Source organism: Buteo buteo, chromosome 16, assembly GCF_964188355.1.
Source record: "Buteo buteo chromosome 16, bButBut1.hap1.1, whole genome shotgun sequence".
Classification (NCBI taxonomy): Eukaryota; Metazoa; Chordata; class Aves; order Accipitriformes; family Accipitridae; genus Buteo; species Buteo buteo.
The window spans coordinates 9,829,141-9,896,722 of record NC_134186.1 but is presented as its reverse complement, the minus strand read 5'-3'; the positions used below and the strand labels follow the sequence as shown (position 1 = coordinate 9,896,722).

The window sequence follows — 67,582 nt, the reverse complement described above, 5'->3', positions numbered from 1 at the left end:
AAATGATCACTGAGAAAATGTCACAGGTTTTGCTTAGATTTTATGAATCAAAACAAGCATACCTTTCCAGTGCTCTGTCAAACTAGCTAGACTTTACAGTCTCCTTGGAAAGTGAACACTTGTAGATGCCATTTAACCAGTAAGTAATCTGTTATTGCTTTAGAAATGACACAATGACAACTTTTCAGGTCGTGAAAACCCACCTAACTTCCCCAGATCTGATCCAAGAATTCTCCATGGCTAGGGTTATGCTCCCAGTGTCTGGTATTACTATTTTGCACACCTGAGATAGTCTTACCTATTGTAACATTACCTCCGAAAAGATAACCAGGGGACCAGGTGAACATGAGCACTAATCAGTATCCATTGAGAAGTGGATAGGTATAGGTCTAATATGCTGCTGACCAAAACGTCCATAAACTTAGCAGGTACCTAAGTTTTTCAGGAAAGGTTAAATTCATAATCAAGTAACAATGGGTAGATCCCATTGAGATTTTCTAAAAGTGCCTGAGCATCTTTGGCAGAAGAGTCCAAATGAAATTAAGTGACATCTGCATACTTAAACCACCATGTTCCAAGCAATTAACTATCAAGTTATTTTTAATACATATTGACCAGTAAGAGCAAAATTAATAGTACTGCCATGGCATACAGATGAGATAGCTCTTCTGGGCAAGCTTATAGGGAATCCTTCACTGAGAAAAATAGATCAAGAGGCTATTTGGTAGGAACTCCCACAGCAAGGGACAGATCTGTGCCCCCCCCCGCCCCCCCCCTCGATTTTTAGATCTCCTGGTTTTCATTTCTCCCCTTCTGATGTTTCACTTCTTTTCTCTTACTTTGCGTATTTATGACTCCTGGTTTTGCCCTTCACAGTCACATTGGGCGAGGAATATGGATCTCCTGATACCATCCTGGATGTGAGAAGATGGATGATATCCCAGGTGTGAAGGACGTTATTACTTATAAGCCTCACAGCATGTGCCTAAGGTTATGTTAACAGTAGCAAAATGGAGCCTGGCCAAGCTTTGAAAGGAAAGTATGTACGTGGAAGTTTTCTAAGGTAAGGAAACAAGTAAAAACCACAATACTAAAGGTCACTGTATCTTAGAAAAAGCCACAATTAATGTTGCAACCTAATAGTAGTTGTGTTTGTAACACTTCCTAAACTCTGCAAAACTTTGAGAAAGAAAACTCTCTGACCTGAAAATACACACCATCATTTCTAGCAAAGAGTAGAGGTTTATTTAGAGATTATTTGCAAGGTTATTTAGAGGTTTGTTTGTTCAGACTGAAGGATCTGGCAGATACTTTTGGGAAGACACTGTTATGTCCACTTGTAAAATATTGAAAATAATCCACTGTCAATAGAACATCTGTCAGACTGACAGTCACTCACAAATTGATAGCATGGTTTTCCTTAACAGTTTCAAATGCGAGGCATAACTAAAGGGGTTCATACTGCAGATTTTTTTGCTCATTGGGCAACAGATACTGTATGTACTATTTCCTACTGCATTCTACTGGATGGAAGCAGAACTGTTTGGTACCCACATAGGTCTGCAGGCACAATGGTATTAACTATTTGTGACTATTGGTTTGATTTCTAGTATACCAATTATGTGCCTTACAGTAATTTTCAGACTGTGTCCAGAAATTGAAGGAGATGGAACTGCTGTTTAGAGACCAAGCCTAAAATGAAGGAAGTGAGTTCAATTCCTTGCTACTCTACTTTAGGGACAAAACATATCAACTGAGTTTCTCAATGGTGTTCATAGTTCAAGATAAGCAGAGCATGTGGGAAGGCCATGCAAAAACTCATCTGTGCAGGTGGGGAGTAAGGAGGAGAAACTCCCCTTTTTATTTTGCCATTTTAGATAGAATGAAAAATGCACAGGATAAGATTACATGCTTCAAGATGATTAGATTAAAAGATTCTCCTTCTACTTTTTTGACAGCTTTTGAACAAATAAAATAAACCCCCAAAGCATGACAACACTCACTAGGACTGCTGTCAGTTATGTAGTGTTGCTGTGTCAGTGTAGTCTTTTTCCATTCAAATGCCAGCAGTTAATCCATAGGTGACCGAATCACATCCATACTTCATTATGGCATTTTCCTTAGTAATTGTCATGCTCACTCAAGTATGCCTTTTTTCATGATAAATACAGCTGTGTGAGGACATATTCTTCCATTCTGCCTGGTGCTTTGTGGTTTTCTTGTTCTACATTTCAGAATACCTCCCAGAAAATACAGGAAATTTGGATCAGATCAACCCTACCCCCATCAAGTTTCTCTTGGCATCTAATAGTGCCAGAGCTATTTCCAAACTAAGCCAGATAAAGTATCCAGTACTGAACACCACAATCACAGCAATCAAGCTAAGATCCACAGTGCTACTCTGTACAAAGACTGTTCCCCAACCACTGTTTCAGGAAAGAAAATCATATTCTAACTATGCAAAGTCCTGAAAGAGGGCTCATTTTCATTATGATGTTCATGCTAAAGTAAAAACTATCTGTGTTGTATTTGGTCCCTTATTGCACCAGTAGATTTCCATAAACAGATTGCAAAATGAGCTCAATTCCATAGACTTTGTTTCAGATGTATAATGCATAAGCAAGAGATTTTAAGGCCCTGTAGATTTGCAGCATATGCAAGTATCATCTTCAGTAAAAGCTGGGTGCACACATACAATTAAAATCTACCTTTGTACCTTTTCTGTTGCATTTCCTTATCTTTCTATATCTGCAGCCATAATAAAGCATAATTTATTTGAAATTTGTTTCCCTTAACTTCTATAGTACAACCAACACAAGCAAAGCAGAGTGCTGAGTGGGTAAGAAGAGGGAAAAATCCTCCAGAAATTGGAGGAGGACATGAGAAAGCAAGTGCAAGGCAGCTTGGGCACGGACAATGTTTGCACTGGAAGAAAAGCAGTTTAAAAATCTGCCTGCATAGTTATACTGCACATCCAGGTTACTGATGCAGCTCCTCACCTGCAGCAGTGGTGTGTAGGCTGCTGTTGGGGGCAGGTCCAGCATGGCATGATGCTCTGTGTGTTGTCCTTGCCATGACTGTTGGCCCTCAGCACCCTCAGCACCTGATCATCTTCCTCATCACACACTCTGGTATGCTCGTATGCTTGTTGTGGCAGAAAATATCACGGCTTTTTTGTGGACTCATGGTGCTAACCCTTGCATAAAAAGGTATTTTAGTTCCTCACTGCCTGTATGAATTCTGTTGCAGGATTCTAGCACTCATTTTTCTCCCTTTCAGCTCCTGTTGTGCCCAGTTGCCTTTGCTGGCCCTGATGACACTTTGAATCTTATTGCATCCTTACTGTGAAAAGAGGAAACATGCATTTAAAAGGCAAGCAAACATTGCCATAAATTCTCAAGTCATGTCTAGAAACATTATGGGGGTGAGGGGCAGCACAGCTGTCAAAGCAGTGCCAGATACTCACAAATAGTACCCAAAATAGGCAGTACCCACAGTTATGCTGAGATTTCATAACTGCCTAAGACAGCTATGAAGCAGTGGGAACATTCTGATACCAGCCCTAGTTCTCCAAGAGTGAAGCAGTGTAGTGTGATGAACTAGTTAGCAGACTGTCCAACAATGTGCTTTAAATACAGTGTCACAACAGATGGATCCCAACTATAATGCTCAAAGCTGTAGCTGAGAAACTAGGATCTTGGTTAACGCTTATAAATGTTTAAATTAGAAGCCCAAATCTTCATTCCTCTGCCATGAAATCTCTGACATCAAGAAAGATTTTTTTTCCTTTTTTCCCCCATCAGCAACTGACAACACCACGAACAAAGTCAATGGCTAGTTTTTACCACTGAGGCCTTGCTAGAGAGGAAAATTGTTTAAAGGCTGGAAATTTGCCAGGTTCAAAAGCTAGTTTGGGGGTTGTTTTATTCTATAGTCTTCTGTTCTGCTGTTTGTTTTCATTCTCCTCCATGTGTGAGGAAGCCCTTTCCAGAGCAAACAATTTGTCATGTTGGTCTTTCTTTCTCAATTGGCAAAATATATTGCCTTTATATTGCTATAATTTAATGTTTCCTGAGCACATTGATGTATCTATATATACAAAAGCAAAGTGAGTCTGGAAAAAGTGGTTTGCACTTGGTGCAGGAGGCAGTAAAGTTTGTAGTACTCTTCACCTAAATGTAAGCAGCTGTAAGATTGGCTCTGTGGGTAAGCAGCTAAGAAAAGCACCATAATATTTTTCAGTTTCTGGTCAAATTGAAGTATTTAGTCATGTTTAACGACCTCGTGTTTATCAAACCATCCTAATGAGTAATAAAAATTGTTACAGAAAGCAAAATGTTTGACTAACCTATTTACCAACATTAACTTCAGCTCCTATCAAGATGGGCAGCAGAAAGTAAACGAAGCAGTACTTTTGTGCTGTTTGGCTGACTCTTTGAAGTGACATAAGCATCCAGAGGACTTTGTCCATATTTGTGACTGAATAGTTCAATTCAGAGTAGTTCTGCTCATTTTTGTGTTTGTACACCAACCACAAATTCTACCCATATGTATCTGAAACACAGGTCGAACCACATAAAGAGCTGAGAACAGGTAAGAAAAGGTGACTGGAAGCACAGATCATCAACATGTTTCACAAACAAGTTTTCCAGGACCTGAAGAAATATAATATACATGACTCTGTGGGCTATTTACTAACCTGTAGGCAAGTCAGCTTCCTAGGTAAGCCATATCTGCCAAGCTGCTTTTCAAAATACTGTTGGCCAGGGAATGACTATTACAAAGCCTCATGTTCTGCCCGCTGGAGCTTTACACTCTCATCATCGATGGGAATAAGTCTAGTTTGCATTTGTGACTGGGAAGCTAATGAATTTAAGAATCACAAGGATGACCTGCTGGATGTCTAGAATACCACCACACATAAATATGTTCCTGCAGTTTAATGAAGGAACAGAAAGATCAAGGGAAAAATGGCTAAGATAAGAAAGCCATCAGTATGTAGAATTATTAAAAGCATATAGGGCCAAGAAGTCTCAGTGTTATTCTATATGACAATATATAAGAAACTGAACTGGTCAGAGAAGGGTCAGAAGGTCAGAGAAGAGAAATTGCACCTCTCCTTCAAAGACTATACTTTTCTGAATGATTTAACAAGAAAAATAGTGGAGAAAAGCGATATTGTGAAACATCACAGAATGCAAGGGAAGACTGCTTTCTACCAAAGCCCATGAAAACAGTAGAACAGTGTTTCTTAGGGTATCTTAATGCAGGCCTAATATTTCTAGCAGTGTTAATAACTCTGCCAGTGATGATTTTACATGGCTTTTCTAGGAAGCTAATATGATTTGAATCATGAACTTGATGCAAGCAGATTTTGGGTTCAGAAACAAATAAATGAAAATGACTTTGTAGAACGAATACACGTGGGAAAATTACAGGCTTTACAATAATGCCATTTTAAAACAGCCATAATAATAGGTCCCTAATAAATGTCCTTCTTTTCATGAATCCTGAATTTGATTCAGGATTTTGAAGTGATCTTCACTGTAGAAACTTGGTGAGGTACTGCCCTGTCTCACATTAGGTCCTTAGTGTGCAAATATCAGCTGCATATGTTATTGAACAAGCACTTTGTGCAACATGTTCCAAAGCTGAGGGAAAAAAAATACTTCCTTCAGCAGAAAATAGGGTTTACTGCCCTCGTGTGGCTATTGCTAAAATAAAAAAGAGGCTCTGGAAAATTTATGATTCGGGATTTAATCCAACATAACTACTAGGAACAGACACTCACAAAGCATGGATTGCGCATTTTTCTCATTGTGAAACTTTCTCTTCTTGCCTTTGAAGCAGCTGTGACTTGTCATACCCCAGCAGTTGACGAGATGACCAAGTGATCTTACGTTGTCCAACTATTTCTGGGTTCTTCTAAATCTAAGGAGGTATTTTAGCTCTTCTGTTTGGAGACAGGAATGAAACGATGGATTCATTTTTTCATTCTATAATTTTTGTGACTGACTGATCTTTTGCTATTTCAAAATTTTCTCAGGAGCATAGGATTACTTGCATGGAGGTCAATGTTATTCTTAAAAACCCAGCATGAAATGTGTTTAAATACCTTTTGATTACTGCATTTGAGAAATTAGCTAATTGCAGAGTTACTCTGATCTCATACTTTTTCAGAATATACTTCTATTAAGCTCCTTTGAAAGTTTAAGGCTTTTTCTTGTTTTTTCATTTTTACCTTCATAGAAAGTCTCACACATTGCAGGTTCCTCACAGATACCTACAGTTCTCACCCCTCTCATGGTATTTGAGCTGGACATGCCTTCCAAAGAGAAAATTGTGCAGTTTTGCTGGGCTGCCTGTGAAAATGTGCAAAATGCATGAATATTGATGCAAATATGATTGGACTGTTTGGGGGTTAGCTAATGTGACTCACCCCTTTTCATCACTAGCTTTTGTAGAAGGGCTCCTGGCTGTATCCATCATTACTTTTCATCAGCTACAATAATAACGCAACACAGATGAGCTTGCACTATCTCTGCTTTTTTGTCACGGGGTGGATACCTTCATAGTCCTCCTCTAATACCTTGTGATTACACTGATAACATTAGTGTGAGCTCGTGACTGACCTTCCCACATTGTACCTGCAGCCTTCAAATGGAAATGTCACTCTCTAAATGTAATGAGATGCCAGCATTGCATGGAGGGCCATTACTCACCAAAGATGTTCTTGTTTGGAGTTTTGTGTGTAGGTTGCCATCAGTTGTCTATACTCCTTACCTGAACCAGGCATGTTAAGTAATGCATATGGCATGTGCAGGTGCACATGTGGTATGTATATGGTACTATGTATGTGTAGGGTAAATATCAGGTATATGACCTGACTTTACTGGGAAAATTTAGGTGTATTCTCCATTCCTGCCCCTGCCTCCCAGACATTCTTGCTGCAGTCAAGAGACAGTGGGGACCTTTGAGTCTGCCTTTAAAAACAAATGATGGGGACAAACAGAGGGAGGAAGTCTTTCTCAAACAGCCTGTCCTTTCAAAAGAAGGCCACAGGCACAAAAACACTTGGCACATTCATCCAAAATGGACTCTTGAACTGGACAAGATATATGGTTTGAGGTTTAGCAACTTATTTATTTCTCTCTCTGTAAATACTGGTACTAGGACACTATCATGTACTCTGGTGTTTATGGTCCAGCCTGCTGACAGACAAGGTGAAACAGTGTGGCTCAATCACATCTTTTTCAGCAGAATCCCACCAAATACCAACCAGACATGGTGGAAGTGGTTTAACAACTGCTCAAGTTGTTCACACAAGTCAAAAGAATAAGAAAACCAAGCAACATGCTTGGTTGGTAAAATTACTAGAGAAAGCATCATTGCTGGTGCTCCAGCTCTCGGGGCTCTCCAGGGTGGCAGAGGTTTTTTGCATGGCCTCAGACCCTAGTCTTCACTGGTTAGGCAGGGCACTGATGGTTTCATGTACATGGGGAGTTTATGATTTCTGCCATGGAAGTAGAAAACACAGTTTATTCAGGAGGCTAAAATGGGAAGCCTTATAATAAAAAGAAGGGCACATAAACCCAAGGTGTTTTTTAGGCCCAGCAACCCAGCTTAATGAATATCTTCCATCATCCAGGCAGTTGCCCCAACTAAATCTGCATCAAGACAGAGTTTGTCTTACCTCATGGTGGCTCTCTGATACTTAGTTCACTAAGTCTGATCCCAGGTCCCTCTGTGAGCAGTGGCAACACATCCTCTCCCAGGCAGCTGGAGCACAGCCCACAGGCATTGCCATCACTCTCCAAGGCTAAGAAAAGAGCCTGCAACACTATCTTACACTTACATAATTAATTCTTAGACACCTAAAATTGAGATGAATTCCTCCACAAATAAGTTGGTCCAGTGATGTCTATTTATGGCCAAATCCTGCCTGCCTGTTCCCACTGATGACCACAGTATTGTATAGTTAGCCCCATTTCTTCCAATGTGAGTGAAGTGTTAGGCTGTGGGAGCTAGAGGTACAAATATGATCCTCTGACTATAATCTGTGTTGTATCTATATAGCAACTGGAACAATGAAACATTTAATTTGAAAAGGAAGTGATACAAAACATTAACTTTAAAACAAAATATTTTACCTTAATGAAGCAAGAAAGTTGCAGTGACTCATTTTGGCTTCATTAAAATGACAGGGCTTCCCAAGAAATATATGCACTTTGATGGAGCCTCCTTTGAAATCCAACCCAGTTCACTTATTTCTCTTGGCTATAGGCACAGCGTGGCAATGCCTGGGAGCCTAGGGTGAACTTTTCACATGATGTGCTCTGTGAAAGGCATTGGCTTGCTGGGTGAAGAAGCTACAGAAAGATTTACACCCACACTGCAAGACTGCTAATTTAGCTTGCTGACTTCCTGCCTCCAACACCTGATTGCCTTGACTATTCCAAGTAGCTCATTCAAGCCCATCCATGCTCTTCTAGGCTATAGCTTACACGCAGATACAGCCTAAAGAATCTGCAGCATTTCAGTAAAATTACTAGTTGTACTTACCGCACCTGCATCCTGGTTACATTTAAATAAACGCAGTCCTGTCTGACTTTTGGGGCAGGCCCTTACCATTTGTAATGATGGCTTCCTACCAAGAACAGAACCAAAGTCAGTCAGTTGCAGATCCTCCCTCTTCCCAAGAGAGGGAGGTGTTGAGTAACTGGCTCCAATCCAGCAAAGCACTTAAACCATTAACATGTGCATTCTGTGACAGTGTTCATGTGCTTAAAGATGGACCTCCATTTTGACGGCTGCTGGAGAGGACACCAAGTCCTTAACATACTGTGTAATGTGTAACACCAAGACCAGCATTAATACAAAATACTGTATTTGAACTTCCTACTTTGAAGATTTTCAGGCTTTCCATCTAAATGACAGTGCTGAACTTTATCAGTGCTCCAACAACTACTTTCAGCAGTGATTTTTTTACTAAAATCTGCTTTTAGGTTTTGCAGTCTAGATTGTTCCACAATCAGAGAGAATGGGACCTGGGGTTCAACTTCCAAGACCACCAACCCCACTAATGGGAGTGACAAGTAAGACAGAAAGAGTCAAAGAATGTGTATTTTTGGTGCATGTCTGGTATTTGAAATACTCTTCTCTGCTAGATGCCACCACCAGTTAATATTCAGAAATCATTTTCACAAAAATATGTATATTTAAGGTACAGGGATAAGAGGTCTGAGGTACAGAACAAGTTGCTGTGCAACATGCAGACTCAGCACCAAAGGCACAAAATTGTGCAAGAATCTCTTGTAACTGATGACTTATTAAGCTAAGGTGTGCTTATGGACTACAGGGGTTGGTTAGTTATGTACTTCCTGGAAGTACTTAAGTGTTCCCAGAAATATTTAGTTCACTTTAAGTGAACAAAGTTGACTATAACAGAGAAAAATCCCACAGGTTAAAGACAAAACCTGGCAAGCTTTAAAAAAGGGGAGAGCAAGACTGGCATGTGAAGCAATCCAGTAAAGCCAGCTCTTGTGGCAGTCTCAAGCCATTGTAATTTATTTGCTGCATGCCTGGCACATCTTCACAAGCATCCCAAACTCTTGGTGCTTTCTATTCAACAATCTTGTCCTAGGAAATGCTGAGTGAGGATCCTGGGTCACACAGAAAGGAACTCAGAGACCCTGTGGTGCACAGAAAAGCACTTACTTAGAGGCCCTGGGGTGCACCAACAGTCATGTGGAGGAGCACAGAAAGGCATTCAGGGGTCTATGGGGGTGCAAAAAGGGCACTCAGAGAGGCCCCAAGGCTGCACAGAATGGCACTCAGAGGCTGCTGGGAAGCAAAGAATGGCACTGGGATGTTCCTGACATGCACCAGAAGGCACTTAGAGGCCCAAAGGTCTCACTGAGATGCACACAGTGGGCCCTGGAGCACACAGAAAGGCCCAAGGAGGCTCATGTGTCTAACTGAAAGGTATTTGGAGACCCCTGAACCACAAAGAAAGGCACTTGGAGGCCTCGGGGATGTACCAAAACATACTCAGAGGTCCCTGGCATGCACAGAAAAGCATAACGTGGTCCCTGGACATCAGGAGGCCCCTAGGACTGCACAGAAGGTGCCACTGAGGGGCAGAGGTGACCAGAAAGGCTCTTGAAGGGCTCTGGACCACACAGAAAGCTCTGGAGACCTCCATGTTGCATTAAAGGGTAAAGAAATTTGGCAGAAAATAAACCCTCTTGCATTCCAGCTTATCCTCAGATGTCAGAAGGGCTGGGAGCCGCTAAGTTTAGTTTCTGAGTAATGTCCAATTCAGCGCTATAAGTCTGGTCGCACAATGATGGATGCACTTATAGCACACTGCACTCTTGGCTTAGCCATGTTCAATGCACAAGAATTACCAGATTCAGGGAGTTTGCTTGCATTAACAAACTATCATGGCTAGATTAATGAGCAGGGCAGTTTATTAAAGCAACAGTACAGGTTCTTTTGGATTGCTGGTGACAAATACACTGTCTGCAAAGCACGTGCAAATGGTAATACAGTCGACTACAAGCTCATAAAATTATGAAAGAAAAGAGCTCTAAAGAATTCTAAGTTTCCTGGCGAAGCACTCGGTACAGCCAAGTGTTCAAATCTCACCCAATAGGCGTCCCTATGGGGGGGAAGAGAGGGTCAGCCCGTTGACTGATCCCAGAAGTCAGCGATGTCCTCCCAACTTGTCTATGATGTCTATTATCTTCCCTAATAGTCTTCCTCTTTTGGGGTCTTTTTATACTATTCTTCCTTTTAGGTGGAGCTTGAGTGACTCTAGTCATAAATATCTTTACTTTGATTGGTACAAAGTTATCTTGCTTTGCTTTTAAAGGTATATGCTAGAAAAAATTCAGAGTGCATGTTCCATGGGGGGTGGTTGCACATTGGAGGTGGGTAACTTTTGGGATGGGGGTGTGTTTTGGTATTATAATGATATTATAATGAACAAAGTTCACCCAAAGGACATGGTGTTACATGTCAGTACCCCAGAACTGGGCACATGTGATATAAATCGAAGTACGGCATTAGATCGACAGAACCCCCATTATTTTACCTCCTTGCTTCCAGTGGATTCAATGCAGGGACCAACTGTTCTTGTTCCTATCGTTCCAGTTCCCTATCCCTGCAAACACAGAGCCTGGCCGCGGCGTCTCCACTCCACTCCACCCTCCGTGTTACTTTTCAAAGTCAGCACACCAAGCTCGCCTGGTGTTGCTAACATCTGAAGTTGCAGGTTAAGTTGCTTAGGGAACTACCACGGAACCAATTCTTTACGTGTCCACTGTATTCCACCCTGGAGGTTCACCTTCCTTTGAGGAGGGGGGGTGTCATATCAATAAGTCACCTCCAGCAATCATTCCACACCCCAGAGACACAGAGAGGCATTTGAAGGCCTTTGGGGTGCACAGAAAAACATACCATTGCCACTGGGGAGCAAAGAAAGGCACATGGATGCCCTTGGTCCATGCTGAAAGGCACCTAGAGAACCTGGGGCCACACAAGAAGGCACCTGGTGGCTATTAGGTTGCATGGAAAGGCACTTGGAGGCACCTGGCCTGCAGAGAAATGCAGGCTGTGTCCCCTTGGACACACAGAAAGGAACTCAGAGACCACTGGGGCACACAAAGGCACTCAGAGATCCCTGACATGAACAAAAAGGCACTCAGAGATCCCTGGTGTGAACAAAAAGGCATTTAGAGGTCCAGGGTTGCACAGAAGGGCAGTCAGATGCTCCAGGACAACACACAAAGGCATTTAGAAAGTCCAGAGACACAGAGAAGTGCTCTGGGAGAGCCCTGTGTCACACAGAAAGGCAATCGGAGGCCTTACAGCTGCACACAAATGCACAAGAAATTCCCAAGGCCACCCAGAAAGCACATGGAGACCCTGGCGTGCACAGAAAGGCCCAAGGATGCCCATGGATCTCACCAAGAGGCATTTGGAGGCTCTGGGGCTGCACAAAAAGTGATACCGAGGGGTGAAAAGTAAACAGAAGTGTACATGGAGGTCCCTGGGGTGTGAAGAAGGGCACTCAGAGGACCCTCAGGTGTACAGGATGGCACTTGGCTGCCCGAAGCCACAGAGAAAGGGACACTGAGGGATGAAAGATGAACACAAAGGCCCAGGCCACACAAAAAGGCACTCAAAGGCCACTGGGAAGCCAAGAAAGCCACTCAGAGGTCTCTGGGGTGCACGAAAAGGCACTCATAGGCCCTTATGTGGGAAAGGAAAGGTACTCAGAGACCTGAGAGATGGCACAGAAAGGCACCCAGAGGCCTCTTGGGCCATTAGGCTGCATGGAAAGGCACTTGGAGGTACCAGGTCTGCACAGAAAGGCACTCAAGAGGCTCCTTGGTCAAGCACAAAAGCACATGGAGTCCCCTGGGCCTTACACAAAGGCACTTGGAAGCCTCTGGAGTGCAGAGAAAGGCACCCAGAGACCATTTGGTCAAACACAAAGACATTCAGAAGCCCCAGGCTCAAACAGGGCATTCAGAACTCCCTGGGCAACAGAGAAAGAGACTGGGAGGACACTGGGCTGAACTTTCTGTTCAACCCAGGGGCCTCAGATTGCCTTTTTGTGTGGCTCTGGGGCATCTGAGTGCCTTCCTATTTGAACCAAGGGCCTCTGTGAGCTTTTCTGTGCTGCCCAGCAACCTCTGTGTGCTTTTCTATATTAGATGCAGGGTCCTCCGAGTTCCTTTCTGTATGGCCCAGAGACTTCCATGTGTCTTTCTGTCCAATCCAGGGGCCTCCATGTGATTTTCTGTCTCCCAGGTGCCTCTTTATTCCATTTTGTTAGAGACAGGGGTCTCTCAGTGCCTTTCTGTTTGACCAAGGGGCCTCTGAATGCTTTTCTATGCAACCTTTTAGTGTTTTTCTTTGTCCCAAGGGGTCCTTCCATTGCCTTTCTGTGTGCCCCAGAGGCCTCCGAGTGCCTTTTGGTTGAACCCAAGGAGTCTCTGGATGCCTTTCTGTTTAGCCAATGTGCTTCTGTGTGCCTTTCTGTGCTGCCTAGGGGCCTCCAAGTGCTTTTCTGTACAGATCCTTGGCTCTGATTGCTTTTGTGTGTAGACCTTTTCAGTCTGTTCTCAGGGCCTTCATGCTGTCTGGGGGCCTCTGAGTGACTTTATGTGTGCAACAGGGGCCTCTGAGAGCTTTTTTGTTCGGAGTGCCTTTCTGTGCAGCCCAGGGACTTCCAAGTGTGTTTCTGGGTGCAACACTGGCCTCTGAGTGCCTTTCTGTTCTACACCTGGGGGCTCCAAGTACTTATGTACTCATGCATCCCAGGGCCTCCTACTGCCTGACTGTACAACCCGTAGGCGTCCAATAGGAAATGCCATTTTGGACAAGGGATAGCAGAGAGCAGGAGAAGGTGAAATGAGTTGCAGCGTGGCCCTGCACACAGTTGTGGGAGACAGTCACACAGTGTTTATACAAGGTGACACCCCCCCACACACCTCCCTGCAGTGTTTTGGGAATCTGAGAAGGAATTACCCCAGTGCCTCACCCCTGAGGATATTAAGCAATGTTTAGAGAAGCAAGGAGTAGGATGAGGTAGACGGCAATGAGATTGAAGTAGTATTTGGTTATTTTTAACCTGCCTCCAGCAACAGGGGGAGACTGTAGAAAGTGGATGAAAGAAAACAGGAGAATTATAAGCACCACTGGAACATTTGAAGACCCAATTACACTTGGATAAATTGGAAGCCCAGATACAGGGGGAGACCTTAGAAAGTGAGCTAAAGAAAACAAGAGAATTGTGAGCACAAATGGATGCCCTAGAAAATGACCAAAAGAAAACAAGACAATTGCAAGCAAAACTGGAAAGTTCAAAGAACCACTTGAGCTGGGGTAAACTGGAAGCCCAAGTATAGGGGGACATGCTGAAGATGCAAGTATGCACAGTTAGGAAGTTAAGGCATAGTGTCTGTACTGGGCAATGGAGTCATAGGAGTCATGTACTTACTTAGCCCAGTGAATATTAGGATGGAGTCAGCTGGGATTCCTCTACCAAGCAATGGACTGAAGGGTCTGGGGACAAAAATGGTAGAGTGATCCCTGCATGCCCTTTGGTTGTTAACAAAGCAAAAGCATCTCCTGGTGTGCTGCTGCACATAATATCAGCGTAGAATGTGTCAGACTTGTATCGGCAGTTCAAACCAGAGGAAGCTGGCACTGGCGGCAGCAGCAGCAGTCATTGCCACATGCTGAGAGGAGTGCAAGGCTCAGGAGGTCCCTGGGGGTGTCTGAGGAGGTTTCTGGGCCCTAAGCACCATTGGGCTGTGTGTGTGGAGGGACCAGCCAGCAGGCAACAGGTCCCGCGAGAGGGGCAGGTGAGAGTTGGGCAGTGCCAGTGGTCCCCATGGCCAGTTCAAACCATGGGAAGCTGCATATAATGGCATTGGCAGTTTGTGTGGAAGGGCGTGTGAGAATGGCGTTGTGCTCTCCCAGTTGTCGAGCTGCTGCCTGCTCTGCTCACCTGCAAGCTTAGGCTGTAACCCTGATGGTTGCTCTGGCTAGCTGGTGGCTCTGCAAGCCTACCCGGAAGCTTGAAGTCTCCAAGGAATTAGAATTAGAAGTACGACATCTTTCAAAAGAACTACCATTTTATAAGTGGGCCATTTTTTGTGAGGACTACAAGGAGACTGACCTGCTGAAAGAAAATGGTGTCAGCCTGCCACAACTGCAAAGGTGAGGCTGAAACCCAAAAAAACAGAAGCACTACAGCCTATGTATGCTGATGTCTCCAGCCAAAAAGGCCTCCTAAGGACTGAAATAGCTGTCCAGACCTTAGGTTGCATGAAGCTCTGGCACCTGGAAGTCTCCCTAGCATCTGAAGGCAGCAGTGGAGGTCATAACTGCCACTATGCCCAGCTAGAAGAACTCTTCAAAAGAGGACCTCAACAGGCAGCACAGTATCCAGGAATGTGATCTTAGGAACTGTCCCAGTCTGAGCAACAGCCCTGCCTTAAGGCTGAGCAAGGGGAAGGTAAGCCTGAATTCAGCCTTGAGCTGACTGGCACAAGTAACTGATGAGATGAAGGAGACAGGACCCTTGTCTCTGCTCAGGGCAGAAGAAAGACTTTTCCCACTTCCCCTAAAGTGCACCTACATAACAGATATGACACTCTGGGGTTAGAGAATGAAGAGCACGTGAGTAATGGACAGGATCCAGGGGAAGTCCACCATGCAAAGTTGATCCAACCACCCACCCACATTAGAACTAGTGCCATCAGAAAAGCATGTAAAATATTAGTAACTGGAGATGCCTTACTGAAGGCACCAAAGCACCCATTTGCCATCCAGACAATTTCTACAGAGAAGTTTTCTGCCTACCAGGAGTTTGCATTTGTGACATCACTGAGAGGCCACCAGGTGTGGTGACCCCTACAGATCATCATCCACTCCTACTGTTCCACATAGAGTCTAATGATACTGTGACAAGGCAACTTAGAACCATCAAAAGAGACTATATGCCCCTTGAAGCAATGTTAAAAGGATCCGGAGCACAGATGGTGTTCTCCTTTAGCCTTCCAGTCAGAGGAAGGGGTTTAGGAAGGAGAAGACAAACTGAACAGGAGGCGAATGCTTGGCTGCATGGCTGGTGCCACGCTCAAGGTTTTGGCTTCTGTGATCATGGATCTACCTTTAAGAAGACAGGTCTGTTGGGAGCTGATGGGATTCACCTAACCAAGTGGGGCAAGAGGGTCTTTGCCAACAAGCTGGCCAGACTTACATGGAGAGCTTTAAAATAGATTTAGTGGGGAAAGGGGTTGGAGTTTTGAGGAACAGAGAAGAGACAGGGGCTGCGGATTTATCAGGAACCAACAGGGAAACACCTTTGAAATGCCTCAGAGGAATTAGGACATGTTCCTCTAAAAAGGTGACAAGGTCGATAGCCCAGCTGAAGTGCCTCTATACCAATGCACACAGTATGAATAACAAACAGGAGGAGCTGGAAGCCACTGTGCAGCTAGAAAGCTGTGATCTTATCACTATCACTGAAATGTGGTGGGATGAATCACATGACTGGAGGGCTGCAATCAATGCTATAAAATGTTTAGAAGGTACAGGCAAGGAAGGGGGGGGGGGCGGTTGCCCTCTGTGTAAAAGAATGGATTGACTGCACAGAGGTGTCCTCGAAAACCAGAGATTAATAGATTGGGAGCTTATGAGTAAAAATGAGGGGCCAAGCCAACACAGGAAACCTCATGGCTGGTATTTACTACAGGCTGCCTGATCGGGGGGAGCCTGTTGATGAAGCATTCTTATATGAAGTACCAGAAGCATCACGCTCTCAGGCTCTGATCCTGCTAAGGGACTTCAGTCACCCTGACATCTGCTGGAAAAGCAGCACAGCAAACTGTAAGCAGTCCAGAAGGCTATTGGAGTGCGTTGAGGATAATTCCTCATCCAGGTGATAGACAGCCCAACCAGAGGAGAAGTGCTGCTAGACCTGTTTCTTCCCCACATAGATGAACTAGTTAGAGATGTCAAGACTGGTGGCAGCCTGGGCTGCAGTGATCATGCCATTGTGGAATTCACAGTCTTGAGGGATATGGGCCAGGTGAAGAGTAGAGTCAGGACCCTGAATTGTAGGAGAGCAAACTTTCAGTTGTTTAAGGAATTAGTGGATGGGTCTGCCTGGGAAACTGCCCTCAGGGATAAAAGTGCTGAACAGAGCTGGCTGCTCTTTAAGGACATGTTTCTTGGAGCGCAAGAGCTCTCAATTCTGACATGTAAGAAATCAGGTAAGGAAGGCAGGAGACTGGCGTGGCTCAGGAAGGACCTCCTGGTCACAAGTGCAAAACTAAAATTTAAAAGGGAAATGCACAAGCAGTGGAACCAGGGATGTGTATCCTGGGATGCTGCCTGGGAGTGTAGGCATGGGATCAGGAAAGCCAAGCACAGTTGAAGTAGCATTTGGCAAGGGGTGTGAAGAATAACAAGGCTTCTACAGGTATGTTTGCCAGAGAAGGAAGATCAAAGTAAATAAATAAGAGAAAGAGGACAGGAGAACTGGTCAGAACTGACATGGAGAAGGCTGAGGTACTCAACAATTTTTTTGCTTCAGTTTTCAATGGTAACCTCTCTTCCCATCTCTCTCAAGGCCCTGTGCCTCAAGGCAGGGACTGGGGGAAATGAAGTCTCTCCCATTATAGCAGAAGATGAGATTTGAGACCACGTGAGGAACTTGAACATGCATAAGTCTGTGGGACCCACAGCGATGTATCCCAAGGTTCTGAGGGAATTGGCTGATGTAATTGCCAAGCCACTCTCAAACATATTCGAAAAGCCATGGCAGTCAGGTGAAGGCCCCAGTGACTGGAAAAAGGGAAACATCACACCCATTTTTAGAAAGAGTAATAAGAAGGACCCTGGGAACTACTAAACAGTCAGCCTCACCTCCATGCCCAGTAAGCTCATGGAACAGATCCTCTTGGAAGACATGTCGAAACATATGGAAGACAGGGAGGTGATTAGAGAGAGACAATATGGTTTCACCAAAGGCAAATCACGTCTGACTAACACAGTGGCCTTTGATGATGGAGTGACTGTATCAGTTAACACAGAAAGAACTATGGATGTCATCTACCTGGACTTGTGTAAGACCTTTCCCCCTGACAAAATTCTTTCCTCTAAATTGCAGGGAGATGGGTTTGATGGATGGACTGTTAGATGGATAAGGAATTGACTGGTTGGCTGCATCCAAAGAGTTACAGTCAATGCCTCAATGTCCAAGTGGCAACCGGTAAAGAGGTGTGTCCCTCAAGAGTCTGTACTGGGACCACACTATTTAATATCTTCATCAATGACATATATGGTGGGATTGAGTCCACCCTCAGCAAATTTGCAACGACACCAAGCTGAGCAGTGCAGCTGATATATTAGCAGGATGGGATGCCATCCAGAGGCACTTTGACAGGCTTGAGAAGTGGCCCCATGCACAGTTCATGAAGTTCCACAAGGCCAAGTGCAAGGTCCCACACCTAGGAGTCATGGTTTAACCCCAGCCAGCAATTAAGCACCACGCAGCCACTCGCTCACTCCTCCCTGCCCCCCGCAGTGGGATGGGGGAGTGAATCAGCAAAAAGTAAAACTTGTGGGATGAGATAAAGACAGTTTAATAGGACAGAAAATAAAATAATAATAATGATAATAATAAAATATAATAATAATAAAAGAGTTGGAATATACAAACCAAGTGATGCACAGTGCAAGTGCTCACCACTTGCTGACCAATGCCAGTTAGTTCCAGAGCAGCGATCCGCTCCCCTGGCCAACTCCTCCCAGTTTATGTACTGGGTGGGCATGACATCACATGGTATGGAATATTCCTTTGGCCAGTTGGGGTTAGCTGTCCTGGCTGTGTCCCCTCCCAACTACTTGTGCCCCTCCAGCCTTCTTGCTGGCTGGGCATGAGAAGCTGAAATGTGCTTGACTTAGTATAAACACTACTTAGCAACAACTGAACACATCAGTGTGTTATATCAACATTATTCTCATACTAAATCCAAAACAGAACACTATACCAGCTACTAGAAAGAAAATTAACTCTATCCTAGCCAAAATCAGAACACTAGGTCAGGGCAATGCCCAGTATCAATACAGGCTGGGGTATGAATGGATTGAGAGCAGCCCTGCAGAGAAGGACCTGGGGATACTGGTGGGTGACATGGCCCAGAAAGCCAGTCATGTCCTGGGCTGCATAAAAAGAAGTGTGGCCAGCAGGTCAAGGGAGGTGATTCTCTCCCTCTATTCCACTCTCATGAGATCCCACCTGGAGTACTGCATCCAGCTCTGGGGTCCCCAGAACAAGGAAGACATGGACCTTTTAGACTGGGTCCAGAGGAGGGCCATGAAAACAATCAGAGGGCTGGAACACCTCTCCCATGAAGATAGGCTGAGACTTGGCATTGTTCCATCCAGAGAAGAGAAGGCTCTGGGATACCTTCTTGTGGCCTTTCAATATATAAAGAGGGCTTATAAGAAAAACTGAGAAAGACTTTTTACCATGGCCCGTTGTGACAGGACAAGGGGCAATGGTTATGAATTGAAAGAGGGTAGATTTAGATTAGACAGAAGGAAAAAACTTTTTATGATGAGGGTGATGAGACACTGGGACAGGTTTCCCAGGGAAGTTGTGGATGCCCCATCATTGGAAGTGTTCAAGGTCAGGTTGGACTGGGCTTTAAGCAACCTGATCTAGTGAAAGATGTCCCTTCCCATGGAGGGGAAGGAGAGGAGGGAGGTTTGGACTACATGATCTTTGAAGGTTCCTTCCAACACAAACCATTCTGTGATCCCATACTAAGCCTGGGGAAAAATTAGGAGAATGGCTACTGCAAGGGTGCGACCAAGGAGGGGACAAGGTACCACTGATGCATCTTGGAGCAATTTCCCAATATCCAATGATGACTCAATGCTTAAAAGGGGCACAGGCAAACAGAAATGTGATGTATTCTCTTTGGGAGTGGTTGTGGGGGGTATTGAAGCTACAGCAACCCTCCCAATTTGATTGGAATGATAGAACAGTGACATGGAAGTACATGTGACATGATGGGGGGGGGCAGTATTTGAGCGATTGGTTATTCAACAGCGTGTTTACAACCTTGCATTCACTAACCTTGACTTAGAGGTACTTACTTCAAACTCCCTGGACATTCTCAGTTTGGGCCTCCTTTCTTTCCTCACATCCAAACATCTTGTCACTCTCTGTCATTCTCTGTACAGCCTATTTCCTAATTGAAAACGTCCAGGTAGTTCTTCCACAAGGAAGGTGCCAGGCCTGAAAGCTGTTGCTGGTCTTCACCTTCCCTTTGCAGCCTATTCACAGGCACAATAGCACTGGGGATCTGTGGTGTTCCAGAGACCTAACATCTCATCGTTCTCATTGTCTGCACAGCCTGTTTCCAAAATTGATACTAGAAGAGCTCAAAAGATCCAAGTTGTCAGTGGAACCTCTCCACAGGTGGGAACTGCACCATGTGCTGTGGCATGATCAGAGGTCCCTCTGGACATATCGTAACTCAGGGTTCCCAGCATCTGAAGGATGTAAGATTATCTATACCATCCTTTTCTTCCTTCTGGTGTTAGCTTCAATAAATGGAATTCTAATCAATACATTACATAGTCTGAGGGCCTTTCTTACAGGGATCACAAAGAAAACTAAGATGTCCAGTGAACTATGGTTTCAAATCCCAAAGAAGGGTTCCCAGTGTACTGTTTAGGGCTTAGAGTTTATTATCTAAGGATTTAGACCTTTCCATTTAACAGTAAGTCATCAACCCTGAGCCCCAAAGTGGTAAACTGTAAACCTTGGAACCCAAATGGTCATTGGGGATTTGAAGTTTATGGATGAGATTAGATTTGAAATCCTGTGCCCTGATCAGTAAATGAGGAAACTGCAAGCCCTGACTCGTAAATAACAAGCCCCACAAAATCAAGTAATAAACCACAGCTCCTCAGTGAGAAACACTCAAGGACAAACTCCAAACTATAAACTGTAACTGGAAAATCCTGAACCTTCAGTTTTTAACACAGTTGAAAGCACACTGGTTAGAATCCATCTGTGGATCCAAAGCTACATCACTAATTCAGTACTGAGGCATGGCCGACACCCGCTGCAAGGTCCTGGGCTCCCTTTCCCACCAGATCTGTCTGCATTCCTCATCCTTAACTGCACAGGGGTCTTATTCTCACTCCGATCCCCTGGGGACCTATCCAGTGCTCTGCTCCCTTACCTTGACCCACCTATAGCACATACCCCCGCATACATCTTGGTGTTCTGATTTTGGCCAGCACTCAAGCTTACCAACCTCCCGGCACCTTCTCTCTCTCTCAAAGTCATTGATCCCTACACTGGTCCCCTGACCTGGTAAGCAAGGTCAGACCTTTTTCTTCTGCTCAGAAAAAATGACTGTCCAGTGTTACATGGCCAACTTATCTGTGAGAAGACACACATGCAAGGCATGTACCAAGACACCCTGCTGTACAAAAAGGACTGCTGAAATGTTGCACCTCACTAAGAGCATCACTGAAACTTTTCTAATGTGACAATGGTTTTATAGAGATACTATATATAACATGTTAAATGAAACGGACGGCCATCCCAACAGAGCACTTGGAACAAAAAGTGTCCTCATGGTGCCAAATTGTGCATTAGAACCTTACTGCCTCACCTTTCTCTGCACTCCTATAGCAGCACTAGGTGGCTCAGTAGAAGTTATTTTTGTACACATGCATCAGGACATTCAAAACTGCTGTATTTGTCAGGGTACCATTAACAGAAACACTGTTGTGTGCACATATGCTGGACCACTAAGCATACAGAGAAAAGTTCCACAGGCTGGGAAAGCAGCAAGTTAGGGACAGACCTGTCGCCAGGCACCATATGTTCATTCTGTGTTTTATTGGTTTGGAAAAGGTGTTCACAAGCGTTAATTCATTGTTTTGAACTACTTCCTAAAAGGAAAGTAATTACTAAATATTCATATGCTAATTATGCTTTGAAGAATGAAGCTGATGGAAAAATGCACAGAAGAATTCAGCTTGGGAAGAATTAATACTTAGCCAATCCAAAAATCATTACAAAAAGAACATCAGAAAATAATTTTTAAGTGTTCCTTTCCTTTTCTCATCCCTGCATTCAAAGGTTCTCATTACAACCACAAGGTTTAATACTCCTGAGTCTTTTTGGGAGCATATTCCTAGAAGGTCCACAACTGGCTGGGGGGCAGCATCAAGGTAGAAGAAAAGTTAGATGTTAAAATGTATATACTTCTTTGAATTTTTGAAGCTGTGGCATTTAGATGTTGGTTAATCAAATTGACACAACACATGATAACAAAAACTGGAATAAGAAAAGCTTACTTCCCTTTTGACTAAGGCAGAAGGTAGAAAATGTCCTTTGGGTTAAGGCAGTAATCAATCTTTCTTTTCAAAAAATAAAAATAGAACAGACTAGCTGTTACTTCCTTTATCCCCAGACAGCCCCTAGCCTTTATGACTCTCACCTATTACTATCAAGAGATGTCTGGCTCTCCTAACTGAATGTCACGACCTGGGCTGGACAGACCAGGGAGGGGTTGTGGTGAATTTGGAATTCCCTGGGGCTAAGTTAAGCTGAAATGACACCAAACAATCAGTTCAACATTTTATTCATAGCAGAAGCAAACTGGACTTGGGAGGCATAACGGTAGGTGGCCGGGTTTCTCACAACAGGAATTGGCATGAGACTACCTCAGTGATCCATGTAACTCAGGGTAACCATATACATCAATTTAGGGAATGAGGCAAGCCCTCCCATTGAGTCACAAGGTTCAGAGCAGACCCCCTTGCTTTCTAGACTTCTCCTCAGAAAAGGGCCTAGGGGTGGCTGGATCCACCCTTAGTCCCAGACTTGGTCAATGGTTTTATGTCTTAAAGGGATGAGGTGTAGGGATTGTGGAAAAGGAAGAGGAAAGAGAGAACAAGACAGAGAGAGAAAAAGGAAGAGAGGAAGAGTTCACCGGTCCTGGGTCCAGTGTTGGTTCAGTCAGCTGAGGGGTCCAGTCCTGGTGGGGCTTGTGCACCTGGGGCTTCAGTTTGTGTCATTTTATCATCCTTGCCCCTCCTTTGGGCGGGCACTCAAACTTATTGGGCTAATTAGGTGTAACCTTCAGGCGGTGGGCTTGGGGGGTGTTTGGGGAGTAACTTCTCCTTCCCTGCAGATGTGACCATTGTTTGATCTTTGTATCAGAACAGCACATCAGAACAGGGAGCTGTGCACCCTCCAGCATGCCCTCCCCACCCTGTTGCTGATGTCTGTGCTGATGGGCTTTTCACCTGTGGTTCCTTGCTGTGCAGCGTTTGTTGGTATGCAGAGTTTGCCTTTAAGCAGAACTTGCCTCACCACAATGTTTGAGACATTAACTCTTTCAGTCTCTCACACTGCAATAATAGGAGTATTTGGAATGAGACATATATATATATATATATGTTTGTGGGGTCGGTTTGATGTATCCTTTCCATTTTGTGAAAGCCTGGGGAAGGATGGGTTATGTGGTAGGACTGGTGCCACTTTAGAGCTGAGGTTAAAAAAGGTGCTGCGCTTTAGTGCAACTCCCTGAGTTGCTTTCATCACCAAATAAAACAAGATCTGTTTTGTCTAGTATGGTAGAAACAGGAGCTCCCAAGTGGATTCCAGCCACACCTTAGGGTAGTAGTTAGCACGTGCTTAACATCAAGTGTTGAAACCAAAAAGCCAGTCCAAGAAACTCTCTAAGACTCGTTTTAGTTTTAGAAAGCAGGCATTCTTTATTTGCAGCGCTGGATGCATGGGGGATAATTCCACCTAGCATGCATGGCACAGCTTCAGCACAAACAGGTTATATAGAGTAACTAATCACATATTAATCAGATTAGTATACATAAAAATTATTGTAATTGATTATCATAGTACTGCCTATATCCAATCTTGCGCAATGGTTCTAAATTTGAGTCGAAGAGCTGCTTTTGCAACCACTGACGCATTTGAAATTCTGTTGGCTGTCCTTGAAGTCTTTGTTCTTGTCCTTGTTCTTTGATCTTGAAGCTTAATGCAGTTTCAATCACTTGTGGTCAGTTTCAACATTGTTCTCATCTAGTGTACAGGAACATCTAGTCATAAGAGCAAAGAACTGCAAAACTTATGAGTCACATTATTAGTTAATCATTTGACTACACTTTTGTAATTACCTCTACTAGCTAATCCCCTGGCTATCCTTTTGTCTATTGTTTCAATCATAATGTTAGTATACGATTTCTTATAATCATTTATCAAATCTCACTTTTACAGTTATCTAGCAGCATACCAGTTTTCATAGCAGGTACAAAATATTAAAACCATAAAAAATATTTAAGCAAACCATACAGAATGTATAGACATATGCTATCAGTGTATGCTTAAATCCCACCAACTGGCTATTAAAGGTCACATGAATCCCAGAGATCTAACAACAACAAAAATTCCTCATAAAATACTACACTCTATTTTTCACTCCTGAAGGATGCCAGGTTTGCATTAGAGGTTATGGTCCATACGTCACCCAGTGAACTTGCCAGACTCCAGCTGGGAAGCCAGAACATTTGTCCCCTCCTACCCGAGGTGGCTGCCAAAGCAGCGGCATAGCAAGGATAGAAATCTCTTGGTTGGGCTGGCTGTACCTGCGAAACCACTGCCCGAGCACTTGCAGGGAGAAGTGTTCAGCTCTACCACTGAACGGCAGCAGCCTGCATTCATCAGGCTGCTCCCTAGAGGAAACGATCCTGACTGCATGGATCTTGCTGCTGCAACCATGTATTTAACAATGAAGTGTTTCTAGAAAGGGAAACAATGCTTGAACAATCATAATCCAGCTGGTGATTTTCCAAGGCAGCTGAATATTCCCAGTCCCTGAACAGGGCAGGTGTGGTGAAAGCCCCGTAACAGTTAACAGAAAAACACTACTCCTATTATTGCAGTAACTAAAAATGCTGGAGTGGCTCAGCAGTGCTCTGGGCGTTTGGGTGTCTGTGCCCAGGGAGGGTCTGTCTCTATCGCCTTCCCCTCCCCAGCTCTCAGGTCACCCAGGGGTACCCCCACCTGGCCCAGCTCCAGCTTGGAGCTCCTCCCTGCCACCCCCAGGTGGCCAGCAGGCTGGAGACACCCTCACACTCACTTTTAAAAAAACCAACAATCTGAACTCTAAATACCACCTGCAAGTAAAAAGGAACCAGGCGTACCAGGCTGGACAGATTTAAAGCCCAAATCCATTCAAGAGCTGCACAAACCACCACTCACTCCCACTGCGCACACTCCGCCTGCCTGCAGGTACAGGCAGCTGCCATGTTTCTTGAGTGCTCCCCAGGAGCAGCACCACAAAAAACATGGTGCTGACAATAACTTGAGCAGAGCTTAATTCTGGGCAGTTTTTCCTCTTTTTAGGCCTTTTGAGAGCAGGTGTGGGTCCCAGGACTGGTACATGTCTGGCAGCTGTCAAGCAGTGGCTCAGGACCATGCCAGGGCCAGCAGTGATGGGCAGAAGGACAGGTGATCACACCCCAGGGCCAGGTACATGTGTGGGATGTCAGGTTCACCCCTGCCTGTTTTTTTCCCAGCGAAGCCCCAGGTGCCAGCCCAATGCTGCAGCCCCAGGGCCAAGGCTCAACGAGTGGGCATTTCTGTGGGTGCTGCACCCTGCTGGGCCCCACTGCCCATACCCAGCCACCTGGCTCTGAATACTGCTACCCCGAGGGGTGTCTCAGGGAGGACACGGTCACCTGCCTGGTGGCTCTGACACAGAAAGGATGAGCTGAAGCCCTGTGGTCATGGCTGGCCAGTTCAAAATCTCCGAGTGCCTTTCTCCCAGTAGTGTTTAACCCAAGCACTTTTTCAGGGCATGATGGATGATGTGAAGATGGATGCTGGTGATGTCCTGGTGGCTCTGTCCCACTCCCACTCCAAAGCTGTGATGTCCGAGATATGGGGCCACCTGAAGGCCCTGGCAGAGACCTCCAGAGACTTTATTTTCAAAACTTACTGAATAACCTGTAATGTGGTTACTCTTCAGATAATATGAGGACCCATCTACACATAGTTCAAGATAGGGCTCTGGAAATGGCACATATGTTAAATATTTTCTAGTCTTTTCAGCTTCGTGGGTTGTTACCACGCAGTCGTGATGCAGATTTTCTTCCCCAGGTAGAGGGAGTAGACTAGCAGGATTCAGCATATCATATCACTCAAGTCTCGCTTCTTCCACCTGTAAGAGATCAGCTCACGGCGATGTATTTGCTGCAGTGACAGTGCCTGGGTAAGGTGCTGTGACAGCAGCATTTCAATTTCATGTGGTACTTGTACCACTAGAGAGGATCCAAGCACATATTTTTACTCTGTTCAACTAGGAGTGCTGCAGCAGCTGTCCTAGGGACACAAGCAAAGGATCCTTGAGCTACCAGACTGTACTGGTTTTGGACAGGATAGTTACATTTCTTCATGTACAAACAAGGTCAATGGCTTCCTGTAGTTTGGCCATCCCAGAGCAGATGCAGTCACTAATGCTTGCTTCACAAACCTCAAATGGCTTTACCTTGTATGTTATCCAGTGAAGGGGTTCTCCAGCATCTGGAGCAGTAGTAGGTTTCGGGGGGGTTGCCATTTCCCCTGAAGCAGCTATCCAGGGGCAGCAGAATCCTACAGCTCCTGACAAGGCTTGCATTTGCTTTTAGTAACTGGTCGGGGAAGATTTTGAATGGCTTTAATATAGTCCTTGGATAAACAACACTCCCCTTGTTGGAGAATGTAATCCAGGTATTTTACACCTCTATTACCGAAATGGTAACTTACATGGAGAAGCCCAACGGCCCTTCCCAGCAAAGGCAAGAAGGAAATTACAGGTGTCAGCTGTGTAAGAGTCCTTGGCTACAAATAAATCATCAACAGATGGTACCAAAATGTATCCATTTTTAAACACAGCATTCTGCAAATCTTTTACTGAAATTCATAGAAAAAATAGTGGACAGCCCAGCAAAGCCCTGAGGGAGCCTTGTCCATGGGAGCTGTGTCTTTCCCCAGGTAAATGCAAAAAAGGTATTGAGAGTCTGGATGAACAGATGCTGATTTAAGGGAGAAAAAGTTACCCCTCTATCTAATAGACAGGAGCAATCATGTTCATCAATAGAAAGGTTGAAGACTGGATTCTTATCAGAAGAAGAAAATATTTCATATTCAGAGGCTCCTATAGTGACTGCACCATAGGTCCCTGCTAACTTTCAATCCTGGGTGAAATCTAGCTGCCCCTGTTGCACAGAGCAGGGAAAGACTGCAGCATAGGATTGAGAGATCCTTTTAGGAGGCTGGTGTTTGGTGGTGGTTGCTGTTTTGATTTGTTTTGTCATACTGGGCACTCCCATTTCCATTGGCCTTGTTGTCTATGATAATTACAACAGTTTACAACAGTCTCCTGTTCCTTGAGATCCATTGCTTCTAAAATTTTCTTCTCTACCCCTACCTTGGAAATCTCCACCTCTTCATCCCCTCAACCTAGGATTATCATTCAACACCACTGCCAATAGACTAGCTTGCTGTTCCTTTCTTTTCCTTTTTTTTTTTTTCTTGAGCTGTCTTTCATGTTTTCCATTAAAGATTAATGTAGTAATGCTGACTATTTCATCCAATCCTTTGCCCTGCCATCCTGGCATATGTTTAGAAAAGTGTTTCTTAATATCTGGGGCTGACTGATCTGCAAAGACAGTCCATTAGAGTCTGATTTTCCTTGCTTTCAGGGCTGACCCCTCCAAGCGTGCTCACTTTTTTAAGCAATAGGGCATAATATTCAGAAGGATGTTGAGCACTTCCCTGCTGACATCTTTGGACCTTAGCCCAATTTACAGTTTTCCATCCTGCCAGTTCTAAGGACTCTAACGATCCCCTCTCACACGCTGCAGGTGTATCTCTATCGGCTGGTAAGTTTGGGGGACCGACCTAGGTCATTGGCTGGCCATGGGGTTCTGCCCTGTGCTTCCCCAGCTGATCTATGATTTGTTTCCCAGAATTGTCTTCTTTCCTCAGGAGTAAAGACCATCTCAAACACTTGCTGCATGTCAGCCCACGTAGGGTTATAAACACGGAAGATGCCACATATAGTTTGTATCACTTTCTCTGGATTATCCCACAGTCTGGGCTGACTGGCGTGGGGCTGGAGCTGGGCTGGGAAGCGTGGTGCCTGCCCTCTGCCTCGGAGATCGGCTGCTTCAGGAGGAAGAAGCTGCAGTACTTTGCACAGGACCTGCACTGGCTCAGGCCGACCAGCATGAACTGGGGGCAGCTGGGGCCGATGGCAGTCCTGACTCGCCCACACCACCGGGAACAGACACCGCAAGGCTCCCCAAGCCACTCCAGACCCTGGGGGCTGCCTCTTCCTGCACAGCCCAAAGGGGACCACAGGTTTTCTCCTCACAGAATGTCATCTGCTTTGGCCTGGGATGCTGCTCCTTCTAGCACTCCTCGGGAAGGGGCACATGAACATCACAGAGCTTCACCTCCCCGACAGCAAGACCAAGACTGATCTCTGGCCCAGACCAGAGAGGGGGGAGGACAAAAACAACCTCAAAAGTTCCCCAAGCCCCGCTCCCATCTCCACCATCGGTGAAGATGGAGCAGCACACAGAAGTCAGCATTGCAGAACCACCAGTGTCTGCTCCACCCCTTCCCCTGGCACACGAAAATCACCTCTCAAAAAAATAATTGTTTAAATGGGAAACTATGGTGGGGATGGGAAATCAGCACTGAGGACAGGAAATCATCAGCAGGATGAGAAATCATTGAGATGGGAAGTTGTTGAGGTATGAAAAATCAAACCATCAAGGCTGGCTGAAGCAGGTGCTGGCGGAATGATCGCCATGGGGACAGACCCCCCTAGAACAGTTTGCCCCAAACAAACCCCACACTGATCAACTGCCATGGCAGGTATAGCAGCAGGCTCCCACTCCTCCTGGTGCTCCTGCCCTCCAGGTAACCTCCCAGCTGGCTCTGACCACCAACATCTCACCCCATCACCCCTCTTTGCTTGCTCCAACAGAGAGGTTCCCTCTCCAGCTGCCAATAGCATCGGAGGTGCCCGCCATGAGCTTCGCTGCACTGGCCATGCCACCACCGGTCACTGCCCAGGTTCTGTCCCCTGTCCCAGGGCTGCTGGTGTCATGTGAGCCTGCCCAGCTCCACCCCATCACCTACCAGCTAGCACAGGCCAGCATCTGGCAGGGGGTGCCAAGGCCACTGGTGGTCCCGGGGCAGGCGGTGCAGCTGCCCCCTGTGGTGCAGCTCACCGATGGGCTGCAGCTGCCCATCATGGCTGCTCTGTCTCCCCCTGCCTATGGCTGGGGACAGCAGGTGGTGAAGGGGATGCTGGTGCCCCACCAGCTGATGGGGCTGGGGCCAGGGGCTATGGGCCATGGGGATCCCCTGTACCCCATGGCTCAGCAATGGGTGCAGGGCCTTCCTGTGGTCCACACCCTGCCCAGCAGCACCAAGAAGCCACTGGAGGCCTCTGATAATGACATGGTGGTCATCGAGGACAGTGTCCCTGCCGCCAGCCCCCACTGGCCCACCCTGGCTACACCATATGGCAGAACCAAGACAAAGCCCAAAGGTGAGCTTTGGGGGGTGGCAGAGCCCATGCGTGGGCATCCCATGCACAGGAAAGCTTGCATTGCCCAGGGTTGGGCTGGTTTTGATTGCTTTTTCAGTAGCAGTGACCATCCTGGAGGCCCTGGAGAAGCTCCAGGACCTGCCCGAGCTGGGGCCAGACACCTTCACCGAGGCCTTTCCTGAGCTGGCAGGGGACAACGTGCCATTTCTGGATGAGCAGTCGTTCACCATGGACATCACCGACATACTCACCTGGCTTGACACCATGGACGGCAAGGACACTGTCCCTGAACTTCCCAGCAGTCCCCGCTTGACCACCCTCCTCAACAAGCTCCCTGACCTTTCAGAGTACGTGGCAGAGGGTAGCTGCCCCACGGAGCAAGTGGCAGCAGCGGTGCTGGGGGACAGTGAGGACACTGTACTCAATGTCCCCTACTTGACCATCTACCTCAACAAGTTCCCCGACCTCTTGAAGTACAGGGCAGACGGCAGCTGCTCCAAGGAGCAAACAGTGGTGGCAAACCTGGGGAATAGTGAAGACACCATCCCTGATGACTCCAACAGCCCCACCTTGACCACCTTGCTCAACAACCTCTCCCAGTACATGGCAGAGGGTGGCTGCCCCAAGAAGCAACTGCCAGCGGTGGGGCTGGCGGACAGCAACCTCCTCTCGGGGGTGGCGACGTCCTTGTTGCTGGTCCCCAAGGAGAAGCAGGGCAGGGTGGCAGCAGTCCTTCCCACCTGGCTGCCAGACAGTCCCATGAAGAGTCCCTTGAAGGGTTGCCCAGAGGGTCCTCCAGAGAATCCCCCAAAGGATCCTCTGGAGAGTCCTCTGCTGAGCCCCACGGCTGCCCCACAGTGTCATCTGCCTCGCATGGCCCAACTGGTGGAGGAGGCACTGCGGAGGCAGCCCTGTGTGGTTTTGACCCGCTTGCTGCTGCCACCAGGCATTGTATCCTGCTGGGTGATGCCCAGATCAGGAGAGGCAGGCGGCAGGCAGGCCAAGCGCCCCACATCAGCTGGCACCCCCAAGATGCAGGAGACCTCCCTGTGGGACAACATGCCACCCAAAAAGAGGAAGAAGATGGTGGTGCACTGGGTGGTAAAACACTCAAAAACCCTGTGAGAGGGGAAGCCGGGACAGTGGGCAGTGGGCAGCAGCAGGCAGCAAGCAGGCAGCAGCAAGCAGAGGGCATTCAGCAGCAAGAATGTGTCCACCAAGCAAACCAGAACCCTGAGGGACACCAGGGGGACAAGGTGCCCCATGCCGCCCCGACTGCTTTTGACAGGTTGATAGAGAAGGTGTGGAGCATGGATCCCCATGACATGCAACCTGCACCTACCCACTCCAGCCCCAGCCCTCTCCATCTCTCTATTTCCTTCTTGATTCATTAAAGGTTTGATGTTTGTTTCACAGTGCCTCTGCCTGTGGTCATTCGTGTGGCGGGAAGCAGGGGGGTTAACGCCCCCTGTCGCATGCGTAGATCTGACCCTCCACCTCTTCACCCCAGCATATGAGGAAGCCTCCATGATTCCAGATGGAGACGTTTAATTAGAACCTTAATTCCCAGACTTGGTGTAAATGAACTAGAAAAAGCTTTTAAAAATTTATCCGCTACCATGGAAGCTCCAGGCAATCGCACAGTAGATGCCGCTTTAGTCTTGCAACAGGAAAATTCTTTAGCTTTGTCCTGCTCTCAAAATTATCTAGTACTTGTTATGCTTACCCCACAACAGGGAGGTGTCTGTGCATTGATTCACACCACCTATTGCACCAATGTTAACAAATCTTCACAAATCAAACATGACATCCCCTGCCATTTCCAAACATTTACAAATGTTATATCAAATCACAATATCTTCTGGTGTATTTTCACTTTCTGACCTGTTTAGTTGGGTACCATCCTTAAATTTGCAAAAAATATTAACAAAAACTCTTATTATTGTAATACTCTTTATCCCATTAATAAGGTTTGTTTGGATTGTGATTAAGCTTTGGTTTGCCATATGTCATAGAACCAAACAATTGAACACACCAATAGCAGTTAATCTCGCCTTTGCGCCTCACTTGGGAAAGTATTCCTCCTCCTCCACCACCTCTCTGTTCACACTCAGCCATTTCGCACGTGTAGAGGCAAGAGAGGCTTGCACCCTCACTCTGCAGGGCTGTTAGCCCAATCACTGGATCATGCCATCACCCATGCCGCAAGGGGTGGAGTGTGGCGAGATGCTCCTGACCACAGGTAGGGCATGGGACAGTGGAAAGTGCTTACACAGTGTGCTTGCACTGTTCGCACAGCTGCATGGGCCCACTTGCACACAGAAACCTGTGACCAGCCATGTATAACTACTTGTGGATCACCAACCTTTTGGAGACACATCCAGCTTTGTAAGTAAAGGACACGCTTGCATCACCCTGACCGTCATACAATGGAACAGAGAAGGCACAGTCCCATAAGTAAGGCGCCCCAGCGCTGACTCGGGATAGCTCTCGTTGGCTGGTCCAGGGGTGCTGCCTGGCAAAGGAGACATCCTTATGTCATGACGGATAACACAACAGGTCAACAATTTCCCCAACTATTGCTCATCAGCAGGTAAGATTAACCATTAACGGTGTTGTACCTTGCCTACAAAGCAAGTGAGATTTCCCCTTCTCTCTTTTGCTCATGCTCAGATTGCTTGCGCTCCACTCAGGCTTAATGATATTGATTGTCAACTTATATTATTATAATAAGGTTGACCAGAATTCGTCCATAGACTGTTGCTGTTTTATCGTCCGATACCCAAAGAACCCCTGTCGTGTGACAGGCCTCCCCTTCTGATGGAAGTTTTAAGCAATAGCCTGTGTTTGGCAAAGAAAGCTGGCAGGAGAAGCACCAGGATGTAAGCAAAGAGAAAGCCTGACAGAAGGTTCCTCTGCTGATCTGAAAATTTAAGGGAAAAAACAACTCAAAAACCAGAGTGGCCTTTTCCATCACCCCAATTTAAAGCAGAGCAAGCAGCTTTTATTTTAACACCACTGAAAAAATCCCTAATACAGCCTTCTTTGGAACACTGCTTTGGGGTTCAGGAGACTCAGGGAGACCAGATTAAATGCTCAGACCTACCAACATAGAACAGGGAAATGAAGAGGCTATTATATAAAGTAATATTTGTACAAGGAAAAAAATAATCCAGCTTTTTCATGATGATAACAAGTGTGATGTTTACTTCAGAAAAAGATGGGAATAAGGGAAAATTACCTGCCTATGTTGAAGGTAGAGCATGACCAGTTCCTGAATGACCAGGGACTACTCCGTCCAGAGAGGGCAGGAAAGACATCCCAGGATTAGGGTGGAAACGACATCAACACCCTGGCATCATGAAGGCTACTGAGAAGACTGCAGTCCCAGGCTTTTTGTGGGACCATTATCCTGCAAGGGGCTTTGCCTTTGGCAAAGCAACGGCAAACCAAACATTGCCACTTGAGCGCTCAAACTACAACGTCACGATCCGAAGGAGCTCAAGTCTGTAAGACTTGGATAGATTTAGCTGAGAAAATGATGAGTCCAAATGAAATGTATCTCCAGGAGATAAAACCATCAGCAGGAGCTGGCTCATCCTGGGACTCGGTACCAGTCAGGCACACGACCTGCAGTCCAGAAGTACCTCGACACCCTGCATTAACACACTAGCATGCACTTGAAATGTAAACACTGCCAAGTCATCTCTTGCGTCATCTACAGAGGCCCCAATTTAGCAAACTGAACCTTACTTCTGCTGAAACTTTCCTCACAGGCAACTCATTTTCTGTGTTTGTAAACTGTAGTAAAGACCCTTTCTAGCACAAATGCTCAAACCCTGCCTATGGTGAAGAAGCCATTTAGACAAGCCCTTTCCTCACTGCTGTCTCACTTCCCAGAAATCAATCATTATCAAAAGCTCCATATGAAGACTGCATAAAAAAGCCAACTGCAAGTGCCTTTACTTGTTTCTATTTTTGGCAGGCATTGTTCTAGGAAGAAACTAGCTTTTCCTGCTTGCTTTGCTACAGCTTCATTACCTTTAAAGACAACACTTCTTACCTCTGCTACTCCACTACAACCTCACAGCCCAATAAATCATACTGCAGGTAGGAAACCGTCACCATACAAAGATGGGCATGCTACAGAAAGACGCTACTCTCAAACAACAGGCTCTTTCAACCACTCTTCCTCTTGCTCACCAAAGTTCAGAGCATGTTAGAAAACAAGAGCAAAAAAGCAGGGTTCTCTCTCACCTTTTATGGACCCCATAAAAAAACAACAAAAAAGAGGCAATGCATCTCCATCAGAATTGTGATGATAACAAAATTGCAAATGAAAGTACAAAGCAAAGTGGAAGAAATGTAGCATACTATTTGGGCACAAATGAGGCTGAAGCAAAACACGTATGTTGATAAGACAATGGTGGGCATGATTTTTGTCCAAGTAGTATTGCAAGAAAAATATCAAACTAAGTGGTAAAGATGGAATCCTAATATGGAGGTGTTTAATTACTTTAACTGCAAAGCAAGCTAAGGATGGTAGTGAAACTACTCCTTACTAGGGTTTTAAAGTATAAGAAAGAAATTTGATTTAATAAAGCTTTATAAGGATTGCTTTGGTCTCTCACGTGTATTTTTATGTCTGAGTTTTTTTTTTCTCTGTATTTGATTTTTTTGTATTTGTGTCTGTCTTTGTCCTGCTCTTTGGTTGTTTTTCTGTGCTTTGGTTTGTGTCTGATAGCTGTTTTTTTCTGTGTCTATCTGTGTCCCTGGTTTTGATTATTTTTTTCCTGTGTCCTTGTCTTTGTCCTTTTCTTTAAAATTTTAACTGTACAAAAATATCAAAGCTAAATAGCAGCAGTAGAAAGTGGCATACTCCTTGGGAGTAACTATTTGAAATAACGTTTAAAAAAAATCTACTCCCAGGGAGGAAACCATTTTCTACTGCTGCACCAGACTTATTATTTTTCATTTTTTATTTAGACTGTATATACCACCTATACACACCCACTCATTAGCATTAAACATGCAAATAATCTGACTACAACAATCATTAGCACACGCAAACCACGGATTGTTCCCACATATGATACCAATTAAACACATACAAACACACCCAGCAGCACTAACAAAACAAATAACAAAACTCCAACCACACAGTCCCCAATATTCAACCCCACCCCCTAACTAAAACCAACCCAACACCTGCAAACTAATTCAAACCCCTCCTCTTCAAAACCAAAAAAACATACGGCACATGAAGGTTTAAAAATGGACTCCCAACAGTAGAATCCGTGCATGACCTCCCCAGTGCCCTCAGAAGGCTTCTGCGGCTGTTGGAGGACTTCTGGAACATCGGGAGCAACCTTTGCTGCCCTGGGAGGACTTCCGGTGCCATAGAGATGAAGTTCCAGATCATAGAGATTGACCTCCTCTTTGTATTCTATGGTCTGGGACTTCATCTCTATGGCCCGGAAGCCCTCAAAGGGCACTGGAAGTCCTCCAGGTACTCGAAGTCGCAAGGATCCGACTGGACAGTCCTCCTGAGACGAGAAGACGATGCCAAAGGACGGCATCAACTGGAAGTGCACAGTAACAACCATAAAAAGACAGTCATTACAACGGAAGTCACCCATAAATATCCAGAAATAACTAAAACAACCCCAAAACACCGGAAGTTGCCCGACTATTAGAGAGAGTCAAACCACATACTGGGAGAAAAAGGAACCTTAGTAGATATAGTAGATATATGGATGTAGATAGGAACTGTTTAATAATTATCTAGCTTGTAATGAAGTTAAAGGAATTTCAGTAGAGGTAGACATGGCCCAAGGGGCTGAGAGGTGATGTTTAACGTTTGCATTGTTGAGGCTGGCTGGGGCAAGAGATAGTCCCTGATAAGAAGCAGCAGTCGACCCCAAGAACCAGGCAAGACCGGCATTGTGATTTGGACAAATGCCGAGGAGCGACTAAGTCTGCACAGGGACAGTAGGTTAAGAGTTCACTGTGAAGAAGACGAACAGCCTTCATCTTCGCGAACCCCGACAACCACCACAAGGAGGCACTGCGCAGGCGCAGCTGGGAAGAACTTAGGGAAATGACATCTTGGAACTAATTTTAATATGAAGCGGGGATAGGTCATGCATACGTATAGGAGTATTATGAAACTGTAGGTATACATAACACTTGACTCTATAAATTTAAAGCAAGCTGCGGAGACAGGCACACAGGACTTTGGTGGGACTGCCCTCTGTGCTGCCTACCGCTCAATGAACATACCTACTTTGCAATCTGACTGATTGTGGAGTAAGTTTCCGCAAGTCAATACAACAATTAAAAAGGTTTGGCTGTTTCCAATATTGCAAACGTCTGGCTATTTCTCCCACAAGGAAGGTGCCAGCCCTGAAAGCTCTTGCTGCTCTTCACCGTCCCCGTGCAGCCTATCCACAGGCACAACAGCACTGGGCATCTGTGCTTTCCCACTGACTGCACATCTCACGGCGCCGTTTCTCGGCAGAGCCTCTTTCCGAAAAGGCAAACGTCCGGCTCCTTCTCCCACAAGGAAGGTGCTAGCCCTGAAAGCTCTTGCTGCTCTTCACCGTCCCCGTGCAGCCTATCCATAGGCAAAACAGCACTGGGCATCTGTGCTTTCCCACTGACTGCACATCTCACAGCGCTGTTTCTCGGCAGAGCTTCTTTCTAAAAAGGCAAACATCTGGCTCCTTCTCCCACAAGGAAGGTGCCAGCCTTGAAAGCTCTTGCTGCTGTTCACCGTCCCCGTGCAGCCTATCCACAAGCACAACAGCACTGGGCATCTGTGCTTTCCCACTGACTGCACATCTCATGGCGCTGGTTGTTGGCAGAGCCTCTTTCCGAAAAGGCAAACGTCCGGCTCCTTCTCCCACAAGGAAGGTGCCAGCCCTGAAAGCTCTTGCTGCTCTTCACCGTCCCCGTGCAGCCTATCCACAGGCACAACAGCACTGGGCATCTGTGCTTTCCCAGCAATGGTATAGCACATGGCGCCGTTTCTCGGCAGAGCCTCTTTCAAAAAAGGCAAACGTCTGGCTCCTTCTCCCACAAGGAAGGTGCTAGCCCTGAAAGCTCTTGATGGTCTTCACCGTCCCCGTGCAGCCTATCCACAGGCACAACAGCACTGGGCATCTCTGCTTTCCCACTGACTGCACATCTCACAGCGCTGTTTCTCGGCAGAGCCTCTTTCCGAAAAGGCAAACGTCCACATCCTTCTCCCACAAGGAAGGTGCCAGCCCTGAAAGCTCTTGCTGCTCTTCACCGTCCCCGTGCAGCCTATCCACAGGCACAACAGCACTGGGGATCTGTGCTTTCCCAGCAACGGTATACGTCACGGCGCTGGTTCTCGGCAGAGCCTCTTTCCGAAAAGGCAAACGTCCGGCTCCTTCTCCCACCAGGAAGGTGCTAGCCCTGAAAGCTCTTGCTGCTCTTCACCGTCCCCGTGCAGCCTATCCATAGGCAAAACAGCACTGGGCATCTGTGCTTTCCCACTGACTGCACATCTCACGGCGCTGTTTCTCGGCAGAGCTTCTTTCCAAAAAGGCAAACATCTGGCTCCTTCTCCCACAAGGAAGGTGCCAGCCTTGAAAGCTCTTGCTGCTGTTCACCGTCCCCGTGCAGCCTATCCACAGGCACAACAGCACTGTGGATCTGTGCTTTCCCACTGACTGCACATCTCATGGCGCTGGTTCTCGGCAGAGCCTCTTTCCGAAAAGGCAAACGTCCGGCTCCTTCTCCCACAAGGAAGGTGCCAGCCCTGAAAGCTCTTGCTGCTCTTCACCGTCCCCGTGCAGCCTGTCCACAGGCACAACAGCACTGGGCATCTGTGCTTTCCCAGCAACGATATATGTCATGGCGCTGATTCTCGGCAGTGCCTCTTTGCGAAAAGGCAAAAATCCGGCTCCTTCTCCCACAAGGAAGGTGCCAGCCCTGAAACCTCTTGCTGCTCTTCACCGTCCCCGTGCAGCTTATACACAGGCACAACAGCACTGGGCATCTGTGCTTTCCCACTGACTGCACATCTCACGGCGCTGTATCTCGGCAGAGCCTCTTTCCAAAAGGCAAACGTCTGGCTCCTTCTCCCACAAGGAAGGTGCCAGCCCTGAAAGCTCTTGCTGCTCTTCACCGTCCCCGTGCAGCCTATCCACAGGCACAACAGCACTGGGCATCTGTGCTTTCCCAGCAAAGGTACATGTCAGAGCGCTGGTTCTCAGCAGAGCCTCTTTCCGAAAAGGCAAACGTCCGGCTCCTTCTCCCACAAGGAAGGTGCCAGCCCTGAAAGCTCTTGCTGCTCTTCACCGTCCCCGTGCAGCCTATCCACAGGCACAACAGCACTGGGCATCTGTGCTTTCCCAGCAACGGTATACGTCACGGCGCTGTTTCTTGGCAGAGCCTCTTTCCGAAAAGGCAAACGTCCGGCTCCTTCTCCCACAAGGAAGGTGCCAGCCCTGAAAGCTCTTGCTGCTCTTCACCATCCCCGTGCAGCCTATCCACAGGCACAACAGCACTGGGCATCTGTGCTTTCCCACTGACTGCACATCTCACGGCGCTGTTTCTCAGCAGAGCCTCTTTCCGAAAAGGCAAACGTCCGGCTCCTTCTCCCACAAGGAAGGTGCCAGCCCTGAAAGCTCTTGCTGCTCTTTACCGTCCCCGTGCAGCCTATGCACAGGCACAACAGCACTGGGCATCTGTGCTTTCCCACTGACTGCACATCTCATGGCGCTGTTTCTCGGCAGAGCCTCTTTTCGAAAAGGCAAACGTCCGGCTCTTTCTCCCACAAGGAAGGTGCCAGCCCTGAAAGCTCTTGCTGCTCTTCACCGTCCCCGTGCAGCCTATCCACAGGCACAACAGCACTGGGCATCTGTGCTTTCCCAGCAATGGTATAGCACATGGCGCCGTTTCTCGGCAGAGCCTCTTTCGAAAAAGGCAAACGTCTGGCTCCTTCTCCCACAAGGAAGGTGCCAGCCCTGAAAGCTCTTGATGGTCTTCACCGTCCCCGTGCAGCCTATCCACAGGCACAACAGCACTGGGCATCTCTGCTTTCCCACTGACTGCACATCTCACAGCGCTGTTTCTCGGCAGAGCCTCTTTGCGAAAAGGCAAACGTCCGGCTCCTTCTCCCACAAGGAAGGTGCCAGCCCTGAAAGTTCTTGCTGCTCTTCACCGTCCCCGTGCAGCCTATCCACAGGCACAACAGCACTGGGCATCTGTGCTTTCCCACTGACTGCACATCTCACGGCGCTGTTTCTCAGCAGAGCCTCTTTCCGAAAAGGCAAACGTCCGGCTCCTTCTCCCACAAGGAAGGTGCCAGCCCTGAAAGCTCTTGCTGCTCTTCACCGTCCCCGTGCAGCCTATCCACAGGCACAACAGCACTGGGCATCTGTGCTTTCCCAGCAATGGTATAGCACATGGCGCCGTTTCTCGGCAGAGCCTCTTTTCGAAAAGGCAAACGTCCGACTCCTTCTCCCACAAGGAAGGTGCTAGCCCTGAAAGCTCTTGCTGCTCTTCACCGTCCCCGTGCAGCCTATCCACAGGCACAACAGCACTGGGCATCTGTGCTTTCCCACTGACTGCACATCTCATGGCGCTGGTTCTTGGCAGAGCCTCTTTGCGAAAAGACAAACGTCCGGCTCCTTCTCCCACAAGGAAGGTGCTAGCCCTGAAAGCTCTTTCTGGGCTTCACCGTCCCCGTGCAGCCTATCCACAGGCACAACAGCAGTGGGAGTCTGTGCTTTCCCAGCAACGGTACATGTTACAGAGCGGGTTCTCGGCAGAGCCTCTTTGCGAAAAGGCAAACGTCCGGCTCCTTCTCCCACAAGGAAGGTGCCAGCCCTGAAAGCTCTTGCTGCTCTTCACCGTCCCCGTGCAGCCTATCCACAGGCACAACAGCACTGGGCATCTGTGCTTTCCCACTGACTGCACATCTCACGGCACTGTTTCTTGGCAGAGCCTCTTTCCGAAAAGGCAAACGTCCGGCTCCTTCTCCCACAAGGAAGGTGCCAGCCCTGAAAGCTCTTGCTGCTCTTCACCGTCCCCGTGCAGCCTATCCACAGGCACAACAGCACTGGGCATCTGTGCTTTCCCACTGACTGCACATCTCACGGCGCCGTTTCTCGGCAGAGCCTCTTTCCGAAAAGGCAAACGTCCGGCTCCTTCTCCCACAAGGAAGGTGCTAGCCCTGAAAGCTCTTGCTGCTCTTTACCGTCCCCGTGCAGCCTATCAATAGGCACAACAGCACTGGGCATCTGTGCTTTCCCACTGACTGCACATCTCACGGCGCTGTTTCTCGGCAGAGCTTCTTTCTAAAAAGGCAAACATCTGGCTCCTTCTCCCACAAGGAAGGTGCCAGCCTTGAAAGCTCTTGCTGCTGTTCACCGTCCCCATGCAGCCTATCCACAGGCACAACAGCACTGGGCATCTGTGCTTTCCCACTGACTGCACATCTCACGGCGCTGGTTCTCGGCAGAGCCTCTTTCCGAAAAGGCAAACGTCCGGCTCCTTCTCCCACAAGGAAGGTGCCAGCCCTGAAAGCTCTTGCTGCTCTTCACCGTCCCCGTGCAGCCTATCCACAGGCACAACAGCACTGGGCATCTGTGCTTTCCCTGCAACGGTACATGTCAGAGCGCTGGATCTCGGCAGAGCCTCTTTCCGAAAAGGCAAACATCCGGCTCCTTCTCCCACAAGGAAGGTGCCAGCCCTGAAAGCTCTTGCTGCTCTTCACCATCCCCGTGCAGCCTATCCACAGGCACAACAGCACTGGGCATCTGTGCTTTCCCCCAGACAGCACATCTCACGGCGCTGGATCTCGGCAGAGCCTCTTTCCGAAAAGGCAAACGTCCGGCTCCTTCTCCCACAAGGAAGGTGCCAGCCCTGAAAGCTCTTGCTGCTCTTCACCGTCCCCGTGCAGCCTATCCACAGGCACAACAGCACTGGGCATCTGTGCTTTCCCACAGACAGCACATCTCACGGCTCTGGATCTCGGCAGAGCCTCTTTCCGAAAAGGCAAACGTCCGGCTCCTTATCCCACAAGGAAGGTGCCAGCCCTGAAAGCTCTTGCTGCTCTTCACCATCCCCGTGCAGCCTATCCACAGGCACAACAGCACTGGGCATCTGTGCTTTCCCACTGATTGCACATCTCACGGCGCTATTTCTCGGCAGAGCTTCTTTCCGAAAAGGCAAACGTCCAGCTCCTTCTCCCACAAGGAAGGTGACAGCCCTGAAAGCTCTTGCTGCTCTTCACCGTCCCCGTGCAGCCTATCCACAGGCACAACAGCACTGGGCATCTGTGCTTTCCCACTGACTGCATATCTCACGGCGCTGGTTCTCGGCAGAGCCTGTTTCCGAAAAGGCAAACGTCCGGCTCCTTCTCCCACAAGGAAGGTGCCAGCCCTGAAAGCTCTTGCTGGTCTTCACCGTCCCCGTGCAGCCTATCCACAGGCACAACAGCACTGGGCATCTGTGCTTTCCCAGCAACGGTATAGGTCACGGCGCTGTTTCTCGAAGAGCCTCTTTCCGAAAAGGCAAACGTCTGGCTCCTTCTCCCACAAGGATGGTGCCAGCCCTGAAACCTCTTGCTGCTCTTCACCGTCCCCGTGCAGCCTATCCACAGGCACAACAGCACTGGGCATCTGTGCTTTCCCCCAGACAGCACATCTCACGGCGCTGTTTCTTGGCAGAGCCTCTTTCCGAAAAGGCAAACGTCCGGCTCCTTCTCCCACAAGGAAGGTGCCAGCCCTGAAAGCTCTTGCTGCTCTTCACCGTCCCCGTGCAGCCTATCCATAGGCACAACAGCACTGGGCGTCTGTGCTTTCCCACAGACAGCACATCTCACGGCTCTGGATCTCCGCAGAGCCTCTTTCCGAAAAGGCAAACGTCCGGCTCCTTCTCCCACAAGGAAGGTGCCAGCCCTGAAAGCTCTTGCTGCTCTTCACCGTCCCCGTGCAGCCTATCCACAGGCACAACAGCACTGGGCATCTGTGCTTTAACAGGAACAGTACACATCACGGCACTGGCTCTCGGCAGAGCCTCTTTGCGAAAAGGCAAACGTCCGGCTCCTTCTCCCACAAGGAAGGTGCCAGCCCTGAAAGCTCTTGCTGCTCTTCACCGTCCCCGTGCAGCCTATCCACAGGCACAACAGCACTGGGCATCTGTGCTTTCCCACAGACAGCACATCTCACGGTGCTGGTTCTCGGCAGAGCCTCTTTGCGAAAAGGCAAACGTCCGGCTCCTTGTCCCACAAGGAAGGTGCCAGCCCTGAAAGCTCTTGCTGCTCTTCACCGTCCCCGTGCAGCCTATCCACAGGCACAACAGCACTGGGGATCTGTGCTTTAACAGGAACAGTACACATCACGGCGCTGGTTCTCGGCAGAGCCTCATTCCGAAAAGGCAAACATCCGGCTCCTTCTCCCACAAGGAAGGTGCCAGCCCTGAAAGCTCTTGCTGCTCTTCACCGTCCCCGTGCAGCCTATCCACAGGCACAACAGCACTGGGGATCTGTGCTTTCCCAGCAACAGTATAGGTCATGGCGCTGTTTCTCGGCAGAGCCTCTTTCCGAAAAGGCAAACGTCCGGCTCCTTCTCCCACAAGGAAGGTGCCAGCCCTGAAACCTCTTGCTGCTCTTCACCGTCCCCGTGCAGCCTGTCCACAGGCACAACAGAACTGGGCATCTGGGCATTCCTACTACTGCACATCTCACGGCACTATTTATCGGCAGAGTCTCTTTCCAAAAAGGCAAACGTCCGGCTCCTTCTCCCACAAGGAAGGTGCCAGCCCTGAAATCTCTTGCTGCTCTTCACCGTCCCCGTGCAGCCTATCCACAGGCACAACAGCACTGGGCATCTGTGCTTTCCCACTGACTGCACATCTCATGGCGCTGTTTCTTGGCAGAGCCTCTTTCCGAAAAGGCAAACGTCCGGCTCCTTCTCCCACAAGGAAGGTGCCAGCCCTGAAAGCTCTTGCTGCTCTTCACCGTCCCCGTGCAGCCTATCCATAGGCACAACAGCACTGGGCGTCTGTGCTTTCCCACAGACAGCACATCTCACGGCTCTGGATCTCGGCAGAGCCTCTTTCCGAAAAGGCAAACGTCCGGCTCCTTCTCCCACAAGAAAGGTGCCAGCCCTGAAAGCTCTTGCTGCTCTTCACCGTCCCCGTGCAGCCTATCCACAGGCACAACAGCACTGGGCATCTGTGGTTTAACAGGAACAGTACACATCACGGCACTGGCTCTCGGCAGAGCCTCTTTCCGAAAAGGCAAACGTCCGGCTCCTTCTCCCACAAGGAAGGTGCCAGCCCTGAAAGCTCTTGCTGCTCTTCACCGTCCCCGTGCAGCCTATCCACAGGCACAACAGCACTGGGCATCTGTGCTTTCCCACTGACTGCACATCTCACGGTGCTGGTTCTCGGCAGAGCCTCTTTGCGAAAAGGCAAACGTCCGGCTCCTTCTCCCACAAGGAAGGTGCCAGCCCTGAAAGCTCTTGCTGCTCTTCACCGTCCCCGTGCAGCCTATCCACAGGCACAACAGCACTGGGCATCTGTGCTTTAACAGGAACAGTACACATCACGGTGCTGGTTCTCGGCAGAGCCTCTTTGCGAAAAGGCAAACATCCGGCTCCTTCTCCCACAAGGAAGGTGCCAGCCCTGAAAGCTCTTGCTGCTCTTCACCGTCCCCGTGCAGCCTATCCACAGGCACAACAGCACTGGGCATCTGTGCTTTCCCAGCAACGGTATAGGTCACGGCGCTGTTTCTCGGCAGAGCCTCTTTCCGAAAAGGCAAACGTCCGGCTCCTTCTCCCACAAGGAAGGTGCCAGCCCTGAAAGCTCTTGCTGCTCTTCACCGTCCCCGTGCAGCCTATCCACAGGCACAACAGCAGTGGGAGTCTGTGCTTTCCCAGCAACGGTACATGTTACAGAGCGGGTTCTCGGCAGAGCCTCTTTGCGAAAAGGCAAACGTCCGGCTCCTTCTCCCACAAGGAAGGTGCCAGCCCTGAAAGCTCTTGCTGCTCTTCACCGTCCCCGTGCAGCCTATCCACAGGCACAACAGCACTGGGCATCTGTGCTTTCCCAGCAATGGTATAGCACATGGCGCCGTTTCTCGGCAGAGCCTCTTTCGAAAAAGGCAAACATCTGGCTCCTTCTCCCACAAGGAAGGTGCCAGCCTTGAAAGCTCTTGATGGTCTTCACCGTCCCCGTGCAGCCTATCCACAGGCACAACAGCACTGGGCATCTGTGCTTTCCCACTGACTGCACATCTCACAGCGCTGTTTCTCGGCAGAGCCTCTTTGCGAAAAGGCAAACGTCCGGCTCCTTCTCCCACAAGGAAGGTGCCAGCCCTGAAAGCTCTTGCTGCTCTTCACCGTCCCCGTGCAGCCTATCCACAGGCACAACAGCACTGGGCATCTGTGCTTTCCCACTGACTGCACATCTCACGGCGCCGTTTCTCGGCAGAGCCTCTTTGCGAAAAGGCAAACGTCCGGCTCCTTCTCCCACAAGGAAGGTGCCAGCCCTGAAAGCTCTTGCTGCTCTTAAACATCCCCGTGCAGCCTATCCATAGGCAAAACAGCACTGGGCATCTGTGCTTTCCCACTGACTGCACATCTCACGGCGCTGTATCTCGGCAGAGCTTCTTTCTAAAAAGGCAAACAACTGGCTCCTTCTCCCACAAGGAAGGTGCCAGCCCTGAAAGCTCTTGCTGCTCTTCACCGTCCCCGTGCAGCCTATCCACAGGCACAACAGCACTGGGCATCTGTGCTTTCCCAGCAATGGTATAGCACATGGCGCCGTTTCTCGGCAGAGCCTCTTTTCGAAAAGTCAAACGTCCGGCTCCTTCTCCCACAAGGAAGGTGCTAGCCCTGAAAACTCTTGCTGCTCTTTACCGTCCCCGTGCAGCCTATCCACAGGCACAACAGCACTGGGCATCTGTGCTTTCCCACTGACTGCACATCTCATGGCGCTGGTTCTTGGCAGAGCCTCTTTGCGAAAAGACAAACGTCCGGCTCCTTCTCCCACAAGGAAGGTGCTAGCCCTGAAAGCTCTTTCTGGGCTTCACCGTCCCCGTGCAGCCTATCCACAGGCACAACAGCAGTGGGAGTCTGTGCTTTCCCAGCAACGGTACATGTTACAGAGCGGGTTCTCGGCAGAGCCTCTTTGCGAAAAGGCAAACGTCCGGCTCCTTCTCCCACAAGGAAGGTGCCAGCCCTGAAAGCTCTTGCTGCTCTTCACCGTCCCCGTGCAGCCTATCCACAGGCACAACAGCACTGGGCATCTGTGCTTTCCCACTGACTGCACATCTCACGGCACTGTTTCTTGGCAGAGCCTCTTTGCGAAAAGGCAAACGTCCGGCTCCTTCTCCCACAAGGAAGGTGCCAGCCCTGAAAGCTCTTGCTGCTCTTTACCGTCCCCGTGCAGCCTATCCACAGGCACAACAGCACTGGGCATCTGTGCTTTCCCACTGACTGCACATCTCACGGCGCCGTTTCTCGGCAGAGCCTCTTTGCGAAAAGGCAAACGTCCGGCTCCTTCTCCCACAAGGAAGGTGCTAGCCCTGAAAGCTCTTGCTGCTCTTTACCGTCCCCGTGCAGCCTATCAATAGGCACAACAGCACTGGGCATCTGTGCTTTCCCACTGACTGCACATCTCACGGCGCTGTTTCTCGGCAGAGCTTCTTTCCAAAAAGGCAAACATCTGGCTCCTTCTCCCACAAGGAAGGTGCCAGCCTTGAAAGCTCTTGCTGCTCTTCACCGTCCCCATGCAGCCTATCCACAGGCACAACAGCACTGGGCATCTGTGCTTTCCCACTGACTGCACATCTCACGGCGCTGGTTCTCGGCAGAGCCTCTTTCCGAAAAGGCAAACGTCCGGCTCCTTCTCCCACAAGGAAGGTGCCAGCCCTGAAAGCTCTTGGTGGTCTTCACCATCCCCGTGCAGCCTATCCACAGGCACAACAGCACTGGGCATCTGTGCTTTCCCAGCAATGGTATAGCACATGGCGCCGTTTCTCGGCAGAGCCTCTTTTCGAAAAAGGCAAACGTCTGGCTCCTTCTCCCACAAGGAAGGTGCCAGCCCTGAAAGCTCTTGATGGTCTTCACCGTCCCCGTGCAGCCTATCCACAGGCACAACAGCACTGGGCATCTCTGCTTTCCCACTGACTGCACATCTCACAGCGCTGTTTCTCGGCAGAGCATCTTTGCGAAAAGGCAAACGTCCGGCTCCTTCTCCCACAAGGAAGGTGCCAGACCTGAAAGCTCTTGCTGCTCTTCACCATCCCCGTGCAGCCTATCCATAGGCAAAACAGCACTGGGCATCTGTGCTTTCCCACTGACTGCACATCTCACGGCGCTGTATCTCGGCAGAGCTTCTTTCTAAAAAGGCAAACATCTGGCTCCTTCTCCCACAAGGAAGGTGCCAGCCTTGAAAGCTCTTGCTGCTGTTCACCGTCCCCGTGCAGCCTATCCACAGGCACAACAGCACTGGGCATCTGTGCTTTCCCAGCAATGGTATAGTACATGGCGCCGTTTCTCGGCAGAGCCTCTTTCGGAAAAGGCAAACGTCCAGCTCGTTCTCCCACAAGGAAGGTGCTAGCCCTGAAAGCTCTTGCTGCTCTTTACCGTCCCCGTGCAGCCTATCCACAGGCACAACAGCACTGGGCATCTGTGCTTTCCCACTGACTGCACATCTCATGGCGCTGGTTCTCGGCAGAGCCTCTTTCCGAAAGGGCAAACGTGCAGCTCCTTCTCCCACAAGGAAGGTGCCAGCCCTGAAAGCTCTTGCTGCTCTTCACCGTCCCCGTGCAGCCTATCCACAGGCACAACAGCACTGGGCATCTGTGCTTTCCCACTGCCTGCACATCTCACGGCGCTGTTTCTCGGCAGAGCCTCTTTCCGAAAAGGCAAACGTCCAGCTACTTCTCCCACAAGGAAGGTGCCAGCCCTGAAAGCTCTTGCTGCTCTTCACCGTCCCCGTGCAGCCTATCCACAGGCACAACAGCACTGGGCATCTGTGCTTTCCCTGCAACGGTACATGTCAGAGCGCTGGATCTCGGCAGAGCCTCTTTCCGAAAAGGCAAACATCCGGCTCCTTCTCCCACAAGGAAGGTGCCAGCCCTGAAAGCTCTTGCTGCTCTTCACCGTCCCCGTGCAGCCTATCCACAGGCACAACAGCACTGGGCATCTGTGCTTTCCCACTGATTGCACATCTCACGGCGCTATTTCTCGGCAGAGCTTCTTTCCGAAAAGGCAAACGTCCAGCTCCTTCTCCCACAAGGAAGGTGACAGCCCTGAAAGCTCTTGCTGCTCTTCACCGTCCCCGTGCAGCCTATCCACAGGCACAACAGCACTGGGCATCTGTGCTTTCCCACTGACTGCATATCTCACGGCGCTGGTTCTCGGCAGAGCCTCTTTCCGAAAAGGCAAACGTCCGGCTCCTTCTCCCACAAGGAAGGTGCCAGCCCTGAAAGCTCTTGCTGGTCTTCACCGTCCCCGTGCAGCCTATCCACAGGCACAACAGCACTGGGCATCTGTGCTTTCCCAGCAACGGTATAGGTCACGGCGCTGTTTCTCGAAGAGCCTCTTTCCGAAAAGGCAAACGTCTGGCTCCTTCTCCCACAAGGATGGTGCCAGCCCTGAAAGCTCTTGCTGCTCTTCACCGTCCCCGTGCAGCCTATCCACAGGCACAACAGCACTGGGCATCTGTGCTTTCCCCCAGACAGCAAATCTCACGGCGCTGTTTCTTGGCAGAGCCTCTTTCCGAAAAGGCAAACGTCCGGCTCCTTCTCCCACAAGGAAGGTGCCAGCCCTGAAAGCTCTTGCTGCTCTTCACCGTCCCCGTGCAGCCTATCCATAGGCACAACAGCACTGGGCGTCTGTGCTTTCCCACAGACTGCACATCTCACGGCGCTGGATCTCCGCAGAGCCTCTTTCCGAAAAGGCAAACGTCCGGCTCCTTCTCCCACAAGGAAGGTGCCAGCCCTGAAAGCTCTTGCTGCTCTTCACCGTCCCCGTGCAGCCTATCCACAGGCACAACAGCACTGGGCATCTGTGCTTTAACAGGAACAGTACACATCACGGCACTGGTTCTCGGCAGAGCCTCTTTGCGAAAAGGCAAACGTCCGGCTCCTTCTCCCACAAGGAAGGTGCCAGCCCTGAAAGCTCTTGCTGCTCTTCACCGTCCCCGTGCAGCCTATCCACAGGCACAACAGCACTGGGCATCTGTGCTTTCCCAGCAACGGTACATGTTACAGAGCGGGTTCTCGGCAGAGCCTCTTTGCGAAAGTCAAACGTCCGGCTCCTTCTCCCACAAGGAAGGTGCCAGCCCTGAAAGCTCTTGCTGCTGTTCACCGTCCCCGTGCAGCCTATCCACAGGCACAACAGCACTGGGCATCTGTGCTTTCCCACAGACTGCACATCTCACGGCGCTGGATCTCGGCAGAGCCTCTTTGCGAAAAGGCAAACGTCCGGCTCCTTCTCCCACAAGGAAGGTGCCAGCCCTGAAAGCTCTTGATGGTCTTCACCGTCCCCGTGCAGCCTATCCACAGGCACAACAGCACTGGGCATCTGTGCTTTCCCAGCAACTGTACATGTCACAGAGCGGCTTCTCCGCAGAGCCTCTTTCCGAAAAGGCAAACGTCCGGCTCCTTCTCCCACAAGGAAGGTGCCAGCCCTGAAAGCTCTTGCTGCTCTTCACCGTCCCCGTGCAGCCTATCCACAGGCACAACAGCACTGGGCATCTGTGCTTTCCCACTGCCTGCACATCTCACGGCGCTGTTTCTCGGCAGAGCCTCTTTCCGAAAAGGCAAACGTCCAGCTACTTCTCCCACAAGGAAGGTGCCAGCCCTGAAAGCTCTTGCTGCTCTTCACCGTCCCCGTGCAGCCTATCCACAGGCACAACAGCACTGGGCATCTGTGCTTTCCCTGCAACGGTACATGTCAGAGCGCTGGATCTCGGCAGAGCCTCTTTCCGAAAAGGCAAACATCCGGCTCCTTCTCCCACAAGGAAGGTGCCAGCCCTGAAAGCTCTTGCTGCTCTTCACCGTCCCCGTGCAGCCTATCCACAGGCACAACAGCACTGGGCATCTGTGCTTTCCCACTGATTGCACATCTCACGGCGCTATTTCTCGGCAGAGCTTCTTTCCGAAAAGGCAAACGTCCAGCTCCTTCTCCCACAAGGAAGGTGACAGCCCTGAAAGCTCTTGCTGCTCTTCACCGTCCCCGTGCAGCCTATCCACAGGCACAACAGCACTGGGCATCTGTGCTTTCCCACTGACTGCATATCTCACGGCGCTGGTTCTCGGCAGAGCCTCTTTCCGAAAAGGCAAACGTCCGGCTCCTTCTCCCACAAGGAAGGTGCCAGCCCTGAAAGCTCTTGCTGCTCTTCACCGTCCCCGTGCAGCCTATCCACAGGCACAACAGCACTGGGCATCTGTGCTTTCCCAGCAACGGTATAGGTCACGGCGCTGTTTCTCGAAGAGCCTCTTTCCGAAAAGGCAAACGTCTGGCTCCTTCTCCCACAAGGATGGTGCCAGCCCTGAAAGCTCTTGCTGCTCTTCACCGTCCCCGTGCAGCCTATCCACAGGCACAACAGCACTGGGCATCTGTGCTTTCCCCCAGACAGCAAATCTCACGGCGCTGTTTCTTGGCAGAGCCTCTTTCCGAAAAGGCAAACGTCCGGCTCCTTCTCCCACAAGGAAGGTGCCAGCCCTGAAAGCTCTTGCTGCTCTTCACCGTCCCCGTGCAGCCTATCCATAGGCACAACAGCACTGGGCGTCTGTGCTTTCCCACAGACTGCACATCTCACGGCGCTGGATCTCCGCAGAGCCTCTTTCCGAAAAGGCAAACGTCCGGCTCCTTCTCCCACAAGGAAGGTGCCAGCCCTGAAAGCTCTTGCTGCTCTTCACCGTCCCCGTGCAGCCTATCCACAGGCACAACAGCACTGGGCATCTGTGCTTTAACAGGAACAGTACACATCACGGCACTGGTTCTCGGCAGAGCCTCTTTCCGAAAAGGCAAACGTCCGGCTCCTTCTCCCACAAGGAAGGTGCCAGCCCTGAAAGCTCTTGCTGCTCTTCACCGTCCCCGTGCAGCCTATCCACAGGCACATCAGCAGTGGGAGTCTGTGCTTTCCCAGCAACGGTACATGTTACAGAGCGGGTTCTCGGCAGAGCCTCTTTGCGAAAAGGCAAACGTCCGGCTCCTTCTCCCACAAGGAAGGTGCCAGCCCTGAAAGCTCTTGCTGCTCTTCACCGTCCCCGTGCAGCCTATCCACAGGCACAACAGCAATGGGCATCTGTGCTTTAACAGGAACAGTACACATCACGGCGCTGGTTCTCGGCAGAGCCTCTTTGCGAAAAGGCAAACGTCCGGCTCCTTCTCCCACAAGGAAGGTGCCAGCCCTGAAAGCTCTTGCTGCTCTTCACCGTCCCCGTGCAGCCTGTCCACAGGCACAACAGAACTGGGCATCTGGGCATTCCTACTACTGCACATCTCACGGCACTATTTATCGGCAGAGTCTCTTTCCAAAAAGGCAAACGTCCGGCTCCTTCTCCCACAAGGAAGGTGCCAGCCCTGAAATCTCTTGCTGCTCTTCACCGTCCCCGTGCAGCCTATCCACAGGCACAACAGCACTGGGCATCTGTGCTTTCCCACTGACTGCACATCTCATGGCGCTGTTTCTTGGCAGAGCCTCTTTCCGAAAAGGCAAACGTCCGGCTCCTTCTCCCACAAGGAAGGTGCCAGCCCTGAAAGCTCTTGCTGCTCTTCACCGTCCCCGTGCAGCCTATCCACAGGCACAAGAGCACTGGGGATCTGTGCTTTCCCAGCAACTGTATAGGTCACGGCGCTGTTTCTCGGAAGAGCTTCTTTCCGAAAAGGCAAACGTCCGGCTCCTCCTCCCACAAGGAAGGTGCCAGCCCTGAAAGCTCTTGCTGCCCTTCACCGTCCCCGTGCAGCCTATCCACAGGCACAACAGCACTGGGCATCTGTGCTTTAACAGGAACAGTACACATCACGGCGCTGTTTCTCGGCAGAGCCTCTTTGCGAAAAGGCAAACGTCCGGCTCCTTCTCCCACAAGGAAGGTGCCAGCCCTGAAAGCTCTTGCTGCTCTTCACCGTCCCCGTGCAGCCTATCCACAGGCACAACAGCACTGTGGATCTGTGCTTTCCCACTGACTGCACATCTCACGGTGCTGGTTCTCGGCAGAGCCTCTTTGCGAAAAGGCAAACGTCCGGCTCCTTCTCCCACAAGGAAGGTGCCAGCCCTGAAAGCTCTTGCTGCTCTTCACCGTCCCCGTGCAGCCTATCCATAGGCACAACAGCACTGGGCGTCTGTGCTTTCCCACAGACAGCACATCTCACGGCTCTGGATCTCCGCAGAGCCTCTTTCCGAAAAGGCAAACGTCCGGCTCCTTCTCCCACAAGGAAGGTGCCAGCCCTGAAAGCTCTTGCTGCTCTTCACCGTCCCCGTGCAGCCTATCCACAGGCACAACAGCACTGGGCATCTGTGGTTTAACAGGAACAGTACACATCACGGCACTGGCTCTCGGCAGAGCCTCTTTCCGAAAAGGCAAACGTCCGGCTCCTTCTCCCACAAGGAAGGTGCCAGCCCTGAAAGCTCTTGCTGCTCTTCACCGTCCCCGTGCAGCCTATCCACAGGCACAACAGCACTGTGGATCTGTGCTTTCCCACTGACTGCACATCTCACGGTGCTGGTTCTCGGCAGAGCCTCTTTGCGAAAAGGCAAACGTCCGGCTCCTTCTCCCACAAGGAAGGTGCCAGCCCTGAAAGCTCTTGCTGCTCTTCACCATCCCCGTGCAGCCTATCCACAGGCACAACAGCAGTGGGCATCTGTGCTTTCCCACTGACTGCACATCTCACGGTGCTGGTTCTCGGCAGAGCCTCTTTGTGAAAAGGCAAACGTCCGGCTCCTTCTCCCACAAGGAAGGTGCCAGCCCTGAAAGCTCTTGCTGCTCTTCACCGTCCCCGTGCAGCCTATCCACAGGCACAACAGCACTGGGCATCTGTGCTTTAACAGGAACAGTACACATCACGGCGCTGGTTCTCGGCAGAGCCTCTTTCCGAAAAGGCAAACGTCCGGCTGCGGCTCCCACAAGGAAGGTGCCAGCCCTGAAAGCTCTTGCTGCTCTTCACCGTCCCCGTGCAGCCTATCCACAGGCACAACAGCACTGGGCATCTGTGCTTGCCCAGCAACGGTATAGGTCACGGCGCTGTTTCTCGGAAGAAACTCTTTCCGAAAAGGCAAACGTCCGGCTCCTCCTCCCACAAGGAATGTGCCAGCCCTGAAAGCTCTTGCTGCTCTTCACCGTCCCCGTGCAGCCTATCCACAGGCACAACAGCACTGGGCATCTGTGCTTTCCCACTGACTGCACATCTCACGGCGCTGGATCTCGGCAGAGCCTCTTTGCGAAAAGGCCAACGTCCGGCTCCTTCTCCCACAAGGAAGGTGCCAGCCCTGAAAGCTCTTGCTGCTCTTCACCGTCCCCGTGCAGCCTATCCACAGGCACAACAGCACTGGGCATCTGTGTTTTAACAGGAACAGTACACATCACGGCGCTGGTTCTCGGCAGAGCCTCTTTCTGAAAAGGCAAACGTCCGGCTCCTTCTCCCACAAAGAAGGTGCTAGCCCTGAAAGCTCTTGCTGCTCTTCACCGTCCCCGTGAAGCCTATCCACAGGCACAACAGCACTGGGCATCTGTGCTTTCCCACTGACTGCACATCTCACGGTGCTGGTTCTCGGCAGAGCCTCTTTGCGAAAAGGTAAACGTCCGGCTCCTTCTCCCACAAGGAAGGTGCCAGCCCTGAAAGCTCTTGCTGCTCTTCACCGTCCCCGTGCAGCCTATCCACAGGCACATCAGCACTGGGGATCTGTGCTTTCCCACTGACTGCATATCTCACGGTGCTGGTTCTCCGCAGATCCTCTTTGCGAAAAGGCAAACGTCCGGCTCCTTCTCCCACAAGGAAGGTGCCAGCCCTGAAAGCTCTTGCTGCTCTTCACCGTCCCCGTGCAGCCTATCCACAGGCACATCAGCACTGGGGATCTGTGCTTTAACAGGAACAGTACACATCACGGCGCTGGTTCTCGGCAGAGCCTCTTTGCGAAAAGGCAAACGTCCGGCTCCTTCTCCCACAAGGAAGGTGCCAGCCCTGAAAGCTCTTGCTGCTCTTCACCGTCCCCGTGCAGCCTATCCACAGGCACAACAGCACTGGGCATCTGTGCATTCCTTCTGACTGCACATCTCACGTCACTATTTCTGGGCAGAGCCTCTTTCCAAAAAGGCAAACATCCGGCTCCTTCTCCCACAAGGAAGGTGCCAGCCCTGAAAGCTCTTGCTGCTCTTCACCGTCCCCGTGCAGCCTATCCACAGGCACAACAGCATTGGGAATCTGTGCATTCCCACTGCCTGCACATCTCACGGCGCTGGTTCTCGGCAGAGCCTCTTTCCGAAAAGGCAAACTTCCGGCTCCTCCTCCCACAAGGAAGGTGCCAGCCCTGAAAGCTCTTGCTGCTCTTCACCGTCCCCGTGCAGCCTATCCACAGGCACAACAGCACTGGGCATCTGTGCTTTAACAGGAACAGTAAACATCACGGCGCTGTTTCTCGGCAGAGCCTCTTTCCGAAAAGGCAAACGTCCGGCTCCGGCTCCCACAAGGAAGGTGCCAGCCCTGAAAGCTCTTGCTGCTCTTCACTGTCCCCGTGCAGCCTATCCACAGGCACAACAGCACTGGGCATCTGTGCTTTCCCAGCAACGGTATAGGTCACGGCGCTGTTTCTCGGAAGAACCTCTTTCCGAAAAGGCAAACGTCCGGCTCCTCCTCCTACAAGGAAGGTGCCAGCCCTGAAAGCTCTTGCTGCTGTTCACCGTCCCCGTGCAGCCTGTCCACAGGCACAACAGCACTGGGCATCTGTGCTTTCCCACTGACTGCACATCTCACGGCGCTGGATCTCGGCAGAGCCTCTTTGCGAAAAGGCCAACGTCCGGCTCCTTCTCCCACAAGGAAGGTGCCAGCCCTGAAAGCTCTTGCTGCTCTTCACCGTCCCCGTGCAGCCTATCCACAGGCACAACAGCACTGGGCATCTGTGTTTTAACAGGAACAGTACACATCACGGCGCTGGTTCTCGGCAGAGCCTCTTTCTGAAAAGGCAAACGTCCGGCTCCTTCTCCCACAAAGAAGGTGCTAGCCCTGAAAGCTCTTGCTGCTCTTCACCGTCCCCGTGAAGCCTATCCACAGGCACAACAGCACTGGGCATCTGTGCTTTCCCACTGACTGCACATCTCACGGTGCTGGTTCTCGGCAGAGCCTCTTTGCGAAAAGGCAAACGTCCGGCTCCTTCTCCCACAAGGAAGGTGCCAGCCCTGAAAGCTCTTGCTGCTCTTCACCGTCCCCGTGCAGCCTATCCACAGGCACATCAGCACTGGGGATCTGTGCTTTCCCACTGACTGCATATCTCACGGTGCTGGTTCTCCGCAGATCCTCTTTGCGAAAAGGCAAACGTCCGGCTCCTTCTCCCACAAGGAAGGTGCCAGCCCTGAAAGCTCTTGCTGCTCTTCACCGTCCCCGTGCAGCCTATCCACAGGCACATCAGCACTGGGGATCTGTGCTTTAACAGGAACAGTACACATCACGGCGCTGGTTCTCGGCAGAGCCTCTTTGCGAAAAGGCAAACGTCCGGCTCCTTCTCCCACAAGGAAGGTGCCAGCCCTGAAAGCTCTTGCTGCTCTTCCCCGTGCCCTTGCAGCCTATCCACAGGCACAACAGCACTGGGCATCTGTCCTTTCCCACAGACAGCACATCTCACGGCGCTGTTTCTCGGCTGAGCCTCTTTGCGAAAAGGCAAACGTCCGGCTCCTTCTCCCACAAGGAAGGTGCCAGCCCTGAAAGCTCTTGCTGCTCTTCACCGTCCCCGTGCAGCCTATCCACAGGCACAACAGCACTGGGCATCTGTGCTTTCCCAGCAACGGTATAGGTCACGGCGCTGTTTCTCGGCAGAACCTCTTTCCGAAAAGGCAAACGTCCGGCTCCTCCTCCCACAAGGAAGGTGCCAGCCCTGAAAGCTCTTGCTGCTCTTCACCGTCGCCGTGCAGCCTATCCACAGGTACAACAGCTCTGGGCATCTGTGCTTTCCCACTGACTGCACATCTCACGGCGCTGGATCTCGGCAGAGCCTCTTTGTGAAAAGGCCAACGTCCGGCTCCTTCTCCCACAAGGAAGGTGCCAGCCCTGAAAGCTCTTGCTGCTCTTCACCGTCCCCGTGCAGCCTATCCACAGGCACAACAGCACTGGGCATCTGTGCTTTCCCAGCAACGGTATAGGTCACCCCGCTGTTTCTCGGAAGAGCCTCTTTCCGAAAAGGCAAACGTCCGGCTCCTCCTCCCACAGGGAAGGTGCCAGCCCTGAAAGCTCTTGCTGCCCTTCACCGTCCCCGTGCAGCCTATGCACAGGCACAACAGCACTGGGCATCTGTGCTTTCCCACTGAGTGCACATCTCACGACGCTGTTTCTTGGCAGAGCCTCTTTCCGAAAAGGAAAACTTCCGGCTCCTTCTCCCACAAGGAAGGTGCCAGCCCTGAAAGCTCTTGCTGCTCTTCACCATCCCCGTGGATCCTGTCCACAGGCACAACAGCATTCGGCATCTGTGCATTCCGACTGCCTGCACATGTCACGGCGCTGTTTCTCGGCAGAGCCTCTCTGCGAAAAGGCAAACGTCCGGCTCCTTCTCCCACAAGGAAGGTGCCAGCCCTGAAAGCTCTTGCTGCTCTTCACCGTCCCCGTGCAGCCTATCCACAGGCACAACAGCACTGGGCATCTGTGCTTTCCCACAGACAGCACATCTCATGGCGCTGGATCTCGGCAGAGCCTCTTTGCGAAAAGGCCAACGTCCGGCTCCTTCTCCCACAAGGAAGGTGCCAGCCCTGAAAGCTCTTGCTGCTCTTCACCGTCCCCGTGCAGCCTATCCACAGGCAAAACAGCACTGGGCATCTCTGCTTTAACAGGAACAGTACATATCACGGCGCTGGTTCTCGGCAGAGCCTCTTTCCGAAAAGGCAAACGTCCGGCTCCTTCTCCCACAAGGAAGGTGCCAGCCCTGAAAGCTCTTGCTGCTCTTCACCGTCCCCGTGCAGCCTGTCCACAGGCACAACAGCACTGGGCATCTGTGCATTCCTACTGACTGCACATCTCACGTCACTATTTCTGGACAGAGCCTCTTTCCAAAACGGCAAACGTCCAGGTCCTTCTCCCACAAGGAAGGTGCCAGCCCTAAAAGCTCTTGCTGCTCTTCCCCGTGCCCTTGCAGCCTATCCACAGGCACAACAGCACTGGGCATCTGTGCATTCCCACTGCCTGCACATCTCACGGTGCTGGTTCTCGGCAGAGCCTCTTTGCGAAAAGGCAAACGTCCGGCTCCTTCTCCCACAAGGAAGGTGCCAGCCCTGAAAGCTCTTGCTGCTCTTCACCGTCCCCGTGCAGCCTATCCACAGGCACAACAGCACTGGGCATCTGTGCTTTCCCTGCAACGGTACATGTCAGAGCGCTGGATCTCGGCAGAGCCTCTTTCCGAAAAGGCAAACGTCCGGCTCCTTCTCCCACAAGGAAGGTGCCAGCCCTGAAAGCTCTTGCTGCTCTTCACCGTCCCCGTGCAGCCTATCCACAGGCACAACAGCACTGGGCATCTGTGGTTTAACAGGAACAGTACACATCACGGCACTGGCTCTCGGCAGAGCCTCTTTCCGAAAAGGCAAACGTCCGGCTCCTTCTCCCACAAGGAAGGTGCCAGCCCTGAAAGCTCTTGCTGCTCTTCACCGTCCCCGTGCAGCCTATCCACAGGCACAACAGCACTGTGGATCTGTGCTTTCCCACTGACTGCACATCTCACGGTGCTGGTTCTCGGCAGAGCCTCTTTGCGAAAAGGCAAACGTCCGGCTCCTTCTCCCACAAGGAAGGTGCCAGCCCTGAAAGCTCTTGCTGCTCTTCACTGTCCCCGTGCAGCCTATCCACAGGCACAACAGCACTGGGCATCTGTGCTTTCCCACTGACTGCATATCTCACGGTGCTGTTTCTCCGCAGATCCTCTTTGCGAAAAGGCAAACGTCCGGCTCCTTCTCCCACAAGGAAGGTGCCAGCCCTGAAAGCTCTTGCTGCTCTTCACCGTCCCCGTGCAGCCTATGCACAGGCACAACAGCACTGGGCATCTGTGCTTTCCCAGCAACGGTACATGTCACAGAGCGGGTTCTCGGCAGAGCCTCTTTGCGAAAAGGCAAAAATCCGGCTCCTTCTCCCACAAGGAAGGTGCCAGCCCTGAAAGCTCTTGCTGCTCTTCAGCGTCCCCGTGCAGCCTATCCACAGGCACAACAGCACTGGGCATCTGTCCTTTCCCACAGACAGCACATCTCACGGCGCTGGTTCTCGGCAGAGCCTCTTTCCAAAAAGGCAAACGTCCGGCTCCTTCTCCCACAAGGAAGGTGCCAGCCCTGAAAGCTCTTGCTGCTCTTCACTGTCCCCGTGCAGCCTATCCACAGGCACAACAGCACTGGGCATCTGTGCTTTAACAGGAACAGTACACATCACGGCGCTGGTTCTCGGCAGAGCCTCTTTCCGAAAAGGCAAACGTCCGGCTGCGGCTCCCACAAGGAAGGTGCCAGCCCTGAAAGCTCTTGCTGCTCTTCACCGTCCCCGTGCAGCCTATCCACAGGCACAACAGCACTGGGCATCTGTGCTTGCCCAGCAACGGTATAGGTCACGGCGCTGTTTCTCGGAAGAACCTCTTTCCGAAAAGGCAAACGTCCGGCTCCTCCTCCCACAAGGAATGTGCCAGCCCTGAAAGCTCTTGCTGCTCTTCACCGTCCCCGTGCAGCCTATCCACAGGCACAACAGCACTGGGCATCTGTGCTTTCCCACTGACTGCACATCTCACGGCGCTGGATCTCGGCAGAGCCTCTTTGCGAAAAGGCCAACGTCCGGCTCCTTCTCCCACAAGGAAGGTGCCAGCCCTGAAAGCTCTTGCTGCTCTTCACCGTCCCCGTGCAGCCTATCCACAGGCACAACAGCACTGGGCATCTGTGCTTTAACAGGAACAGTACACATCACGGCGCTGGTTCTCGGCAGAGCCTCTTTCTGAAAAGGCAAACGTCCGGCTCCTTCTCCCACAAGGAAGGTGCCAGCCCTGAAAGCTCTTGCTGCTCTTCAGCGTCCCCGTGCAGCCTATCCACAGGCACAACAGCACTGGGCATCTGTGCATTCCTACTGACTGCACGTCTCACGTCACTATTTCTGGGCAGAGCCTCTTTCCAAAAAGGCAAACATCAGGCTCCTTCTCACACAAGGAAGGTGCCAGCCCTGAAAGCTCTTGCTGCTCTTCACCGTCCCCGTGCAGCCTATCCACAGGCACAACAGCATTGGGAATCTGTGCATTCCCACTGCCTGCACATCTCACGGCGCTGGTTCTCGGCAGAGCCTCTTTCCGAAAAGGCAAACTTCCGGCTCCTCCTCCCACAAGGAAGGTGCCAGCCCTGAAAGCTCTTGCTGCTCTTCACCGTCCCCGTGCAGCCTATCCACAGGCACAACAGCACTGGGCATCTGTGCTTTAACAGGAACAGTAAACATCACGGCGCTGTTTCTCGGCAGAGCCTCTTTGCGAAAAGGCAAACGTCTGGCTCCTTCTGCCACAAGGAAGGTGCCAGCCCTGAAAGCTCTTGCTGCTCTTCACCGTCCCCGTGCAGCCTATCCACAGGCACAACAGCAATGGGCATCTGTGCTTTCCCAGCAACGGTATAGGTCACGGCGCTGTTTCTCGGAAGAGCCTCTTTGCGAAAAGGCAAACTTCCGGCTCCTCCTCCCACAAGGAAGGTGCCAGCCCTGAAAGCTCTTGCTGCTCTTCACCGTCCCCGTGCAGCCTATCCACAGGCACAACAGCACTGGGCATCTGTGCTTTAACAGGAACAGTAAACATTACGGCGCTGTTTCTCGGCAGAGCCTCTTTGCGAAAAGGCAAACGTCTGGCTCCTTCTGCCACAAGGAAGGTGCCAGCCCTGAAAGCTCTTGCTGCTCTTCACCGTCCCCGTGCAGCCTATCCACAGGCACAACAGCAATGGGCATCTGTGCTTTAACAGGAACAGTACACATCACGGCGCTGTTTCTCGCAGAGCCTCTTTGCGAAAAGGCAAACGTCCGGCTCCTTCTCCCACAAGGAAGGTGCCAGCCCTGAAAGCTCTTGCTGCTCTTCACCGTCCCCGTGCAGCCTATCCACAGGCACAACAGCACTGGGCATCTGTGCTTTCCCACTGACTGCACATCTCACGGTGCTGGTTCTCGGCAGAGCCTCTTTGCGAAAAGGCAAACGTCCGGCTCCTTCTCCCACAAGGAAGGTGCCAGCCCTGAAAGCTCTTGCTGCTCTTCACCGTCCCCGTGCAGCCTATCCACAGGCACAACAGCACTGGGCATCTGTGCTTTCCCACTGACTGCATATCTCACGGCGCTGCTTCTCCGCAGATCCTCTTTGCGAAAAGGCAAACGTCCGGCTCCTTCTCCCACAAGGAAGGTGCCAGCCCTGAAAGCTCTTGCTGCTCTTCACCGTCCCCGTGCAGCCTATGCACAGGCACAACAGCACTTGGCATCTGTGCTTTCCCAGCAACGGTACATGTCACAGAGTGGGTTCTCGGCAGAGCCTCTTTGCGAAAAGGCAAACGTCCGGCTCCTTCTCCCACAAGGAAGGTGCCAGCCCTGAAAGCTCTTGCTGCTCTTCACCGTCCCCGTGCAGCCTATCCACAGGCACAACAGCACTGGGCATCTGTCCTTTCCCACAGACAGCACATCTCACGGCGCTGGATCTCGGCAGAGCCTCTTTGTGAAAAGGCAAACATCCGGCTCCTTCTCCCACAAGGAAGGTGCCAGCCCTGAAAGCTCTTGCTGCTCTTCACCGTCCCCGTGCAGCCTATCCACAGGCACAACAGCAATGGGCATCTGTGCTTTAACAGGAACAGTACACATCACGGCGCTGGTTCTCGGCAGAGCCTCTTTCCGAAAAGGCAAACGTCCGGCTCCTTCTCCCACAAGGAAGGTGCCAGCCCTGAAAGGTCTTGCTGCTCTTAACCGTCCCCGTGCAGCCTGTCCACAGGCACAACAGCACTGGGCATCTGTGCATTCCCACTGACTGCACATCTCAGGGCACTATTTCTTGGCAGAGCCTCTTTCCAAAACGGCAAACGTCCAGCTCCTTCTCCCACAAGGAAGGTGCCAGCCCTGAAAGCACTTGCTGCTCTTCCCCGTGCCCTTGCAGCCTATCCACAGGCACAACAGCATTGGGCATCTGTGCATTCCCACTGCCTGCACATCTCACGGCGCTGTTTCTCGGCAGAGCCTCTCTGCGAAAAGGCAAACGTCCGGCTCCTTCTCCCACAAGGAAGGTGCCAGCCCTGAAAGCTCTTGCTGCTCTTCACCGTCCCCGTGCAGCCTATCCACAGGCACAACAGCACTGGGCATCTGTGCTTTCCCACAGACAGCACATCTCACGGCGCTGGATCTCGGCAGAGCCTCTTTGCGAAAAGGCCAACGTCCGGCTCCTTCTCCCACAAGGAAGGTGCCAGCCCTGAAAGCTCTTGCTGCTCTTCACCGTCCCCGTGCAGCCTGTCCACATGCACAACAGCACTGGGCATCTGTGCATTCCTACTGACTGCATATCTCACGGCACTGTTTCTCAGCAGATCCTCTTTGCGAAAAGGCAAACGTCCGGCTCCTTATCCCACAAGGAAGGTGCCAGCCCTGAAAGCTCTTGCTGCTCTTCACCGTCCCCGTGAAGCCTATCCACAGGCACAACAGCACTGGGCATCTGTGCTTTAACAGGAACAGTACACATCAAGGCGCTGGTTCTCGGCAGAGCCTCATTGCGAAAAGGCAAACGTCCGGCTCCTTCTCCCACAAGGAAGGTGCCAGCCCTGAAAGCTCTTGCTGCTCTTCACCGTCCCCGTGCAGCCTATCCACAGGCAAAACAGCACTGGGCATCTGTGCTTTCCCAGCAACGGTATAGGTCACGGCGCTGTTTTTCGGAAGAGCCTCTTTGCGAAAAGGACAACGTACGGCTCCTCCTCCCACAAGGAAGGTGCCAGCCCTGAAAGCTCTTGCTGCCCTTCACCGTCCCCGTGCAGCCTATCCACAGGCACAACAGCACTGGGCATCTGTGCTTTCCCACTGAGTGCACATCTCACGTCGCTGTTTCTTGGCAGAGCCTCTTTCCAAAATGGCAAACGTCCGGCTCCTTCTCCCACAAGGAAGGTGCCAGCCCTGAAAGCTCTTGCTGCTCTTCACCGTCCCCGTGCAGCCTATCCACAGGCACAACAGCACTGGGCATCTGTCCTTTCCCTCAGACAGCACATCTCACGGCGCTGGTTCTCGGCAGAGCCTCTTTGCGAAAAGGCAAACGTCCGGCTCCTTCTCCCACAAGGAAGGTGCCAGCCCTGAAAGCTCTTGCTGCTCTTCACCGTCCCCGTGCAGCCTATCCACAGGCACAACAGCACTGGGCATCTGTGCTTTAACAGGAACAGTACACATCACGGCGCTGGTTCTCGGCAGAGCCTCTTTCCGAAAAGGCAAACGTCCGGCTCCTTCTCCCACAAGGAAGGTGCCAGCCCTGAAAGCTCTTGCTGCTCTTCACCGTCCCCGTGCAGCCTATCCACAGGCACAACAGCACTGGGCATCTGTGCTTTCCCAGCAACGGTATAGGTCACGGCGCTGTTTCTCGGAAGAACCTCTTTCCGAAAAGGCCAACGTCCGGCTCCTCCTCCCACAAGGAAGGTGCCAGCCCTGAAAGCTCTTGCTGCTCTTCACCGTCGCCGTGCAGCCTATCCACAGGCACAACAGCACTGGGCATCTGTGCTTTCCCAGTGCCGGCACATCTCACGGCGCTGGATCTCGGCAGAGCCTCTTTGCGAAAAGGCAAACGTCCGGCTCCTTCTCCCACAAGGAAGGTGCCAGCCCTGAAAGCTCTTGCTGCTCTTCACCGTCCCCGTGCAGCCTATCCACAGGCACAACAGCACTGGGCATCTGTGCTTTCCCACTGACTGCATATCTCACGGCGCTGTTTCTCCGCAGATCCTCTTTGCGAAAAGGCAAACGTCCGGCTCCTTCTCCCACAAGGAAGGTGCCAGCCCTGAAAGCTCTTGCTGCTCTTCACCGTCCCCGTGCAGCCTGTCCACAGGCACAACAGCACTGGGCATCTGTGCTTTCCCAGCAACGGTACATGTCACAGAGTGGGTTCTCGGCAGAGCCTCTTTGCGAAAAGGCAAACGTCCGGCTCCTTCTCCCACAAGGAAGGTGCCAGCCCTGAAAGCTCTTGCTGCTCTTCACCATCCCCGTGCAGCCTGTCCACAGGCACAACAGCACTGGGCATCTTTGCATTCCCACTGACTGCACATCTCAGGGCACTATTTCTGGGCAGAGCCTCTTTCCGAAAAGGCAAACGTCCAGCTCCTTCTCCCACAAGGAAGGTGCCAGCCCTGAAAGCTCTTGCTGCTCTTCCCCGTGCCCTTGCAGCCTATCCACAGGCACAACAGCATTGGGCATCTGTGCATTCCCACTGCCTGCACATCTCATGGCGCTGGTTCTCGGCAGAGCCTCTTTGCGAAAAGGCAAACGTCCGGCTCCTTCTGCCACAAGGAAGGTGCCAGCCCTGAAAGCTCTTGCTGCTCTTCACCGTCCCTGTGCAGCCTATCCACAGGCAGAACAGCACTGTGGATCTGTGCTTTCCCACTGACTGCACATCTCACGGTGCTGGTTCTCGGCAGAGCCTCTTTGCGAAAAGGCAAACGTCCGGCTCCTTCTCCCACAAGGAAGGTGCCAGCCCTGAAAGCTCTTGCTGCTCTTCACCGTCCCCGTGCAGCCTATCCACAGGCACAACAGCACTGGGGATCTGTGCTTTCCCAGAAACGGTATAGGTCACGGCGCTGTTTCTCGGAAGAGCCTCTTTCCGAAAAGGCAAACGTCCGGCTCCTCCTCCCACAAGGAAGGTGCCAGCCCTGAAAGCTCTTGCTGCCCTTCACCGTCCCCGTGCAGCCTATGCACAGGCACAACAGCACTGGGCATCTGTGCTTTCCCACTGAGTGCACATCTCACGGCGCTCTTTCTTGGCAGAGCCTCTTTCCGAAAAGGAAAACTTCCGGCTCCTTCTCCCACAAGGAAGGTGCCAGCCCTGAAAGCTCTTGCTGCTCTTCACCGTCCCCGTGGATCCTGTCCACAGGCACAACAGCATTCGGCATCTGTGCATTCCGACTGCCTGCACATCTCACGGCGCTGTTTCTCGGCAGAGCCTCTTTGCGAAAAGGCAAACGTCCGGCTCCTTCTCCCACAAGGAAGGTGCCAGCCCTGAAAGCTCTTGCTGCTCTTCACCGTCCCCGTGCAGCCTATCCACAGGCACAACAGCACTGGGCATCTGTGCTTTCCCCCAGACAGCACATCTCACGGCGATGGATCTCGGCAGAGCCTCTTTGCGAAAAGGCCAACGTCCGGCTCCTTCTCCCACAAGGAAGGTGCCAGCCCTGAAAGCTCTTGCTGCTCTTCACCGTCCCCATGCAGCCTATCCACAGGCACAACAGCACTGGGCATCTGTGCTTTAACAGGAACAGTACACATCACGGCGCTGGTTCTCGGCAGAGCCTCTTTGCGAAAAGGCAAACGTCCGGCTCCTTCTCCCACAAGGAAGGTGCCAGCCCTGAAAGCTCTTGCTGCTCTTCACCGTCCCCGTGCAGCCTGTCCACAGGCACAACAGCACTGGGCATCTGTGCATTCCTACTGACTGCACATCTCATGGCACTATTTCTGGACAGAGCCTCTTTCCAAAACGGCAAACGTCCGGCTCCTTCTCCCACAAGGAAGGTGCCAGCCCTAAAAGCTCTTGCTGCTCTTCCCCGTGCCCTTGCAGCCTATCCACAGGCACAACAGCACTGGGCATGTGTGCATTCCCACTGCCTGCACATCTCACGGCGCTGGTTCTCGGCAGAGCCTCTTTGCGAAAAGGCAAACATCCGACTCCTTCTCCCACAAGGAAGGTGCCAGCCCTGAAAGCTCTTGCTGCTCTTCACTGTCCCCGTGCAGCCTATCAACAGGCACAACAGCACTGGGCATCTGTGCATTCCCACTGCCTGCACATCTCACGGCACTTTTTCTCGGCAGAGCCTCTTTGCGAAAAGGCAAACGTCTGGCTCCTTCTCCCACAAGGAAGGTGACAGCCCTGAAAGCTCTTGCTGCTCTTCACCGTCCCCGTGCAGCCTATCCACAGGCACAACAGCACTGGGCATCTGTGCTTTCCCAGTGCCGGCACATCTCACGGCGCTGGTTCTCGGCAGAACCTCTTTCCGAAAAGGCAAACGTCCGGCTCCTTCTCCCACAAGGATGGTGCCAGCCCTGAAAGTTCTTGCTGCTCTTCACCGTCCCCGTGCAGCCTATCCACAGCCACAACAGCACTGGGCATCTGTGCTTTCCCCCAGACAGCACATCTCACGGCGCTGGTTCTTGGCAGAACCTCTTTCCGAAAAGGCAAACGTCTGGCTCCTTCTCCCACAAGGAAGGTGCCAGCCCTGAAAGCTCTTGCTGCTCTTCACCGTCCCCGTGCAGCCTATCCACAGGCACAACAGCACTGGGCATCTGTGCTTTAACAGGAACAGTACACATCACGGCGCTGGTTCTCGGCAGAGCCTCTTTCCGAAAAGGCAAACGTCCGGCTCCTTCTCCCACAAGGAAAGTGCCAGCCCTGAAAGCTCTTGCTGCTCTTCACTGTCCCCGTGCAGCCTATCCACAGGCACAACAGCACTGGGCATCTGTGCTTTCAAAGCAACGGTATAGGTCACGGCGCTGTTTCTCGGCAGAGCCTCTTTCCGAAAAGGCAAACTTCCGGCTCCTCCTCCCACAAGGAAGGTGCCAGCCCTGAAAGCTCTTGCTGCTCTTCACTGTCCCCGTGCAGCCTATCCACAGGCACAACAGCACTGGGCATCTGTGCTTTAACAGGAACAGTACACATCACGGAGCTGTTTCTCGGCAGAGCCTCTTTGCGAAAAGGCAAACGTCCGGCTCCTTCTCCCACAAGGAAGGTGCCAGCCCTGAAAGCTCTTGCTGCTCTTCACCGTCCCCGTGCAGCCTATCCACAGGCACAACAGCACTGGGCATCTGTGCTTTAACAGGAACAGTACACATCACGGCGCTGGTTCTCGGCAGAGCCTCTTTCCGAAAAGGCAAACGTCCGGCTCCTTCTCCCACAAGGAAGGTGCCAGCCCTGAAAGCTCTTGCTGCTCTTCACCGTCCCCGTGCAGCCTATCCACAGGCACAACAGCACTGGGCATCTGTGCTTTCCCACTGACTGCACATCTCACGGTGCTGTTTCTCGGCAGAGCCTCTTTGCGAAAAGGCAAACGTCCGGCTCCTTCTCCCACAAGGAAGGTGCCAGCCCTGAAAGCTCTTGCTGCTCTTCACCGTCCCCGTGCAGCCTATCCACAGGCACAACAGCACTGGGCATCTGTGCTTTCCCACTGACTGCATATCTCACGGCGCTGTTTCTCCGCAGATCCTCTTTGCGAAAAGGCAAACGTCCGGCTCCTTCTCCCACAAGGAAGGTGCCAGCCCTGAAAGCTCTTGCTGCTCTTCACCGTCCCCGTGCAGCCTGTCCACAGGCACAACAGCACTGGGCATCTGTGCTTTCCCAGCAACGGTACATGTCACAGAGTGGGTTCTCGGCAGAGCCTCTTTGCGAAAAGGCAAACGTCCGGCTCCTTCTCCCACAAGGAAGGTGCCAGCCCTGAAAGCTCTTGCTGCTCTTCACCATCCCCGTGCAGCCTGTCCACAGGCACAACAGCACTGGGCATCTGTGCATTCCCACTGACTGCACATCTCAGGGCACTATTTCTGGGCAGAGCCTCTTTCCGAAAAGGCAAACGTCCAGCTCCTTCTCCCACAAGGAAGGTGCCAGCCCTGAAAGCTCTTGCTGCTCTTCCCCGTGCCCTTGCAGCCTATCCACAGGCACAACAGCATTGGGCATCTGTGCATTCCCACTGCCTGCACATCTCATGGCGCTGGTTCTCGGCAGAGCCTCTTTGCGAAAAGGCAAACGTCCGGCTCCTTCTGCCACAAGGAAGGTGCCAGCCCTGAAAGCTCTTGCTGCTCTTCACCGTCCCCGTGCAGCCTATCCACAGGCAGAACAGCACTGTGGATCTGTGCTTTCCCACTGACTGCACATCTCACGGTGCTGGTTCTCGGCAGAGCCTCTTTGCGAAAAGGCAAACGTCCGGCTCCTTCTCCCACAAGGAAGGTGCCAGCCCTGAAAGCTCTTGCTGCTCTTCACCGTCCCCGTGCAGCCTATCCACAGGCACAACAGCACTGGGGATCTGTGCTTTCCCAGAAACGGTATAGGTCACGGCGCTGTTTCTCGGAAGAGCCTCTTTCCGAAAAGGCAAACGTCCGGCTCCTCCTCCCACAAGGAAGGTGCCAGCCCTGAAAGCTCTTGCTGCCCTTCACCGTCCCCGTGCAGCCTATGCACAGGCACAACAGCACTGGGCATCTGTGCTTTCCCACTGAGTGCACATCTCACGGCGCTCTTTCTTGGCAGAGCCTCTTTCCGAAAAGGAAAACTTCCGGCTCCTTCTCCCACAAGGAAGGTGCCAGCCCTGAAAGCTCTTGCTGCTCTTCACCGTCCCCGTGGATCCTGTCCACAGGCACAACAGCATTCGGCATCTGTGCATTCCGACTGCCTGCACATCTCACGGCGCTGTTTCTCGGCAGAGCCTCTTTGCGAAAAGGCAAACGTCCGGCTCCTTCTCCCACAAGGAAGGTGCCAGCCCTGAAAGCTCTTGCTGCTCTTCACCGTCCCCGTGCAGCCTATCCACAGGCACAACAGCACTGGGCATCTGTGCTTTCCCCCAGACAGCACATCTCACAGCGCTGGATCTCGGCAGAGCCTCTTTGCGAAAAGGCCAACGTCCGGCTCCTTCTCCCACAAGGAAGGTGCCAGCCCTGAAAGCTCTTGCTGCTCTTCACCGTCCCCATGCAGCCTATCCACAGGCACAACAGCACTGGGCATCTGTGCTTTAACAGGAACAGTACACATCACGGCGCTGGTTCTCGGCAGAGCCTCTTTGCGAAAAGGCAAACGTCCGGCTCCTTCTCCCACAAGGAAGGTGCCAGCCCTGAAAGCTCTTGCTGCTCTTCACCGTCCCCGTGCAGCCTGTCCACAGGCACAACAGCACTGGGCATCTGTGCATTCCTACTGACTGCACATCTCATGGCACTATTTCTGGACAGAGCCTCTTTCCAAAACGGCAAACGTCCGGCTCCTTCTCCCACAAGGAAGGTGCCAGCCCTAAAAGCTCTTGCTGCTCTTCCCCGTGCCCTTGCAGCCTATCCACAGGCACAACAGCACTGGGCATGTGTGCATTCCCACTGCCTGCACATCTCACGGCGCTGGTTCTCGGCAGAGCCTCTTTGCGAAAAGGCAAACATCCGACTCCTTCTCCCACAAGGAAGGTGCCAGCCCTGAAAGCTCTTGCTGCTCTTCACTGTCCCCGTGCAGCCTATCAACAGGCACAACAGCACTGGGCATCTGTGCATTCCCACTGCCTGCACATCTCACGGCACTTTTTCTCGGCAGAGCCTCTTTGCGAAAAGGCAAACGTCTGGCTCCTTCTCCCACAAGGAAGGTGCCAGCCCTGAAAGCTCTTGCTGCTCTTCACCGTCCCCGTGCAGCCTATCCACAGGCACAACAGCACTGGGCATCTGTGCTTTCCCAGTGCCGGCACATCTCACGGCGCTGGTTCTCGGCAGAACCTCTTTCCGAAAAGGCAAACGTCCGGCTCCTTCTCCCACAAGGATGGTGCCAGCCCTGAAAGTTCTTGCTGCTCTTCACCGTCCCCGTGCAGCCTATCCACAGCCACAACAGCACTGGGCATCTGTGCTTTCCCCCAGACAGCACATCTCACGGCGCTGGTTCTTGGCAGAACCTCTTTCCGAAAAGGCAAACGTCCGGCTCCTTCTCCCACAAGGAAGGTGCCAGCCCTGAAAGCTCTTGCTGCTCTTCACCGTCCCCGTGCAGCCTATCCACAGGCACAACAGCACTGGGCATCTGTGCTTTAACAGGAACAGTACACATCACGGCGCTGGTTCTCGGCAGAGCCTCTTTCCGAAAAGGCAAACGTCCGGCTCCTTCTCCCACAAGGAAGGTGCCAGCCCTGAAAGTTCTTGGTGCTCTTCACCGTCCCCGTGCAACCTATCCACAGGCACAACAGCACTGGGCATCTGTGCTTTCCCCCAGACAGCACATCTCACGGCGCTGGTTCTCGGCAGAGCCTCTTTCCGAAAAGGCAAACGTCCGGCTCCTTCTCC

At 51.0% G+C, this 67,582-nt stretch overlaps 1 long non-coding RNA gene across 1 annotated transcript; it reads right to left on the bottom strand.

Moving 5' to 3' along the window:
* Positions 1–23,341: 23,341 nt before the first annotated feature.
* Positions 23,342–34,559, bottom strand: LOC142039916 (uncharacterized). Its single transcript, XR_012653089.1, has 3 exons — positions 34,454–34,559; positions 31,564–31,713; positions 23,342–23,708 (listed from the first exon to the last, which is right to left on the bottom strand). It is a non-coding gene; the product is annotated as an uncharacterized LOC142039916 (long non-coding RNA).
* Positions 34,560–67,582: the final 33,023 nt, after the last annotated feature.